Raw genomic sequence first — 70,902 nt, 5'->3', positions numbered from 1 at the left:
AGCCCGTGCATGTTCCCAAGCCTGGCTCTTTTTTTTTGGGTGAGTGGATGAGATGAACTCATCCCTGGCCGCCCATGTGAGGAGGACTCAAAAATCAAATTTGTGAACCGCTTGCTGATTTGAGGCATTTTCCCTGGGTGTCTCTGAAGGGGAAATGACAGCAGTGGGTCGGGCTACCCAGACCCACAGAGCTGCTGTCACAGATGCCAGAATTCCTAAGTGCAGTTGTGGGTGACTCAGGGGTCTCCAAGGACTCCCAATTGTAAATGCTGACATTGATATATGGGTCATCTTCCACTCCAGAAACACTGTACCAAGTGACAAGCTTCATACAGCCCAGAAATGTTGCATGAGTCAGGAAATACCTTGGGGCACATCTGGCATCGAGGGAAAGCCAAAGGGAAGATGTTTAACCATCTCTCTGGCTTTCTACCAAGCTGGGATGAGCAGTACAGAGTGGCCAGTGTGCATGGACGCAGGCCTGCTGAAATCAGTAGAAAAATGCTCAAAAGTGTTCATTTTTATTTTTTTCCTTCCCAAAGTGCATTTTGGGGTCATCGCTTCATTTTTCAGATTACTGATTTCTGTCGCTCGGGGAAATCCTTTGTTTTCAAGAAAATTGGGAGATATTTAGAGTGCTGATTTCCAAGCAGATCCTCTCCAGAGGTGAAGGAGATGAGAAGAGCCTCACGGTGAACGTGAGCAGAGCCTGCAGAACTCACAGCATCCTTTTCAGCAGATACTCTGATGCTAAGTGTAGAGGGGCTCCTAGTCTGGGGACCCCAATTTAGAAAGAAATTGAAACACACTTTGGTGAGATGCATTTATAGGGATCTGGCCCAATCCCAGCGTACTCAGCAGATTCCCAGGATGTCCCAGCATCTCTCAGAGCTCCTATGGTCACCTGCTTTAGCACCATGTCAAAACCAAAAGCGGGTTTGTGCTCCCACCGAAGGAAATGCTGATTCAACACGGTTCTGCTCCCTTGAGCAAAGCAGGGCCATTTGCATTGCTTACTCTACCAGGATATCTGGAAACACGAAGCTGTGAAACAATTAGGGTTCCTTAAGAGAATCAGCCAGCAAAACAAACACCAAATGTTTGGGAAAGCAAGAGCAGCTACGTCCCATGGCACGCACACAGCTAACAGGGAGCCTATCTGCTGTGTTTTTCAGGACTAAACACGACTAAACACCATAAATGCAGCAGGGAAATAAGTTTTGATCCTGCTCTGTGGTGTTATTATGGGTGGAGGAACATGAATCCAGAACTGCTGAAGTCCCAGTTGACAGTGATGCAGAGTGGTACATTGTCGTGGTGGTGAGGAGGCATCTTGCTAGCTTGGCAGCCTGGAGAGCCGTAACTCATCTCTTCATCTGCAGGCAACAGCTGCCAGAAGTGAATTCCACTTAATCCTCCCATCCCTCTCAAAAAAACCCCTTCAAACAAGGCAGGGGAGCCCTTACAAACTCTGGTACCTGTGACTGGCTGTAACATCGTCCCGCTTGGCCAAGCCATCCTCCAGCCCTTCCTAGTCCAGCTGCTGTAGAGCTCTGGGGGACTGGGAACATCCTACTCACCTTGATGGACCAGCCCTTCCTTACGGAACCTTGCCCTGCCACGGCTGATGGAGGCTGGCAGCACTTTTTCTTGGAGGTCCTCGTTGTGCATCGATCTGACCATGCTGCCACCAAGGGATCACGGATGCATGAATCGGTGGGGACCACCCCAAGGGTGACCGCGGCTGGCTGTGGTGGCCAGGAGCGTGCTGGCTGGGACACGCCACTAGAGGGGGACACAGCCACGTGTAACGGGACGTGGCCACCAGCCACGAGCGTGGACGTGTGGGGCATGCCCGGTGGCCCAGTGGCCAGCGTAAGCCTCGGATCTTCTGGACCTCGCTTGCCCATGGTGCTCACAGCCAGCTCAGACCCAGCCACAGGAAGGCAACATGTGTGTAAAAGTCTCTGTCCCTTTGGTGGTTGGTGAAGCTAAAGGCGGTGGCATGGGATGGGGTGGACTTGGCTCTCCACTCTTCCTGCTCACCGTTGATATGACTCCAGAGGTTGGCCAGCATTTCCTAGGTCTGAAAACCCTGGAAAACCTGCGTTAGGTCTGCTCAGTGTGTGGAGTGGGCGTATGGCATGGTGGGATGTGACCTGTGGGGAAGACCCAAAAATGACTCGAATGAGAGGAAGAGTTTCAAGAGTTTTCCTCTTTCTCTTTACCTTTACTGTGGCATCTCTTTAAAAAGAGATCACTAACTGGGGATAAACAGGCTGCGCATGTGCCTGGTGTCGTGACCTGCAGCCTTCTGCTTCTCTTGCCTTACAGACCTTTTCTTGGGGACTCTTAGCTGCAGTGACTTCTGATGGTACAGCTGGTTAGATCTTGGATGTACACCTGCGTTGAGACCCGTAGGTGGGGAAGGGTTTCAGAGGAACCTAAAGGAGGATGTGACATGATTCCTAAACTGTAGTGGAATCAACGCTTAATTCTTCAGCCAACTTTGAAAGCTACAATTTTATGGATCAAATCCCCCTCAAAGGGTTATACCTGGGCATGAATGATGCTGCTGATCTGTTCATCTGGAACGGAGGTAGCTGTTTGCGTGGTGGCGGGGTCTATCTGCCAAATGAAGCCAGAGGTGTGAGGATGCCCAGCTACAGACACGCGGTAGAGAGAGGACCATGTTCAGAGAGGAGTGTAGGGTCCAGCTGTAGTGTTTGATGCCCCAGGTGTGTTTCACACGCTCATTCAGCATGGGTGATGTCTGAGGATGGGATGAGGTGGAGTGTCCTTCCTGGCTGCTTGTGAATGTCAGTGGGGCACATGTAGCTTGGGTGACATCCCATTGCACGCCTGCAGCATGGACAAGGGTGGTCTGAGTGGACGTGGGGCTTGAGGAACATGTGTGTTTTTGTGTGTGTGTGTTTGGATGGGATCAACCTACTCCACGGCACGTCTCCAGCAGAAGTATTTCACGTGACGTATCTAGTCCTGTGCCTCATTTATGTCAACCTCAGCAGACCACACAAAAGGTCTGATGAAGGCACCTGATGCCATCAAATCGAACAATTCTCTGTAAGTGAGGGGCAATGGCAGGGGACCCCAGTACCTGCAGGTGCCTACAAATATGCAGAAATTCAGCAGAGAGGTCTAGGGAAGGCCAAAGTCTCTGCATCAAAATCTCTCCTGGTTACCTTTTTCTCTGGACAAAAGTAGAGGCTGTTACAAGAGGCAGCGGTCCATGTGGTTTGACTGACAGCTCATGATTTTGTCAAAAAACATGCAACCCCCCCATATTTTCCTTCAATGTTTTTCAATCAGCCACAGAAGTTTTGGTTTTCATCTGAAGGCAAAAATGGCTTAAAATTCAAACTAGAGTAAATGAATTTAAACTGGTGGCTTGCAATTCTCAGCAGATCAGAAGAAGTAAAATTACTTTGCATTGTGTTAGCTAATTTGTTGAATCTTACGGTCATTTCTCCTACTCAAATGGTAGGCATTTTATTTATGAGATTTATTACTAACTGAAACCCTCCACAGCAGTGAAATTACTTAGGATTTCTTTAGTATAAATTATTATGAATTTCTGCAATTGATTGCACAATGAATAGCTCTTTTTATCACTCCAGAGAAATGTAGGGATGGGATTTCATGCCATTAATTTTTATGGGAGTTCAATGTCAGGGCTCCTCAGGGAGCTTTGAAAATCACAGCCCTTAATTTTTAATTTTCAGTCCTTATAAACAATGCTATTTATTTGGGTGTGCCTGTGAGCTGAGGGCCAGTCAAACATCGGTTCTTCGTAGGCTCTGCCAAATGCTGGATCTTTCTCAGTTTATTATTTTAATCTGTAGTTACAGGGGAAGAGCTGAGCCCTGATGCACAACCCGATCCTCCGCTGTCCTTCCCCTGGTTCCTCACCCTGCTTGGCTGCGTTGGATGCATTTAGCCAAGGACCCATGCCTGGACCTATATAAGGGCTCAGAGATGTGACATGTGAGAGCCAAAAGGGTACTTTTGGGAAGGGAATTGGCTTTTGTTAGGCCAAATCTGGGCACCTGGGCATCTACAGCAACTGCAGGGGCTTGGAGCAGTCAGAGGGGTTTGGAGGAGTCTTTGGCCACGGTGGTCCCTGGGAGGGTCCAAGTTCACACGCAGACGCTGCACTGGGCTGATCCCCAGGACTTGGGAGCTGCTAAGAAAATCAGTGGGGAAACACCTCTCGGTTGTCCCAGAGAGGAGACAGGAGAGGTTGGGGAAAGTCTCCCTGCAGCATTTGGTCCCATGGAGATCACGTGGGTTTTGTCTTTGTCATCTGCAGCCAAGACCAGAGCTGGCACTCCATGCCTGAAAAATACCTGCAGCTTTGGAAATGGGAACCCACACCATGATCTTCGCTTTTCTCAAGAGAAATGGCATTAAATCCCACATTTCGCCTCAGGGGACAGGCATCCGCCCAGAAGTGTCTCAAGCGGCTCCCACTCCAATGACCTTATTGCCCTGACTCACATCTTCCTGGCCCAGCTTCTCCTCCTCCCTGCTGGCAGGGTGCTGGGGGCACCTCCCTCTGCAGCCCCGGGTGATAGGACCCATTACACAGCCTGGCACCACCTTTGCTGCGCTGCCCTCCATCAGCTGAGGAGCAAATCCACCCCACGCTGATGTTTGGAGCCAACCCAGCAGCTCCCATCCTCAGCAGGGAGCTCGGAGGCTCTGGGCTGACCCAGAGGTGTTTGTACCCAGCTGCGTAGTGGCTGTGGGTGAAATTCACTTGAAAAGATGGGGAAGGTCACAAAAAAAAAAAAAAAAAAAAAAGCTGGGTAAAACCCAGCATCAGCCCTTGTCCGTCAAAAGCAAAGCCCAGGGATGTGAGTTGTCTCCTCTCCCTTGCTCACCACTCCCTCCGCTGTGCCAAGAGGACGATTCACACCTGGTTTGGGTGGGGAAGGGGTTAACAGGGTTCCTCATCCCACTTGGAGCCAGACCTGGGTGATGGGGGGGAAGCAGAGGGGACTTGCAAGGAGGGGCTGGAAGCTCCCAGCATCTGAGGCAGTGGGATGCGGGGAGAAGGGGACACAGTCCTTGGCCTGCCCTTCTGCCCTCTGGCAAGGGGCATGTTGCTCTGGGGTTTTGGATGATGACAAGGGACCAGGATTTTGGAGGGTTTTTGTGACTTTCTTGCAACAATGGGCAACGGGGGTGGGTGGGTGGGGGGAAGAGCTTGCAAATGAGCGGAGGCACTTGCCCCAACATGGGAAGCTCCCTTGAGTGAGCAGCGTCCTCATTGACCCTGGTGGCCCATCAGTTGATGGTGGTCCATTAGCTCATACCTGGCTGTGGCAGGCAGCTGAGGTCTGCTGGATCAGGCTGAAGACGTCCAGGACCCAAGGGAGGCTTTAAGGACTGGGCAGCCCTGAGCATCTCCCATCACCACACACCCCATGCGTGGTGATCTCAGGTGGGAGCCTCTGCAGTGACCCCTTACTGCCAGGTGAGCCCTTGTTTGCGCAGTTGCCCAGCGGATGAGATGTATTTATAGCTGTTGTTAAATCATAGCCATGCAGCTGAGGGACTGGGCTGCTTCCAAGGACTGCTCACGCCGATGTGGTGGGGGATGGAGGCAGGTTACATATTTACACATTAGTTTAAAATGTGGATTCTTTCCCCTGGGGGCCCAGAATGGCTCATAGGCAGCTGCTCCAGCCATCAGCTCAGCTCATATTTATTTGTGTTTTTCAAACATTTAGTCAGTATTTACACAATAGACGCAATATTAGTAATATCTGCAATAATTTATATGATACCAAATGGGATTTCTCACGGCCAGTGGGCTGTCTGGGGACTTGGCCCCTGCTCCCTGTTAAAAGCTCGAAAAAGTACAAATTAACAAGCCGTAAAATAACGTCTTCATAAAAGAACAGGGGAAAAAAGGCCAGATCCTGGGAGGCGCTGAGTGACCGTGACAGCCCTGAGGGCCACCGGGGACGGAGGGTGCTCAACACCTGTGCAGATCAGGGCTCAGCTGTCCTGCAGGGGGAAGGAAGGGTCCTATGTGGCTCTCCTGGCGTGGACAAGAGCGTTCCTCTGTGCCACGGTGGGAGCTGGAGCAAACCTATGACTGGGTGCTGGTGGCAGCAGGGGAATCCCTTCGCTCTCCAGCCAGTGGCCGGGGACCTCACGCCACCAAGGTAGAAAGCTCCTGGCTTCGCCATCTCCTTCTTCCTTAGGTGCTGATGGTGAGAGGGGGCAGCCAAGCCTTGGGGCAGGATTGGACCAGGGGGCACGTGCCAGCAGCAGTGCCCAGGAGAGAAGCCCATCCATCACCCTGATGGCTGGACCCTGCTTCCACCCTGGTCCTCTTGGCATGGTGCTGCTGCAGGCACCAACCCAGGGACCACCACACCTTGAGGGCACATTTTCCTGTGGGATAGACCAAAAGGAGTGAATGGGAACACCTCAACAGGCCAACGTTTTCCCACCTTCCTCCCGAAAAGCAAGAAACGGCAGTGTTGCAGGGAGGGGGCTGGGGTTGGGGCTCCCTTTCAGTTTATTCCTGAACTTTTGGGTCGTCTGTGAGCAAAAGCTCTTTTGCCAAATCCCAACCTTGTGCCTCAACTTAACACCGGACCCCCTTTTTATTTCCTGGGTATGTTCACCCTGGGAAAAGTGGTTTCCCAGCTTGTATCTTTTCCAGCATGTGCTTCCCTCTGCTCAGGTACCCCTTCACCGACCATCCTTCCCCATGCCACCGGCAGCTGTGTGGCACTGGGACCCAAAGGGCTCTATGCAAGCAGCTCTTGCAGGCTCCCACATCTTTGTGTGATGTTGCAAAGCCCTGGTGAAGCTCTTGCTTCACTGGAGCCCCTGCAAAGCCCGTGACCTTGTGCTAGCTGGAGATCAGGGTGCGAATACAGGGGGAATAAGGGCATCCTCTGCACTCTGGTGTTGCTGGTGCCCCAGCACCTTGCACCCTGCTGCCAGCAACGTTAGATCAAAGGTTACTTCCCTCTGCTGAAATTCTCCTGGCGTGGGCTCCACCTCCCCCTGAGCCAGCCTCAGCACGCTGGGGACAGCTCAGCCCCAGTCCTTTCATGTTCCACTCGCTGCAGCCCCCGCAGTGATCACACGCCACTGCTTGTGGGCCGACGGGGGGGTCTGGGGGGGGGTTGGAGTAATAAGCCTTTGGCATCCACCCTGCTTTCTTTTCCCTTTGCACCTCCCCTCCCACCCTCTCCTGATGCCAGGGAATGTCGCCATTTCATCTGTGTCATCCACAGCCATCCTGCCCATCACAGCCCACCCCATGGACGTCACCCTGTGCTGGTCCAAGGGGTTGTCCCCCTCCATCTCCTGCTCCTGCCTTTTGGCCAGGGGTATGACCCGCTCAGCAGTAGCGGTGGCACAGGTCAGGGTGTCGGTGGCCTGAGACGATGGCATGTGGAGATGGTGGCAGAAGTTTGGGGATGCAGGGTGGGGTCTTGAAGCATAACGTAACTGCAGGGCACATGGTCTGGGGCGGGTGGGAGCGTGAGGAGGCGTGTGTTGTATTTCAAGCAGCTCCACACTGTCTCTGCCTCTGCAGCCACTTGCCATATTCAAACCAGATGCAATATCCGCTTGTCAGCAGCGTAGCGTGCATGGGGGGATTTCATTCATATGTTTTGGACCTTTCCCAAGCCAAATAAATGATGGAAAGGCGCAATTAACCCAATCTCAAATCTAATCCGCTCTGAGTGCCTCTCTGTCCTGGGCTCTGCCTGCTCCACATGGTGGTGACTTGCCTCCAGATACGTGTGTGGAGACGTTGGACACTTGGCCAATAAAGCAAATGACAGGAGTTGGAAAGGGGAGGCTGGTGCTGGTGCTGCTGCTGGAGTAGGCTGAGCCTGAAGTGAAGGTGACACTCTTGTGTGGCAGCTGTTTTGTACCGGCATGTGGATGGGGAAGGTGTGTCACAAGGCTGAGATCATGAGTAGGAAGGGACCAGGTCACACACACCACCATCTCCAAGACCATGATGATGGTTGTGGGACATGGAAGTAAGGATAGAGAGGTGATCTATGGACAGCAGGAGGTTCAAAGTCTTTGGTGAGCTATGGCAGGTCCAAGGTGATCACAAGAAGCTCTGATGGTCTTGCGTGGACTCCTCAGCCCCATTCACCAGGTATGTTGCCACGGCCAAAGCAGAGGAGAAATGTGCTGGTTTCCCCCAACCATTCTGCTGTGTCCAGGGATGGTTCCACAGGGCTGTCAGTTGTCCCCAAGGCTGAGCTGTGCCTTTGAACACTTTCTGGCCTGTTCACACCAATTCCCCTCTCATGAGTGATGCTGGGAGATGCTCAGGGCCCTCTTGGGAGAGCATCATTGTGGAGAGATGCTGCGTGAAGAAGCTGGCTGTGGTGCTGCACAGGGAGCACAGTGGAAACATCCCCGGGGCAACCACTGGCTTCCCCCCAACCTCAGGTTCTTTCTCCATCTTGGGTGGACTCCAGGCCTTGGGGTAATGCTGCCTCTGCTCAGGTCCCATGGAAGGTGCCTGGATTTTGGATTTGCAGGTGGGGAGGAGGATTTGGCATTCTGCTGGGCTGGTCTTACCAGCTCAGAAGTAGCTCCAATCTTGCAGCACAGAGACTCTAAGCTGCTGCCAGAGCTCAAGAAACTCCCTGACCTGGTGTGTGGCTGCCCTGCATGACAGAGACCCTTCAGCCATGCTCTGGGTCATGGGAGGGGCCTTTCCCACCTAGCCCTGCTCATGGTAGGAAAGCACATCGTGGTGGACACTAGATAGGAGGGATGATAGGAAAGCACATCACTGGGAAATGGACCCAGGGAGCTCACTGATCCATCACCCATCCTGACTCCATCTTCACCTACCACTTGCCTCCTGCAGGGTCACCTATCCCACCCCCTCTGCCTGCACCTGCAATGACAAATCTCCACCTTTTCCTACAGGCCACCTTCAGCCAGCTCCACCCCATGTGTCCCTGTTCTCCTGCCTCCCTTACCCAGCACAGGTTGCTCTTGCTCCAATACCCCATATCTCCCGTTGCCGTTGCCCTGCTTGCTCTCTCTCCCATCTGCAAGGGGTGGCCCTGCTCCGTAGCCACGAGCTCTGCTCTGCTTTCCCAGCATCTTGCAATGCCGACAGCTCCAAGGAAGTCCAGGACGGTCTCTTCAGCTCATGTCAGCCTTGCTTTCTGCCAGGGCCTGCCTGTCAACTTAACAAGCTGTTTGGGCTGGGTTTCTCTGTCTGGGTCTCTTTATAGCTTATTTCATCTGTCTGGATGCCTGGTGACTGAGTAGGCATTGTGGCCCAATTGTGGCAGCCAGCAAGGCCACTTGACCCTTGGAATGTCCTACAGCTATTCTCCTGGGTTAATGTCGCTGCTCCAGCACAGAAGCTCTTTGCCTGAGCTGTCCCACACAGGAGTGGCTTGGGCTGGTGCTAGGCACACGTCTGGCCCTCATCACAAGCCCCAACGATGTTAAAGATGTTGCTTTCTTTCTGGGGGCTGGCCAGTCGCCATGCAGATCAGAAATGTGGGGGACTAGCTCCAAGCCCCTCCAGCACCTTGCCCTTCAGAGCCTCTCCCCGGGCAGAGGCTGGACTCTAGTGGGCAACAACCTTCATGGGACCTCCAGCAAGGTCTGGGTTATCAGCTATAGCCATGTAGTAGCCTCTTTTCTCACCCAGGACCCTAATACTCAGGGCTGCTCTCCAGGACCCTCCATGGGTCCTGAACGCCCTGAGGTGAAGCTTCAACATGCAGGAATGAACGCTGAGAAACACATTGCCTGAGCCCTCTCCTGGATCTGGTGTCCACAGTGAGGACCAATGCCAGGACATCTTCCTGGGCTCACTGGGGATTGCTGTGACAGAGACACAGGGTGCTGGGGTTCATCCAGACCAGGCTTACTGGTGTGGGTCATAACCGGTATTTCACCCAAACTGGATGAGGGTTTCTGATTCTCCCTCTGCTGATGCTCTGGGCGATGGGAGCAGGAGGGTAGCTGTGCTCAGGAGTGGGATGTGCAGACAGCAGACAGACAAATGCTCCAGAGGAGGAGGAGGATGGAAAACAGCCCACATCTGGGAGTGGAAAAAGAAGTTGGATGTTTTCAGAAAGTGTTTTCTCTGATATGAAAAGGCTTATTGGCATGCTGGTGTGATCTCGCCCAATGTGGCTCCTCCTAGCATCTCCATAACATACGAATAGAAATGTGTTTCTAAATGTGTGAAGGCACTACTCCACCCTCACAGAAAGGAAAAGAAAAAAAAAAAAAAAAAGAAGTGCCATTGTGTCATTTGCAGCCATGTACATTTTGGATAAAATTATGCTTGTCCCCATCTGTGTTGCTGTATTTGAGGATGCACGCGCACTTCTGCCTGGCCACACCTGGGGAAAAAGTCACATGAAAGCAGAGTGCCAAATTACCTCAATGCCAAAGGTGAGGAAAGCAGGACTGTCTTTGTTGGTCCATCTGCATCCCAGCAGACAAGCCTACGGATGCAGTATCTAGCTAGTGCTGTGCTCCTTGTCCCCCAGTCTGCCTTTGTCCTCATCTCTGCTAGTTGTTCCTGCAGCCTGGTTCCACAAGCTTGCATGGAGGATGCCAGATGAGGTACATCCCAAGTGAGATATAGCTAAGGATCCCTTGTGGTCCTGCCTCCCTGCCACTTGCACTTCATCACACCAGTTCCCAGCCTGGCAGAGTGACTCTTCAACCCGTGTCTGGTGACCCTGTAGGCAGCTCAGCCAGGGGACTGGGCATCACCCCTGGCACCTTCCCTGCCTCCAAACCCAGGCAGCCACAGGGCCCTGCAGAGGGGGTGCCATGCCGTGGCACTCCACACAGATCAGGGGGTCTGCTGGCTTGGGTGAACGGGGCTCTGGCATGGGGGAACCACAGGGCATCTTCCCTCTGCCAGGCGGAGCAGGGTCTATGTGGGGAGGCAGCCGAAGGCAGCGAGGAGTCTGCCGCAAGGGAGGTGGCTGTAACACGTCCTTGCAAAGTGTTCATGGGTCAGGATGTGGCAAGTCGTAAGTCTGGCTTTAAAAAATGAGATGAAAGCACAGCACACACTCTGCATACTCCTTAGGTGCCATCTGCAAGTGGCATGCTAAAGAAGGTCTTTACAGGTGGGGATGAAGAGGAAGAACGCAGCCTTTCTTTGCTAATTCCCTGACTCCAGCAGCTGGGTCTTGAAGGAAACAGCCAATCTTGTCAAATGTGTGCTGGGAGTTGGCCAGACCACGGTGTCCTTGGAAGTCTGGTCTCTTGCTGCACTGCTGGGCATTGCTTGCTCCATCCCAACCAGGGTTCCTGGCATTAGGCCCCTTCACACACACAGGGCAGTGGCTGATGTTGGAGCTTCCTCTTGTGTTGGAGCTGGTGGGAAGACACTGGGTGGGATTTCCATGCTAGGAAAGGTGTTTGGCACCATGGGGCCTGTCTGCCAAGAGCATGTGGTGTGAACACTTGCATGCATGCATGAGGGTGGGATGGCTTCCACCATGGTGGAACTTGGAGTGGTGCTGGACCTCAGTCTTGGCAGGCGGACAGGGACACGGGGCCATCTCACTGTCAAACTCTGTCTAGTGGCACATCTGGGCCTTGGCATGGCCCAACCATCTCCATCCCAGCTGCTCCACATCCTGGACACTTGGAACAACCAGCTGGCCCTATCCTGGGCCACAGGAACCGAAACACCAGCAGATTGTTCCCTACTCCTCTTCCCTGTCCCCAGGCTGTCTTGCCGAGTGCTGGGCAGTTTTGGAAGAGTGTTTTGTAGCAGCGATCTCTTTATGAGCAAGGTGAACAGCTGATGCAGTGGGGGCATTTGCAGCGAAGGCTTTGCTTCATCATCCAGTGGGAAGAGCCAGCGAAAAAGCAAGTTGGGATTTGGCCATTTCGATGGGACAATCCAGCTGGCAAGTTGTGCACATTTGTCCCTTCCAGGGGTTACAGATGTGTGCTGGACACTGTGGGAATGGGATTTTATAACAGTAATTAGTTTATTCCTGAGGTAAGCAGTATAAATAGGAGAAAAATTTGTTTCCTGTTCCAATGCAAATAACCAACTGGCAGCCAGTTGGATAAGGGCCATCGAATATCAAAAGCTGAACAGGGGACTGTGTCAGCTCTATATCCCCTTCTGGCTTATTTGCATGCTGGTTGGTAGAGGAATGTTTCTCTTTAGGTTACTAAATTTACTAGCTTACTGTATTTTTTTAGCTTGGGGCTGGTTATTTGAGTGGCCACTGGCCAACTGGCTGCCTACTGTTTATTTGAATGGCTGGTGGCCAGCATTTGTCACTGGTCCTCTGAGCATCCCAAACCCAGTCGACGTTATTGACCCAGGAGAACGGGCTTCTTCTCAGCTGGGCTGACCCCATGTCAGCAGCAGAGCCCTGCGTCACGTCCCGACAGGCTTCTCCTCCACCAGCCATGAGCCTCTTGCTGCTTTTGCTCTTGGAACAACCCCGTGTTTTCTTTCTGCCTTTCTTGAGAGCTTTTAGTTTTCCCTTCAGTGGAATAAGCCATGGCTAGAAAGAGCTCCTGCTGTTCTCTGCTGGGTGATGCTTTCTAATAACACTTTGGCCTGTCTCTGTGCTGGGGCCGTGAGGTCCTCCTCCTGCTCCAATAAACCTTGCATCTGTGTTTTCCTCAGGCTTCCTTCACGTCCAGTCCCAGACTTGTGGGGGATCCCCACCCTCTGCGCACCGTGGTTTGAGCAGAGCAGGACCCACAGAGCAGGAACTGTGGACTCTCACCGTGATGTCCAGATGGGACAAAGCTTCACTCCTCTTGTGGAGAAGCAGCTGGTTGTTGTCCCATCGACATCCAACCAAGCAGAGATCCCTTGTCTGGCTATTGATGTTGGATTACTGGAATAGTGCTCCACTCCCACCTCCTCAAGACCTGCAACAAAACAGAAGTTTGTTTTCCTGCCTATGCTAGAGCCACATGGCCATTTTTCTGGGACTTTTTGTTTGTTTGGCAAGCCACTGGGTTTTCTCCCTCCCACTGATGCTTTCACATGAGAGATACAGCAAGATTTGGGGGAGCCTTGGCCATGACTGTTTCCTCAGGCTCTTGGCAATATCTCCATCCATTTCCCCCTCCACTGCACTTCCTTGCCTGCCATCCCACTTTCCCTGACTATCCCGACAGCTTGCTTTATCACTGTTGCAAGGACAAGCAACTTTTTGCAGTGGGGAAAAACACCAGCCCACCTTCATCTTCCTCCCTCCATAGTCACAGTCTTGTGCGTTTGGGGCCTCACTCTTCTCCATCCCTATATCTCCCTGCTAAGTGTGTCCAGCTGCTTACACTGGCGTGAGCTCAATAAATTTTTAATGATAAAAAAAGTCATTTAATGGTAGCAACTGGATGAACATCCCTGGCTTTTCATCTCATCCATGTGGGATCACTGCATAGGACCAGCCCCCTGCTTCAGGCAGATCCTTGGCCCGTGAGGGCAGGACCAAAGGTTATGTCTTTCCTGCGGCTAGTGACAAAGACATTTCATGGGAGCTTTCCCCCAGCTTGTGGCCAGGTCCATAAATTCCTCCTGTTTGCCTGGAGAAACTCCACCCATTACACGTAGGTTGCTCAGTGTCTCCCACAATGGAAGATTCAGCGTTGAGTTCTTCACAGCTCTGCCAAGTCTCATAGCTGAGGCTGGAGTTGTCCCCAGGCTGGTGTTTGGAGTTTGTTTTGCTAGGGAAAGTGGGAAGTTTGGTAAAAACGATCTCTCAAAACAAGGCCAGGAGGAATGCACTGCGTGACCTAGATTAGGAACAAGTTGTGAGTGTGGAAAGTTGGTGGAGGAACAGTCTGGTGTTGGGAAGCTGCTCTTCATCCCCCTCTTGAATGTTTCCCATGCCTGGCTGAGGACCATCGTTGCCTTGCCCGGGAGATGGATACGGTGTGTGAGATGTGACCTCAGCCCCCTCTCTGGGCAGAGCTTCCTTGGGGACCTGGCAGCGGGCAGGGTCACTGCGGTTCGGTGCCAGTGGTTCTGCATAGCCCAGAGGCATGGAGGTTGGCGCGGGGCACTGCACTGACACCAACAGCCCTTATTTACCAGGCTGAGCTCCCTGGAAACCGGAGAGGGCTTCACACCAATCCCATCGGCTTGTATGGGGTCCTTCATAAAATGTTCTTCGCTGTCCTGTGGGAGAAGTGTATATTCCTAAGTGGAGCCTCTTTTCCTGCCTTGCACATGCACGTCAATTAAGATAAGAGGCAGATGCTCCCGTGACGGCTGAGGGCACTGCAGATGCACGGGATGACCCCATGTCTCTGAGGTCCCTGCAGACACCGCAGGGAATCGCTCCAGTGACACCAGATGCCAAACCCCGGATTCATGAGGGTATTTGGATCTATCGCGACATCTAAGCCCCCTTGTGAGGCTAAGCCCATCTCTCCAGCCGCTCTGGAGTAAAATGAAAAGATGCCTTCATGCTAAAACACTTCAGAAGAGGCTGTTTGAGTCAGTCTTGGAAGAGCCTTTCCTTGCAGTAATGGTGAATGCAGGACCCGGCAGGGCTGCGGTGTGAAGAGGGAGGAACTGTGGGCTCAAGCCCCGTTCACTTCTCTGGTCAGTGAGGTTGCAGATCCCGGTCAGCACAGCCCATACCAGAGCACTTTATTGTTTTCCTTGCTGCCTTGTTTCTACACCCACTTCTGGTGCTGGGTGGCTCCAGATGGATTCCCGCTCCAGCATCTCCCAGCAGATGCTGGTGAGTCGGCAGGGCTCTGGCTGCCAAGGAGGAGATCAGGGCAGGGCCCCCGTACCCATCCCTTCCCAACCATCACCATACAACTCCCATGAGAGATGAGTCTCCTGCCCTCCCAGCCTTCTCCTAGGACGTGGGCTAGCATCACTCCCCTTTTCTGAGCTCAGCCTGGCTGGGTGCTGCTGGAGAGTCCTCCAGAGACTGGGAGGAAAATTTGTACCAGCCCATCTGGGATGGGAGGTGGAAACCTGACCATGAAGTGCCTGCAGGGGCTGAGAGCATCTCTGCCATTGTGTGTAGAGGAATTGTAGAGGAATTATAGGGGAATGAAGGCAGGTTAATTAACATTGATAATATACAGCTGTGGGCTGGCTTCAGGGGCGGTGGGTTGGCTGACGTGGATAAGGTGCAGCTGTGGCTGGTTCCTGCTAAGTAGTTAAATAGCTCTGAGGGTCATGGAAGAGGATCTCTGGATGGAGAGAGGCCTGGGAGAAGCAGAGGGAGGAGAAAGAGCACCCTGGATGTAGGAGAGACAAGGAGAAGGATGCAGCAGAGGCAAGAAGCAGTGTGGACTGGCCTGAAGAGGATGAGGAAACAGCGTGGACAGCAGAAGAGCTTTTGAAACCTTGTAGGGCATTGGTGGCTGTGCTGGGGCGAGGTGTGGGAACTGCTTATTGAAGTTAACATGGGATGGTAAAAGTCTCATTGCAGCTGGCCAGTTTTGCTAGTGCAGTGACAATTGTGGGCTGAGCTGTAGGTCCCTGGAGAGCCCCAGGCCCACCTTGACCTTCCCAGGACCCTAGCTCTCCATGCCAGTTCAGAGGGAGGATGTTTGGGTCATACTTATACCTTATGGAAGACCTGCTCTGAGGAGCCAGGGGATGGTCATGGTCTCTGGGCCAACACAGGGCTGTGTTTGGTGGGGATGGGCTTGGGGGTCCCTTGGCCCCAGCATCAGAGGTGGTCTGGGCTCAGCATGGGCTTGCGACTCCTCTTTGTGTCCAGCTGCTGCCACTGGCATGAGCTCAATGAAATGCCTCCTTGCCATCCTCTCATTGAGGAGAACCCCCCACCGAGCTGCCTGGTGAATGAGGAGCTGCCATCACCAGCCCAGCGGCTGCAGGAGACGAGATTTCATCTCCTCACCCTTAATTCCTCCAGCCGCTCTGCCAAATCCAGCCTCCATCCCGCCTGCTGCTGGCTGGCTCTCCGGCACATTCACAGCCCGCCATACAAACCCGCTTGGGATTGTTTTGAATTTAAAATCCTATTAGTCTTAAATTAATTGCCTTTTCTTGCAGAGCAGCGGGTTGGAACTGGCGGGCCTGGCTTGTAATTATTAACTGGGGAAAGGCTTGCACGGAGAAAAGCTGCTTCTCTCCTGCTGGGTTGTGCTCTATAGGCGCAGCCCTTCTGTCCTGCTTTCTTCTCTGGCTTTTATTAACCAGCTCATCCCCTTTCGCTGATCACCCTTTTGTCTGGGAAGGGATGGGGAAGCTTTGAACCTTGGAATTAAATTCTCTGCAGAGCCATGACGAAGGGGCAAGTTTTGGTTCATTTCACTCTGGGGGGGGGGGGGAAGGGGAAAAGCCCTAATGGGAACCAATGTATACTGGTGGGGATGTCAAGGGGTTAATGCAGGGGGGGGCAAGTGCAGCACCTGGGGAGATGATCCCTGTTTGTACCGGCTGTGCTGAGCCTCGGTGCAATGCAGTTGGAGCTGGCACACACTGACCCGGCATCCTTGCTTGCTTCCTGCAGCAGAGCTTTCCCCAGTGCTGGGATCCTCTCCCTTATTCTGGCATAAGGACCCTCAGATCAGAAACAAGCCAGGAGGACCCTCAGGCTGTTCCAGCGAACAGCTTGGGCACAATAGCAGGCGAAGCTTTTTTTTTAAGATTAAGTTTTAGGGAATTTTTGACACTAAGCCCTGGTGTCATCTTGATCCCATGGGTGCACTAAGAGGCTGTGCAGACCTGGGGCAGGGCCATGTAGGGTTGTGGGTCTCCAGACCTGCTGTGCTGGGGTGGTGGGAGGGTGGCTGGTCCCAGGGAAGTGGTCAGGATGCCAAGTCCCTGCTTGTGGCCTCACCTGTATGAGGAGCTGGTCCCAAAGCACCCATGGGTTTTGGGAGGGTGCTGGGTACAGGATGGGGGAGGACACTGGGAGTGGTGCTGGTCCCACTAACTGCTTTGGCTTCTCTTCCTTTTGGGTGGAGCTGAGGGCTGGTTGTGCCAGGTCCCATCCCGGCAGCTCTGCCTGCATGGGGCCGGCTCCTGCCAGCCTCTCTCTGCCCAGGAAGGCTGGTGATGGCCAGCGCTGCTCCTGCTGTGGATGTGTCACTGTAGGTTTTCTTGTGCCAGAGCCATCCCAGGTCACTCCCACTCCTGGGCCAGGACAAAGCAGACTCGGATGGGTTTTTGCCATTTCCCCAAGGACACTGCAGGTATCTTGGAGAACATCCTCATACTTTAAGCCCGAGTGACCAGCTGGAGCAGCATTGGTCAATGGGGACCACAGCAGCCCCAGATGCCCTCCATCCCCAGGCAGAACAGTCTGGTGAGCAGGGTAGCAGCGGTCTGGACTTTTCCAGGATTTTTTTTGATTCCCAGCAACAAATCTCTCTTCAAGTCTGTGCATGACTGAAATTCATCTTGGCTCGTGGGAGCTCAGAAAGCCCAGCCAGGGAGGAAGGGAGGGGAGGCGAGGCTGGGCAGCGGGCAGCAGCTCAGCTCGCCCAGCCTGCTTGCCGGATTAGGCAGAAACAGCTCTTGCGACGACGGCTCATGGGCAGGGTGAAACAGGAACTCCAGCTTCACAGACAAAGTTATTTTGGTAGCTGTGCGCAAACCCCCCATTGGAAAATGTGACACGCTTCTTATCCCCTTGAATTTGCTCACAAAACACTAATTAAGGCATGTAATGAAGACAGCAGCATCCATTAATAAAGAATCATTATGGAGATGGATTAGCAAGCTTATCGGAAACAGGTGGAAGTGGGCTGGGAGTCTGCTCAGGGCAGCATGTGTGAGCTGAGGCTTTCCCAACCCTCCAGGACAGCGTGCTGGGAGCCTCTGAGGGATGCGCCCTGTGGCCCTCTGCCATGGGGTGGATGGGGCAGGCTGGGGGGTGTGCATTCAGGGAGCTCCCCTGCCCCAGGGTTCGTCTTGGGACCCGGCTCTGCACCCTTCCCAAACTGCTCCACCGGCTGGGATGCTGCCAGTGGCACCGGGTCCCTCCCAGTGGGGAGCTGCATCCATCAGATGCAGCAGATAGGAGCTGGAGGGGGACAGCAAGACCCACGCAGCCCCTCGGGAAGGAGGGAGGTGAGGCATGGCTGAAGCATGGGAAATATTACTTCCTTGGAGGAATAATAACTTCTCAGACCAGGGGAGCGTGGTGTCTGCTGCGCCCTTGTTAGCCCCTGACACCTGCCTGGCTTCTGCCCTGCTATTAATATGGAGCTGACTCATGGTCTTTGCAGCCCCTCTGGGCAGGATTTAGGCTGCAAAGGCGCTCAGCCCAGTTATTTGAAGGTGTGTTGCGTCTATTTCTGAGCAGCTTGGCTAAGGGCTGTGACAAATAAAGGAAGCTGGGCTCCCCCTGGCCTTGTAACCTTTGTTCAGGAGATATCCCAGTGTCATCCTGCACTGCTGCCTGTGTGGTTGGGGGCTGCCTGCTGTCCTATGAGCTGGGGATGTGGCAGCCCTGCTTCCAGCCACAGACCCCGGTAGGACACCCTCCCACCCCCTCTGCCACCAGTTCCCATCATGTTCACACAGGGAATCCATCAGCCACCTCTGGTCCTTTGCCAGACAGGGACTCCCACACTGCCTCTGACTGCCTCCTCCTTTGAGCTCTGGGGTCCCAGTCCACCCACACCACTCTCCCCTTATTCCCAGTTACCTGACCAGGTTTGCCCAACTCACCATCCCAGTATCTGTCATCCTTCTGCATCCTCTTTCCTTACCAATTGGCATCCATTTCCCACAGGGTTCAAACCCACCTGGGGTGGTCCTGGCTGCGTGGTCCACCCATGGATGGCTACACCTGGGCTGGAGGTCAAGTAAGCCTTCAGGAAAAGGGCAAGGAATCCTCACTTACTGGCATGCTGGGGAAAGCTGCACTTTTTCTGTCTCCCTCAAGGGCAGGCAAAAAGTGGCTCTGCTCTCCCAAGCATCCTCCCCATGCTGCTGCTTGCATTATCCTTTATCCTGGACTGGTGGAACTTCTTAAGCATTGCCTGGGCTGCAAGAGGACCCAGCAGGGCTGTGGCTGTGGTCCCTTGTGGGTGTCTTGGGAGGGAAGTGAAGCAGCAGGTGGTTTTTCTCGCTCAGGGCATGATGCCCCGTGAAGAGCGGAGGAAGGTGTGAGCCAGCAGTTTGGCTTCATGGAAACGGAAACCGGAGAGGGGAGATTTATCCACGGGCATTATGTGTGGTCTCTACAGAAAGCTGGTAATGCAGAGAGGTCATGCGTTTAGCAGGAGGGATGTTTGGCTGATGGCTGGGGAATATTTTGTGTATTCTGCTTTTTTGTATACCTGCTATCGCAGCAGAGGGATTGGGTCTGGGGAGCCCTCCTGCAGCCCTGGTGCTGGGTCCCAGAAGAGCATCACTTACTCCCACACAGGCCACCCATTGCCCTGAGACAGGGAATGTCCTGGCTTCATCTGGGGCACCTGGGACGCAGCATTTGGATAGAGGGACAGTCTATACTGGCATGTGGAGGGACAGAACTATGCGCCTTGTGGTGGGACCAGACCCTGCCTGGCTTTCCAGGGTGAGAGGATGCGTTGTCGTCAGCACTGAGCCCCCTGCTCTGGTGACTGGATGGATGGGGGACACCTGGGCAGATGCTTGGCCCTCAAGTGCCAGGAACTTCACATGTTGTTACTTGTCACCTTTTGGTCTCAGCTTAGTCCCTAAAAGTCTAAGATTAACCCTCCAGCTCGCCTGTGTTTTGATAATGTTGCCAGGTACTGGAGAAGGGACAACTGTGACGAGTCTCACTTAGGTGTTGCTGTCGGGGTAATGCAATGTCCTGGCAGCCTGGAGATGTCTTCACTATGGAAAGAGCTAAGGGAACCCAAAGGCAAGGCGATGGCAACAGCACCAGTGGGGTCTTTTGTGCCAGAGGGAGGCTCCTCTCCAGCAAGCAGCCCCCAACATCCACCCTACGAGGACCTGCTGAAGCTCACCCAGGCCTCGGAGGGCTGGGGCAGGAGCACAAAGGGTGAAGATATTCTTTGGATTGCATTTCCTTCCATGTCTCCAAAAGACAAGCAATATCTTCTTTTGTTTTGGTGGATGTTTACCCCTGCCGGGAAAGCCGTGGCTGGTTGGCAGAACGTTCCCGGGAACCGATTTCATGGCAGATCTCATAGCAGTGGCTATCTCCCAGCTCGGCTGCTCCGGCTTCACATTCCCACTGGCCGTGCCGTGGCTGGGATGTTCAAAGGAGCCTCTACTCCCACTGCATTCCTGTGCCTGCGCTCATCTGCGGATCAGCTCCAGCAGACCAGTGCGGGGCTGGTCAGGAGGCGCTGGCAGAAAAGGAGGAAACGCCTGCAGTTTTCTTACTCCAGACCATCTGCACATCTTCAGTCCAACGCGCTCTGAGTTTTCCCTGGATGAGAGTGGTTGCCTCCACTCAGCCCGGCTCACAGCATCCTGCCTTGTTCCTTTCTGTGGGAACTGGGCTTTGCAGTGGGAACTGATTCTCTCCACCAGTATGGCTATTTCCAAAGTATTTCCAAGACCCTTGGTTTCTTGGACCTGGAGGGAAGCTGCAGAGCCTGTTGCTGGAGTGCAGAGCTTGGCCACCATCCCTGTTGCCCTGGGTGCCCAGTGGTACATCTCCATGCACTTCTCCACACACATCAGCAGGGATGTCTGACAGAGATGCAGATTCTTGGTGGGGCTCCTGCCTGAGCTTCGCACTCCCAGTTTCTGAGCTCCTCCTTGCAAAATTTGTGAGGATGAAATTTCCTGATCTGGGAAGATGAGGGGAGGGTCAGGAGAAGAGCAGCAGACCCTGTGATTTACTGACTTGCTTTCGTCTCTTCCGGTGGATTTTCCTTTCTCGCTTTGGCTTGTTTCTCTCCTCTCTGCTCGTGGTTTGTGGTTTCCCCCCAGCGTAACCTGAGTAGGTTATGTGTTTATCTGCGATTACACGACACGTTTTGTCTGCCTCCTTGGTTTCTGAGGTTATTTGCAGAGCCTCAGCCTTGGCCAGCCCCAGGCTCTTTGGGGTCCCCCCCCCCGCACAACACGCTGGCATGGCACAGAAGGGTTTCAATGTCTCGTGTCGCCCTGTCCCGAGCATCTGTGGGAAGGCAGAAGTGTCCTGTGGTTGCCCAGGGTGGTAGGGAAAAGCCCGGATTCCCCATGCATGGCAAGGCTGTGCCATGCAGGCTCTTCCTCCCTGCAAACCCTCCTCCTCCTCCTCCAGCAGGCTCTGTCGTTTTCTGCTCAGCCTCTCTCCTCCCTGCTCAGCCCCCGGATGGACTATTGTCCTCCTCCCACTCTCCAGCCCTTGATGTCCCTGCCAGAGCGGCTGGCCAGCCCACCCCGGCGGGCAGCTGTCTGACAGGTCTCAGCTGTGTGCTGCCCGGCTCTCGGGCGGTCCCTGCCACTGGCTGCCCACCCGCTGCCCACCCTGCCTGCACCCACGCTGGCCCCATGGATGGGAGCTGGGGGCTGCGTGTTGCTGCTCCAGCCTGGGGTACCAGCATCTGGGCAGCGAGCGGTGGGAGTGCCCAGAGAGCGGTGGCATGGGCTGGTCCCCGGGATACTTTGCACCTTTTAGGGCTTCTCTCCTTGGCTACGCATCTCTGGCTTCCAGGTCCTGTTGCCCTTGAGGACCCCTTTTGTCCTCCAGTAGTGGAGGAGAGGATTGGGAAGGCTGTGCTGTCCATCTCAAGCTGGTTTTTCCCCTATAGACACCAAAGGAGATGCAGCCCAGCATTTTTTTGGACTCACTGCACAATTTCAGTTCCTCAGAGGTGAAACCAAGCTGAGACCTGTTGAGAAGTGCATGATCCAGGTCTCCTGCTGAGAAGGTCACCATGGTCTGGAAGATCAGACAGCAAGCTCCTGCTCTCCTGCTCCTGCTCTCCTGGCTAAGCGTTTCCCCAGCATCCCACCCTCCGATATCCCTCCCTGCAATTCATGCCCCATGTTGTACCCCTGGGGGAGGATTTATTTTCTTTGCCGCAGCCTTTTAGGGGCTTATGGACTTCCCAGCTGGTGAGAAGATTCATCCCATGGTTTGTGCTGGTGGAGGGTGAGCTGGTCCCACTGCTCTCTGAAAGCATCCCATCCCTGCTCTCTAAAGGCACTGACCAACACTACCACCTGTTCAAAATCACAGGCCTTTTTTCTTGGGAAACAACTAGTTTAGGAGAATAAAAGGAAGATGCCCTGGGTTGCTGTGACCTAAATGAGAGGAGGGAATGCGACCTCTGCAAGTTTGGGGGTGACACCAAATTGAGGGAGGTGGCCAATACATTGGAGGCCAGAGCTGCTGCTCAGAGGAACATCAATGTGCCCAAGAGGCTGGCAGGAAATCCATGAGGTTTGGGGCAAATGCAGATCCTGGCGTCTGGGATGGATTATCCCCATGCAACAGGAAGCTGGGAAGGAGAAATTGGGATCCTACCACCCCATTTTGGGCTCCTCTACGAAAGAAAGGTGTCAGTGAACTGGAGTGGGTCCAGTTGAGGGCACAGAGGGGGTCGGGGGCTGGGGGTGTGATGTCTGAGGAGAATTAGAAGGAGCCAGGTTTGCTGGAGGTGGAGAAGAGGAGGCTGGTGGGGATCTAACTGCCCACTGCACTACCTAAAGGCAACCGTACAGAAGAAAAAGCTGTCTCAGGTGCACAGAGAAAGGACAGTGGCAACGGGAATGTGTTGCACCAAGAGAAATTCTGATGGGACATAAGGAAAAATATCTTCATCCCGGAGGTGATCAAGCACTGGAACAGAGGCTCTGAGAGGCTGTGGCCAAAATCCTCTCCATCCTTGGAGATTTTCAGCACTCAACTAGACAAGTCCCTGAGCAATCTGATCTAAATGCAAATTTAGCCCTGTGTTGAGCAGGGGGGGTGGGGGGGTGTGTTGGATGAGGGACCTCTGGAGGGCCCATATGACCTACATTTTTGTTCATTTCTATAATTCATTGTGTAAAATGATTTTCAAATTGCTTCTTCCCAGGTATCTTCGCTTGTACGCATGCTGCCTTGCAAATCACGAGCCATGCAGCTAGAGGCGTAGCCTGCAGTTCTGCCTGGAACATCTGTAATTACTCAGTGCAATTCCAATGTGTGCATTAAGTGAAAGATAGCAGGAGGGGGAAAATGAAAACGGGCTGGAGCTAAGGAATTAAAGAGGAGCCCTATAGCTTAATTCAGTTCCTGATTTTGTCATTTGTCCCCTAAGGGATGCTGGAGAAGTTTCGAGGTAATAATACTTTTTGCCCTACACTGACTGTAAGTGCATTTCCAGCACCTAACAAAATGAGACCTGGATATTTTTTTGCACAGTGGGGATTGGAAAAAGTACTGTGGGAGCATCAAGAGACACAAATCTCTCCGACAGAGGAAGAAGGTTGTACCTATGCAGTGCTCTGCTGCACATGGGTGAGATTCCCCAGCAGCTGTGAACACGCACAGGGGGACAAGGAGCAAAACTACACCTCGTCTTTATAGAAAACGGAGATCTTCTGGATCTTATGACCTCCCTGTGACTAATATAGCAATAATGCATCTCGCTGTTTCCACTGCCTGTCAGTTCATACCATGGCAGGCATACCTGGCAGGCTGTTCGGGTCATGAATGGCTTTTCAGGTGCATCAGCCATACTTTCACCCCTGCAAATGTTGGTTTGTCATGTGGGGAAGGCTGCCTGGGTGCCTCCTGCACTTCAGCATTTCTGCTATTTGCCTTCCATCTCCAGCCAGCCCACCACTACGCCGAGCAAAATGCTGGGAGGAGGAGGGTCAGGCGCCACTGGTCTCTCCTGGGTGGCAGGACAGATGTTGGACTTGGAGGAAATATGGAGACAATATTTTGGAAGGATGAGAGTGAAATCCCTTGAAATCTGCCATTTCCCCTGAGGTCTGCTTAGTAGCTGTACTAAGTGAAAAGGAAGGATGGGGTGGGGGGGTCTTCTCCATCCTTAAGTGCAAATGACCCATGTGTCATTCCCCATTATAACATCTGTACCATAAGAATTGCAGATGCTTCTAAATCCTATTAGAGCCACCCACCTTCCGGCACTGCCCTCTTCCCAGGGACACAGGGACAAGGGCGCGGGGCGCAGGACCACACAGCTGAGCCCAAGCAGAGATGAAAGATTTTCATAACAAACAGCTCTGAGCTGGGATAAAGAAAGCGAGGTTTTCCGCCTGTGAAAGGGATGATTAATTACACAGTTCTGTCTACCTGCTCTTTGCTCTCCTCTTATTAAAAATATCCTTGGTGTTTCCACGTAACCAGCTTGTGGGATGGGTGCAAGCAGCACCGGGGGCAAAAGCTCTAGGCAAAGACCAGACTTGCCTCTCACGAGCTATTTGGAGTGGCTTCCCCTGCCCCTGCAGGGCTCCTGGGCTCCCAGAGCTGATCTGGGAATGGAGACGGACACAGAGCAGGACTGCGGCTATTCCCAGATGGTGGGATGTCTCCTGTCCTTGACCAAATTAGAGCAGAGACAGGGATGTGAGTAGAGCACGGCTGCTCGCTCACATGGGCTGAGCACCCCGTATCCCTTCCACATTGTGATGCCTCCGTTATTCCATGCTGCCAGGGAAGGAACATGGGAAACAGGGAGGAGGATGTTCATAAGGGGGGTTTGATACCTTCTTCCCTTGGGTAAAGCTGCTGCTTAAATCCCCTGTGGGCAGCCGGTCAGTCAGGGTAGGGCTGTAGGGCTGTTTTACAGGGTGTGATGTAGAGGATGTCTCCTCAGGCTTGTCTCGGGGTGGATGGGCCTGGAGCAGCCCAGATCTGCTTGGAAACCCACTTAGACAGCCTTGTTCACAGCCCACCTCCTCACCAGCTGTCTCTGCAGGGATCACTAACATGCCTATCACAACGCCTCTCTAACATACCTTGAAATCATGAGCCAGTAGAAAGACTGAAGTCTTGCAAGTCCTTGTGGTCTGTGGGTCTGGCTGGTTTGAAATCCATCTCCGTTTGCTCTGGACGGTCCCTCCTGCCGGGTAAGAGACATGAGCTTAGCTGTCCCGTGTAGCAAGCAGCATGCAGACGTATGCAAGATGTGGCAGGTACTGCTATGCCCTTGGCCTCCCTCCCTTGTGCTGTGCATGTGTGTGCGAGAGAAATTCCTCCCCAAAGCGCCTGGGGACTGAAAGGACCCATCCAGAGAGACTTATCCTGCTGGAAAGGGATTTCACTTAAATATACGGGGTAATAGAGGCACTTCCAGAGCATCTCATGTGAATGCATCAGTTGGAGGAAGAAGAGCTGGGTGAGCAGGAAAAGACCTGGCAGCAGTTGGTGCATGCATCTCTACAGGGGTGGAGGAACCACCACAGGAACTGAAAAGGATGGAAGAGGTTATAGAGACAGCAGCAGCACCTTCCCAACCCCTGGGGGCTGCCTTATCTGCTGTGCTGGCCTGGCTGAGCCGTGCTTCTGGAGCTTGGGGGAGTGCCGTGGTCTCCCACATTGTGTCCAAGTGACCTGTAGTGACGTTCAGTGTTGCAAACACCAGCCATCAGGTCCTCAGAGTTGCAGAGACTGGAGGCTCCAGATTGTTCCTTTGGGATTCGTATTCCTGAGTTCTGTCTTCTCGCTAAGTCCACAAATATGGATTGGTGGTTGTTTTTTTTCATGAAAACTGTGGTTCCAGGATGTCGCAGGGCTCCAGAGGCTGGGATTTCAGGAGCACCTACAGTACTTCAGGTGTAAGAGGCACCCAGGATAAATCGCCCCGTGTTAAACTCAGCCCTGTGGTCGCTGTCAAACCCATCTGGGGCTGTAAAAAACAATCCCACTGGATTGAAATCGCCTTAAGTTGTTCCCAGTGAAAGGTGCTCGCTAATTCAATTAAAAGCCTAGTGCAGATGGATTTAGGAGCTGGGGTGGAGGATGAAAGCAAGCAGAGAAAGAGGGAGAGATCCCCGCAGTGGCGGGGAGTGGTGCTCCCTGGGCTCTAAGTCCATCACCTAATTGCCCTCTGCTTTGAATCAAAGGGACAAAGGCTGCCCCTTGCCTCCTGCCCCCAGCACGGCCTTTTGCAGGGGAGAGTTTTGGGGGTGCCCCCTCTGTGCGTGCAAGGAGAGAGCTGCTTAACTCCCCTTTGGTCTGAAAGGATTTCCCCTAATCCTGACCTCTCCCGGCGCTGCTCAGACACCGGTGCTGAGAGCAGGGCGTTAGTGCCGGCTCTAATCCCACCCCACTGCTCTCCCCTCCGCGGGGGCACTCGCCCCTTTTCAGCCCCTGTGTTTGGGATTGAAAAGCTTGCAAAAGCCTTTGGAGTTCAGTTCAAGAGCCACATTCCTCAGGACACAGCCTGCTCCCCGGGAGCCGGATTGCAGCGGCGAGGATGGAGCTCTCCTAGAAACCCGGCTTGGATGCCACCGCTCTGTCCATCTTCCCCGACCGAGGGTCTGGAGCGGTGCCGGGGTTTGGGCTTGCTGGTAGTGGTGCTGGATCCCCTCTTTGCTGCTTGGGATGCGCTGGATGAGCCGTTTCCAGCTCCTTCCATGGGGTTTTGTCCCAGGAGCGGCAGACAGAACCCTCGCAGGATGGTGTGATCTGGCTAAGGATGCTCTCCCAGCAGATTTATAAGTCTCATGCTGCTGAGGCTGCTATTGCCAGGCACAGCTTCTCCCACACAGAAGTGTTTTCTCCCCTGCAAAGCCTGGCAAGGAGTGTGCTTTGCTGAGGAGCAGGAAGCAGAGATGAAAGTGACGCTCACTCCATGGATTTTTCTGTTATTTTTTCACCTGGTTAATTGCTGTCTATTAATGTGCAAAGCCCTGGGCATCATTTGCCATGAGAGGATGGGCTGGTTAGCTTGCTGTGGTGCCAGGCACCTACTAAGGCTGATCCACGGATACCCAGAGGTGTCCCTAGGGATGCATGTCACCATGTGATGACTGCAAAGGCTGAAGTGCAGCATCAGGGCTGCAGGATAGTGGGAAATGGGGTAAAGAGGACTTTTGTTCCATGGTTCCCTAATGGCTCTTTCTGCCTGTGGTGTCTCAGACTGGAAAGGGGAGGCACAAATCCATGGGCAAGCAGAGACCCTAGCAGGGGGGTAACTACAAAACTATGAAGGGTCAGCTATGAGCTGGGCAGGGAATGAAATAAGGGAACCTGCAAATGAAATAGCACTGCTGCCCTCATGGATGGCAGAAAGGACACGCAGCACCTTCCCAGATCAGGGTCAGCCGTGCTGCGCTACCCCCAGAGCCTTACTGACTGCAATGGGGAGCAAGAACAAAGTCCTCATGTAAAACACGGCTGCTCAGCTCCATCCTCCTACCCTTGGGCTGCTGTTCTGGTCAGGTCCAGGTTTGGACACACGTGCAAAGCATTTTTCACGTGGATGCAGCGGTGCCGTTCAAGTAGCAGAACTGCATCTGCTGGTCCCCAGCAAGCACAGCTGGGTGTCAGACCACGTCTCTGAGGAGCTCTGCTGCCATAACATGGATGGCCATGGAGCAGGGAGGTACTCAGAGGCTTGGAAGTTGCCCGAGTGGCAGCAGGAGAGCCTGTGGACAGGGTACACGTGCCAGCCTGCATGGCCCCTGAGTCCTGCAGTGATGCCTGCAGGCTTTCCAGAAAGCCAGCATGGGTAGTGATGGGGAGAAAACACTGTGGTCCACACTGCGGTGCCAGCCTGCAGCTTCCTTTGCAAGGTGTGCAGTGAGAAAATCACCCGCTGGATGCACGTGACCTGAGCTGTTTGCTCACTGCAGTTCACTTTGCCCTGAGCAACAGACTATATCCCACCATCAGCCCAGGCTTGGGGAACCTCGTGACATCCCAAAAGAGCCATCAGACTTACTAGGAGAGGAGCAGGCTGAAACATGAGGCTTCCTCCTCATCTAAGATGCTCCTCCAGGGACAGGGACAGCACGGGGACATTTCGGGAGTGCTGCAAGCTCCCGGTGATGCTGGGGAGTTGAGTCAACCCTAAATGAATCCAGTGTCAGGTTGTGGCTGGATCTAAGTTAGGGAGTCACATTCGGCACGTCTGGTGGCCCAGGGGCTCTTTGTTTGTCTCTTCTAGTCTGGGCTGCTGAGGGATGTGGAGATCAGGTTCCCGAGGTGTTCTTGGCCATTCTGTAAGGGAGACCCACATGTGAAGCTGCAGGGTAGTTTTCCTGCTGCCAGCCGTGCTTCACCCCAAGACATCAGATCGGGCTCTGAGGAGATGGGGGCATTTTGGACTTGGGCCATACCAGCACATTCAGCTGCAGATGGTTACAGGAACAGATAACTGGTCCTGCAGAAATTCCAGGAAGTCTGATCACCCTGGAACATAGATCCTATTCACATCGTCTGTAACCTGAGAGCAGCTCTTCGGAGCTGGGATTAGCAAAAGTATTTGGCTTCACCTGCCCTACTCCCAGGGAGCTGGTGGGCCAAGCTAAACCCCTGCTGGTGGGGAGGAAGAGGAAGGGCTTTCTGCAAGCTAACGCTGGTCCTGGCATGGGAGAAACCTGCTTCTGCCCTGCTGATAGCCATGGAGAGGTGTGAACAGGGAATTTACCTGGATAGTTCCCTAGCTGGATCAGTGAGAGGTCCGAAATCTCTATGTGATGGGTCATGTATACACCTTGCAGAGCCAGGCTTGTCTGCAGGGTCAGGTACATGCACGATGTGCTCTTGCCTTACCACCCCAAATTACTGCACCCAGCAGAGATGTGAAAAACGGGGAGCTGTGTGGTGGGATGGGGTAAGCAGGGCATATAAACACAAAGCACACACTGCCCCCGGGGCCACTAGCAGGGGAAATGTTAAAAACTGCACCTGGAAAATACCCTTTTTCTCCACTGAGGTGTGTCCTGCTCCCTGAGCCTAGGATGGGACTCAGTTGCCTGCCCCAGCCTCTGCCCTGGGGGATGGCACCTGGTCCCAGAGCGGATCCAAGGAGGAGATGGTGGTCCTTCCCCAAGGGAGGGGGATTAGGCATCCCAGAAGTGATGCAGGAGATGCCCTATCCCACCACTGGCAGAGGTGAGCACAGCTGTGTGGGAAACTCCTGCCTATCTCTGCAGTTCGCAGCATTGCTTCCCACGGAAAAAAAAAAAAAAAAAAAAGAGCTGGAGAATTCCTGGTGCCGAGGAGTCAAGGTGGAAAACTGCAAAACAGACTGATAAACTGGGCAGAAACAATCACCGGGGCAAACTGCACTCACCAGGGCTGGAGCCAAGTCAGCTGTTAGTGTGTCCTGCCTGCTGCCTAAATTTTTGTCCCAGAAAACTGGAAACTGATACATCTGATACCAGTTTTTGGAAAGAACGACCTAGGAAGCTAAAGGTCAGCAAATCTGAATTCTGTAAATTATCAATATTATAATAAAAGACCAAATGAATAGACATGTGCGTGTTAGCCTGGAAGAAGGTTAAGATGACTTTTTGCTGCAGAGATGGTGCCCCTCCAGTGCAGCTAGCTGCAGGAAGAAATGTGTGTGTAAATCAGGGAGAGTCTCTTGAAAAAGTACCCTCGATTTTCCAAAAGCTCCTGACAAGCTCCATCACTAAAAGCTCTTTTTTTGGCACAGCCTGAGCAAGAATGTAATTTCATGAGTTAGGAATGGGTGGAGAAGCAGACTTTGCAAAGGGGAGATGCTGGCAGGTTTAGATCTAGCTAAAGGAAGTGTTTTTCTACTGTGTGTAACTAAAGGGTGACGCTCACTGCCATACAGTGTTTGTGAAGGCCGAGTGCATTAAAGGCACCAAAAAGCAAGCAGATAAAGGCACAGGGGACAGATTCATCCAGCATTCACTGTCTGTCAGCTGGGAGGTGTCTGAAGCACAGCCGGGACATGTATTTAAATTTCTGTGATCTGTGCTGACCCATATCGTGTCCTGCTGGCTGTGAACGGGGTGTGAGATGAGTGAACTCGATTTTTCTTTGTGCCTCGCCTTCCCCTTCCCCAGCAGTTGGTTGTATTCTGCTGTTCCTTGGGCTTTTCTTGGCATCTCCTTCTCCAAGACCCACTTTGCTCATGCCTGAGCCCATGGCTGGATGCAGAGGCATCTCTGTGTGGCTTGAGCAGTCCTGCATGCGGATGGGGCTGGGGCAGGCTGTGGGTCAAAGCACAGGGGGAAAAGATGGGAACAGGCTGGTGTGATCCTCAGAGAGCCCCTGAAGGAGCTCAGGCATGACAACACAGTGGCTCAGCTGCCGGAGGGGCTGGGGGGTCCCATGGGGGCGAGGAAGGATGCTCTGGAGGATGGATGCCCTCAAGCACCAGCAGTGCTGCCGTCCCGGCGATTCCTTCCCTAGCAAACCCTGGATGGACAGCACTGGCCCCCACGAAACCCGAGGCCACGCTGGGTTGATAACAGTATCAGGGAATGGCTGCAGGGCAGAATACCAGCCCCAGCCGCTGCCATACCAGGAGGGCTTCCAGACACCCAAAACCAGCCATCAGAGACATGCTCAGCTGAAAAGCAGGCACTGGAGAAGACATGCAAGCAGGCTGGGCCACGGGGGCCACGTATTTGGGGAGGGACGAGCCTCTGGATCAGTTGCCAGACAAAGGTGGGCAGGTTCGAGTGCTTCACCCTGCCCTGCTCCGGCACAGAAGCCTGTAGAGCAGTTGGCCTGGGGCAGCAGCGTGTTAATCCTGACCCTGTTCTTTATCTAAGGCTCTGTCTGAAAAAAACGAGTGCCTTGCACACCCTCCTGAACTTTCTGTTCCCCTGAGCTGTGCAAGGCTGAGAGCATGGCACGGAGGGATGGGTCTGATATGCTGGTCTCCCCTTCCACCAGGACCTTGTTGAAGAAGCAAGCTCGGATTCATGGCCAAAGCCAGAACGGGGCTTTGAAAGCAAGATAGCCAACCTTGAGTCCAGACAAGCAGTAAGCAACCAGGTGCCCAGGTCACTAATTCCCATATTTTATCACTTTCCCTGCTGCAAAGCACGTGCGTCTGCTGCATTTCACCACCTGGTCTCCGCAGAACTGAAACCATCTCAAGCACCCCTTCGACATCCCAATGCCACTGCTGCCTTTTGGGGCAGGCAGCTTTTCTAGACCTTGAATTATGCCCATGCCCCCTCTCCTGCATTTCCTCCATGGTGTCAACAGCTGCTTTGAAGCGCGGACCCCAGAGCTGTGCCCATACGGCAGCGATGGGCTTGCTCACGGACATAGGCTGCTTCCCCTCTATTCACTGCCCCTGTGCTAAAGCCCGTAAGACTGTTTGCCAGCTAAGCCCCCTTTTGTCCTGGGAGCTTATGCTCAGCTCATGTTGTTTCCACAATTGCCTAAGGCCCTTTCAGTGCTGCCGCTTTCTGAGGGAAAAGACCCTGTCTTGTAAGCGTGACCCCCAGCCGTCCTGCCCAGTGGTGTTTGGCCATGTTCAATGCGCAGGTTGAGTCCGGAGCAGTGGATAACATACCTGGTGGTGTCATGGCTTTAACTCCACCAGGTTTCACCCCTGTGCAAGACTCTTCATATAACATACCCTTAGCACCAGGCTGGCAAGCTCAGGAGGGATGGATTTGGGTTTAAATGACCAGCAAGCTCAGGAGGGATGGATTCGGGTTTAAACGACCAGGTTGATAACACTGTGCAATAAACGGTACAATAAATGGGATATATTACAGCCCTGCAGAAAAACCACTGCTGCTGTGCATGGTGTTGGTTGTTTGGTCTCAGAAAGGATGGAGAAGAACTAGAAAAGGCCCAGAGAAAAATGCTGAGTGTGATTAGAGATGTGGACTAGTGGCATGAGGCCATGCTGGTCCAAGTCTGGGCCAGCATGGGGAGCCTGGCACATTGGAGAACTGAATATTTTGTTACTTCAGACCTCTGTGTCCCCCCATCACCCCCAAACTAGTCACTAGGATGGAGTTGCCCATGAACACCCCTCTGGGTCTGTGCCCCTGGTCCATCTCACATGAGCAATTTGCTCATATTTATGCAACATAATTAATTACATTAGCTGGCTCCAGACGTGGAGACCCAGACCCGGAGTGCATCATGTGAGCATGCTGGTACTGAGCGGAGGACTGAATTAGTGCCTCACCGAGCTCTGGGTTTCAGCAGGCTGCCCGTGCTTGGCTGATAACAAGTTTTGAGCTGCTTCATGGAGGCTTGGAGCAGAGATGGGACAGAAGGAAGCACAGACCTGGGAGCCATGGGGATGGGTGATTGGAAGGCTGGGCATCTTGGTTTGGAGAGATAACGTTCAGGTCTGTGCAGAGCTCTTCATCCTGGCAGCACTAGCCAGTGACTTGGGCAGCTTGAAGGTCTCGACAGCTTCAGGAGGAATTTGCTGGAGCAGGCTGGCAGAAGGCCAGCTGGAGTCTTGCACCTTGATTTGGACAGCTTCAACACTGCCTGTACTTAGTTTGTGCTTAAGGGACGCAGTGCTACTGTGGCAAGTGACTGTTCACTAGGGGATGAGGACCAGGTCTGGATGCTGGACCAGTTTTGGCTCCTGTTCATGATACTCTTTTTCGTGCTTATTTGGGTGTTAGCAGCTGAAGGGCTGAGTTAATGACCCCTCCAACCCTAGCACCAAAGGAAGGTCCCAGGCCTCCCAATTCTCTTTGCAGGTGCTAGAAATCACCTTTTCCTTCCATTGTGGTCCCTTGATGGCCATGGGCTCAGTGCTCATACCTCTGTGCCTTGCTGGTACCAAGAGACTGCAAAGCATCCAGATGGAAGCATAATCCTCAACACAGCTGGGACAAATGCTGGTCCTGGATCCCAAAGTATTTTTGGGTGGGAATGAATGAAATCTCCTTGCAAATACTGGGCAGACACCGCCCAAACAAATGACCACAAATATTCAATTTCAGTTTGAAATGCATTTGTGCCAACATGCTCTCTGGAGAATGAGCTTTCCTAGGCAAACACTCAGAAAACCCACATCGTAAGCTCAATTGCTCCCTGAAAACAAATTTCGGAATCATTTAAGTAACCGCTAGTGGTGGGAACTGGGGATCTGGCATCTGAGACGCTACCTTCAAAGGGCAATCAGAACTCCCTTCTTGGAAGGGATGAGCGGGGCAAACAGCTCACCTCACCTAGTCCTCAACCCCTCCTGCCCCATCCTCTTGTCCCGTAGGATGGCGAGGGTCACACCTGGGCTGTAGCCATCTCTTTGGAATGTCCATCCCTCTTTGGTAGCTTTCTGGTTCTGTGCTGGCCCAAGAGGAGGCTGTGCCTACTGACAAGGAGACACGGAGTGCCTGGCCAGCCAAGCAGGATCCCATCCCAGCGGCTGCCTCTAGCTGGAGGTTGATCTCTGTGGGATGGGGACACGCTTCTTGCTTGTCACCACCCGTCACCACCCCCTGGTGCTTTTCCATGCCCTGGCACCCTGGATCAGCTCTGCGCCCAGTGCCCAGCACCTTCCCAGGGTGGCCATTTAAGGGACCTGCTCCAGACCGTGGCGTGATGGGGCATTTCCCCTGGACGGAGAGACTCCGAGCCCAGCCCTGCCATCGCCTCGCAGAGCCAGCTCTGCCAGTGGGGTGAGCGTGACCTTGTGACTCCCCACAAATCCCAAATTAATTAATCCCGGGGACGCTGGGGCGGCATGAACAGCCCGTTTGATTTCTCTGCAGTTTTTTCCTGGGGCTCAAAGGGATTAGTGCAGGCGGGAACAGGGAAACATAACAAGGGGCTCAACTTTCAGCTCCCACTCCCAGCCAGCAGACTTCTGTTCTTACCAGAGGTATTAGCAGCAGTAATCCACAATGTCTCCGAGCGCTATCTGTGTGCGGCATCCTCTTCCTCTCCCCCTCTGCCCTCACATGTGTGCTCCCATACTCCGCTCACTCGTGTGTGTTCACGTCCTGCCTGATGAACTCATGCTATCACAACCCTCCTGGACACATGCCCCTCCATGCACATCCCACCCCCCTGTATCCTAAAGCCGCACACAGTGCCCCCCCAAATTACTGTGGGGCCGTGCACTTCTTGCACATCTGTCCCCATGGCCTAACATGCTTTATGTGCAACCCACTGCTGGATGTTCTCACATATATGTTCTTCATCATGTGTACCCCACCAGGCTTGGGAAGGTCTGCAACCCTCCCCATGCATGCACATCTCGCTCTCGTAAACTCATATGTGTGCTTACAGCTTGTCCATCATACTCTCGTCACCCTCTTCACATGCTCTGCACCAGATACTGGCTCATATCTGCAAGGTCAACCTGCTCATATCGCAGTCTGTAGGCTCAGGTCATTTCTCTTATGCCATCCTTTCAAAACTCCTTGTTGAGAGTGTTAGGCATGCTGGTCCCCACTGAAAGCTACACCATGGGAGTGATGCTCCAAAGTCAAAAGATGAGGCTTACATCCTTTCTCAGGAGTTTTGTCACAGCCTGAGCAGGTACCAACTACAAGGACCCCTAAAAACATCTGGGCTTGGTATCATCTCAGTGCAAAGAGACCTCCAGTGGAGATGGCTGAGCTTCCACCACCTGCTTCCTCTGACAAATCTGCTAGCACTGTTGCTGTCTGGCACGCCTTGCAGTACCCCTGGGGTAACCTGGGTATCCCTGTGGCCCAGTGGGCTTGGGCATCTCTGGGAACACTTGGGGTGACTCATCTGAGTCACCAGCTCCAGTGCCTGGCCGTGACCACCGAGGTCCCAGCAAACGGGGAGGTGAGGATGGATGTATGTAGTGGACCACGGGCAGCATTCACTGCCTGGTATCCAGTGCCTTTTCATCCTGCCAGGAAGATGTGAAGACCCGGAGAGTCCTGAGCACAGTCACTCTTAGGATAAGGAGAAGCAGAAAAGTGTGGAGTAGACAAAAGTAACACAATTTTGTTAAAACACCAAATCACAGTGGTACGAGAAAGTTGTCCCTGACTGGTCAGGGAGGAATAAGTCCTCCAGAAGTCAGCTGAGCCCACGCTGCTGCTCACTCAGAACAGACCCTGTGCCTTCTGTCATTGACCATCAGCATCTGCCATGTGCAAACACAATAGTCTCTTTTCCAGGAGAGGAGAAGGGGAGAAACACACAGTGAAAGAGAATTAGGACCTTTCTAAAAATGGTCAAGTTGTCCACCAACCTGAGGCACTGAAACCATTGGAACAGTGGGGAAGATCTGTGAAAGTAGGGAAATTTCTCATGGATCCTTTCCAAAGGCAAACGGACTGAGTGTTGATGAGGGAGGGAGGGATGGCAAAGCCATGACTGGAGCACGTATGATGGCCTGGCTATGCCTTGTCTTTGGGGCAGCAGAAAGCATGGAGGGATGTGGAGCTTCAGCTGGGTTCAGTAGCCCCAGGGGTCCAAGCAGAGAGCTGGAGAGGAGGTGGCTGATGCTTTGGTGTGCTCTGCCGATGGCAGCACTGTGGGTGCCAGCAGTGCCACTGCCACCTCCCAGAAGGAGGCCACCAAACAGCAGCAAGGACTGTTTAAGCAATTGCAGCAAGAGCTTTTTAAGAAACTACATCTCCAAAATTCATGTTGCACCTCCAAGGGAATGCGAATCCTTCTGGGCAATGATTGTTTAATCCTGTAAGGGGGAAAAAAAAGAAAAGAAAAAAAAGAAAAAAAAAGAAAAAAAAAGAAAAAGAAAAAAGGTATAACAGGACCTTGTAGCTTGAAACTGAAGCTCAGCAAAATCTGACTAGAAATGAGGAAGAGATGTTATCACCTGGGGGATTAACCACAGCAACAATCTGCTAGGGATTCGGGGACCCTCCAGCACAGTGGGAGGCCAGGCTGTCCCTCACTTTATCCCCACTCTGGGTCTAGCCTGGTGTCTTTTTCACAAGAAATTCTCTGAACATTAATGTCTCAGTGACAGGAAAATTGCTATACTCTGAGGCAGCCCAACTTGTTATTGCTGCATCTTCACACCCCTTCGGGGGTGGGTTTGCTTACCTCCCCCCCGAGGTACCAGGATGCACAGCAGAGATGTTTGCTGATCTCTTACCCTCTGAGGGAAGCTCACAGCGATGGATGCTTTCCTTTCCCCACCTTCTCACCTGGTTGCTCTGCTCCTGCACCTTGTGGCATTCCCAGGAGTAGGAAACCTGTGAAGCAAGAGCCAGTGTGGGGCTGATGCCTATTAAAGGGCACCCGTAAATCCTCCACCTCTGCTCTCGACATAGGCACACGGGAAGGGATATAAGTTCCCCAGAGAGAAAGTCAGCCCCCAGAGCCTGGTCAGCAGTGCTTGGGCTGAGGCAGGGGTGGTGGTGGTGCAGCAGATGGTGATGCTAAGCAGAGTCAGAAACTCCCTGGATCGGCGGAATTAGCAGAGTGCTGATGCTGGAGTGAGTTCAGCCTTACTTAAACCTCCCAGAGACCACAGCTGCACATCTTTCTTCGGCTGCTTCGCCAGCTCCCCATCCTCTGTCATGCCTGAATTGGTATCTCAATTCGCTTTTGTCCCCCTGCTATTCAGAAGGATGCACATCGAGTCCTTCAGGAGACCCTGGAGCCTCGGTTAGATGGGGAATTCAGCTGCAGAGAGGACCCCTGGGTGCTAATGTGGGCTCAGGAAATCTGGGAAGCAGGTGACTGTAGGAACCACTGAGCAATGGTTTTCTTCATATGCTGGAGACAACGTACCAGCAAAGGCCCAGGCTGTGGTGGGAAGGACGTGAGGGCAGGAACCTGGCTGCGGGTACTCAGAGGATGGAGGCATCTCCTGGATGGCTCCTACTAGGACCCACTGGTCCTAGGCACATCGTGGCAGGGTGGGGAGGCTGGATGCAACATTAGAGGCTGTTAAGCTCCAGGTGAGCTCCATGGTGGAGGAGGTGCCCCATGTAAGTGATTTGAACTGCTCTTCAGAGATACACATTGTGTATCTAAAGAGCTGGGGGGCTGGGCTGGACTGGAAGCAGTTCACTGCCTACTTACAGTTCATAGACATGACCGCCAGGATGTGGCCCTTGCGCTGCAACCACATAACTAAAAATAACTGAAAAACACACAGAAAACTCCTCTAGCACTTATACATGAGCTGGCCTTAAAGATTTTTTTTCAGGGAGTGAGATGAGGGTTGCCCAGCTGCTTTTCCATGGGCATCTCCAGAGAAGGGAGCTGGAGGGAGGGCTTGCTGTGGCCAAGAGGGCATGTCATTGCTGAGTGTAAGGTGAGGGGTGACCAGAGGTGTTGGTCACAGTGCAGGATGGAGAGTCGAAACTGCATCCTCAGGAGCCAATCGGTGCATGGTGGGGCCAACACAGTGAGCTCAAGGCTGCTGAGAAGCTGCTCCAGAGGCAACACCACTGACCTCTGAAAGGAGAAAGTCCCCCACCAAGAAAGATTTCTTTTAATGCTTTTTTCCCCAGAAAAATAATTTTTTTGTCTCCAATTGCCAGTGGGAAATTGCAGGATGAGGTGGAAAGTCCTGTCGCGTTTCAAACTCAGCTTTTCAGTTTGTGTTTCAAAGCCTTTCTTTTGAAACTGGAAACGGGAAGTTTTCCCTCTTTCATCTCAGTTTGCTGCTGAGGGCAATGAGATGACTCATGTCCTGGAGTTTTTCTTCTCTGCCTTTTCCCCATTTTATTTCCTTCTCGTTTTCTCCAACAGCAGGAAAGGTATCGAGTAGGAAAAGGAACATTAAAACTGTGACACCTTGTCAGCCGGTGACTTGCCCAGTGCTGCTGAACTTCTGAGATATTTAAAATAGAAAAGAAACAAGAAAGAAGGAGGGAGGACTTAAACCAGTGATTTATCAGAAATAAAGGAACTTTTCAGAGGCCAGTATTTACATTTTCATTCATTTTGAAGCAAAATAACTTTTCTGATTTGCTTCACATCAAAATTTTCCTCCCCACAGGGAACATTTTCTAATAGAAATGATCTCACTTTAATATTTTGGCAGGATTTTCTTGTGTATTTTTTCTCCTTGGAACTGCGCTAATACTAGGCTGTAAAAGATGACGGACTGGCGAGTTGTGTGGGTGCTGAAAAGGCTGAAACTGCTGCTTTGTAGCTGCAAAACTCGCTCGTACATGCAAGCGCTGGAGCCTCCTGTGAGGTTTTGCAAGGCCAGGGCTACGCACAAGCCAGGAGCAGCTGGCGCTGCCTGCACTGCCTGGTGCAAACCTTCACAAGGACGTCGGTGGTGATGCATTTGAAAGCAAGACCCATTTCCCGAGCTGAGAGGGAGCCCAGGAGTGATGGCCCATGGCTCATGGAGAACCAAGTGTACCCATCTCCCCCCCTACCCAGTGCAGAGCGGAACAGCTGCAGGTTTCCTAGGAATTTTCATGGGTACTTAGTGCCGCAGGGCTGCAAGAAAGGGTTAAAGTGTTTTCGGTTATGCAGTGCACAACAAACAAAGGGGATGTGGTAATCCCTCCTGCCACAGAGTGAAAAGTTCACTTGATATGCTACTTTACACTGATTCTCACAGACTCTGGGATTAAACCGGACACACTCTGACGTCCAGGTTTTCTAGCAAAGGGCTCCAGCCCAGCCTGCCACATTCACTTCATATTTGGGAGCATATTCTCTGAGAATCCTGCTGACAGATGAAGAGCAGGAAGACAGCCAGTTTCCCATGGAACAATAAGTCCATGCAAACCACATCTCGTGGTGCCCAACCTGGCCTTGCTGGGGTGGCTGCTGGGGATGTCGACTGGAGCAGCATCTCTGGGTCCCGGCCAAGCCCCAGGTGCTGTCAGCCAGGATTGTCCCGCTGGTGCATGTGGCGGGGTCTTGCTTTTACACCCTGGCTCCCCGCCAGGCTTTGGGGCTGAGCTTTGTGTCGCCTTAATGGAGTTACACGGCAGGGAGCCTTTGCTGAGTTGGGGAGCAGGGGAGGTGGGAGCCCAGTGCTGGGGTGGAGGGGGTGAGGCGAGATGCCTTGTGCGATGGTTGGGCTGGGATGCTGAGCCAGCCTCTCTCCCTGGATACCCCTGGCTTTGCGTATTTCCATGCTATTATTTCTTAAAAAGCTCTTGCAGGGTGGCCTCACGTATAGGAACAGCTAACGGAGCTCCCCTAGTTGCACCTCCGTCAGCCCCACCAGGTCCACACAGTTCAAAGGCTGGTGGCATGTGAGCACGTTCAGGATGTGCTTTTATGGGATGTTTGAGCTATTTGGCAAAAAATGATGATCTGACTGTTGGGGAGAGCAGATGCCTTTCAGCTCCAAGGGGGTGTTTTCCCTTGGGTTTGCACTCTTCAGCTGGATGGCAGGGTCTGCCCAGCTGCCCCTTCGCTGGAAGATGTTGCAGTGGCCTTTTTCAATTTGATGCTCTTTTCCTTTTTTAAATGCAACACTGAAATTTTCCTCTGACAGACAAGTTTTGACTGAAAAGGACACATTCAGGTGAATATCTGATTATGCCTTGAAAACCTCCATTTGGTGGATGATTTCTGGCCTGTTTTTCTACAGGTGCTCTTCAACGAACAAGGTGCAAAAGTTCCCTCTTGTTCAGTTCTTCAGCTGTTTGCCTGAACACTTTAAAAACATTTAGGGGCACCAGATTCTGACCCAGTGGGCGTGAGAGTAGGACAAGCTCCCTGGTACCCACGTCAAGGGGATGCCACGCGAGGTCCCTGCATGGCTGTTCCCAGCTGCTCCCTGGAGCAAATGCTTTGGGTCTGAAAACAACAAAAAGAGCAAAAAGTCAAGTCTTATGGAGACACGTTCACCAAAGGCTGCAGCCTGCAAGGTTGGTGTGACGAGCACCAGTGGGAGGCTCTGCTCTGGCCCCAGGCGGTGCTGGGGACATGCACAGGATAAGCCAGGCCAGCCACATTTTTAAAATAATAAAAATAAAAAAAAAGGAAGGCAATCTTTCCCCTTCACAGATGTCCAGAAGGATTTTACTCCAGCATCTCTTGGGCTGAGATGAAGTCTAGCTCCAGATTCGGTTCAAGTCACAGCAGTGGTCCCTTTTGCATTCACAGGGGGAAGAGTATGTCCTGTTTTGACCCCTCGCTGTGGCATGACAGCTTTGAATGGAATCTCTTTCCTAAAACTGATCATCTCTCCTTGACTTCTAGACCGCTGCGGCCCACAGGGGTTGGGGATGACTTCTGGGGACAGCCAGGACATCGCCCTCTCTGAGTCAGGAAAGAAGCTTGCCCTGGCATGAGACACCTGGCGCTGTGGGTAGGTTGAGACCAGTAGGGCAGGGTTGGATGGGGAGAAGCCTGCACCCCATAAAACCCACAGAGATGGGATCTCCTGGGCTATGTGCAGTGCAGCCCCCGTCATCTGCTGCAGGTAGCATGTACCCCCACCTCCCACCCCATCACACCATGGCTTGGGTGACACTGAAACCCAGCCTGTCCAAAAAGCAGGACCTTGATCCTGCAAGCCTAGGGAAAGACGGGCTTGGGCCTGATCCTGCTCTGTGCCCCTAACCCACACTGATGGCGAGCTGAACTGAGGGCGCTGGAGACTTGCAGACCCTGCCCCATAACACAGATGATGGGGGCACAGTCACACATCGGTTGCTCCCAGGATGGATGGAGCTGGGGCTGCACGGAGTGGCTTGGGTTTTTGGACAGCCAGGGGTCCCCAGCTGCCTCCCCCTTGCTGTCCCCTGCCTGGGGGAGGAGAAGGTCTTTGCTAACCTCCAGCTGTCTGTCTTCTCCGGGCCAGGCTGTCTCTAGTTACGGGGTTAGTGAAGCAGTGAATTGTAAAATGCAGCCTTCCTCTGCCCCATCCTCCTCCTCCCTGTCATTCCCCCATGCTCTCCATCCCAGGGCGGCTCACCCCACTCTGCCTGTTCTCACCAAACCTCATCCCTCACCCTCACAGCCTCCCCCTCCATCATCACCACAGGGATGGGACTTGAGGGGGGAAATGGGGAACCAAGTTGACCTGGTGGGGAAGAAGCAATGGGAGAGACCTGCAGCTCCTGTCCCTTTGGGAGCTGCAGGGGAACTCTGGCTTCCAGGGAAAAGCGTGATTCGGAAGGAACTGGCCACTAAGGCAGTTTCCTCCCAGCTGAAAATCCTCCTGGAAGGATGAGACTCCATCCCAAAGCTGGCTGGCAGAGCCCCCCTCCGCCAAGGCATTCCCATGGGAGCAGCCCAGCGGCGGCTGGGGTACGTGCAGGTGCACACACAGGCACCGTGAGAGCCAGGGGGGGTCTCCGAGCCCCTTCGTCATCCTCCCAGTGGCACCGCACCAGCCGGGGTTTCAGAGAGTGCCCTTCAGTGTCAGGAGAGGCAGCTGGAGGGGTGTCGGGGACGGGGTGGGAGGGAGGAAGGGGAGCTGTGCGGCTCCCAGCTGGGGCAGACAGCTTTAGGTTTTGGCTGGACCTCAACAGCAGCTCTGCTGGCAGCGTCGGTCTGGGAAATGCACTGTGCCTCCTCCTCCGGCCAGATCCAGCCCGCTCCAGGCCCCCCGCGCAGCCGCCTGTGCTACTGTGTGCTGCCAATCCCACAGCGGGCGGTGGGCTGATGCCACACACGAGGGGGGTCCTGGTGACCCATCTCCCTGTCTCTGTGAGTGGGAGGGGATGGTGAGCATGGCCACGCTCCTTGCACCCATACCCAGAGGGGCTGGGATGCTTCTGAGGTGCGTGGTGGGGAGCCAGCTGGGGTAAGGGGGTTGTGCCTGTCCTGCCTGGGACCCGAGGAGGGTGGCAGGGTGGAAACACCACACATGGTGTGAGTTTCACCCATGTCACCTATTGCACCACTGGGAAGCATTCAGATGCTGCAGGTGACTGAGTGGGAACAGACCCTGCGAGGAGGCACATCTCCAGTGCCCGGGTGACACAGTCACGCTCTCACTGTCCCCACGGCCAAGTGGCCTCACAATGCTCCGCTGCTGCTGCCGAAGGAGCACGGGGGGGATGTGGGAACAGCTGCTGGACAATGCTGTGCAGCTGTGTGCTTTCACGCTGGGTAATGCACCAGAACCACACTGCAGCGGGCTGCTGTCCTGCCTGTTCCTATGGAAACTCCTTTCAAAGGAGACAGGCAGACAGACAAACATCCACCCAGCGGTGCCGGGTGCTGGGGAGCCAGCAGGAGCCGGGGTTCTGATGCTCTTGCAGCCCTGGTGCTGGCTGGGATGCTTGAGGCAGCCACTGTGACCCCAGTGTGGGGCTGTGGGGGAGTACAGTCAGCCAGGGAGGGTGATTCCTGCTGTGCCTGAGCCTCCTGGAAGGACTTTTGCTGAATTCCCACAACCTCTGGGCAGCAATGCAGGCAGTTAAATAGGGAAATGAGCTATTGAAGGGGAAGGGGCAGTTCACAGTCCGCTGGCAGGTTTGGGGACTGGAACACTGTGGCAGTGGGAGGGAGGATGTCTGGCCATCTACAGCTGCAGAGACCAGAGGCAGCAAGGAAAGGTTTGGAAGAGGGAAGGGATACGATGACCTCTCTTTTCCTAGCAGACTTTCCATCCCTGGAGGTGAAAGGATGCTCCATGCATGAGAGGCTAGGGTCGTTATCCACCACTCTGTGGGTAGAACCACGCTGGGAGAGAGTATTTCTGCCACAAAGGCTTTGTCGTGCACCTGCAGTCCAGGAAGGAAGAGCCCTGCAAGGAGCTGGGGGGGGGGGGGGGGGGGGGAGGGGGGCGGGTTGCAGCAGGCTGGTATGGCTGCAGGAGGGGCCAGGTGGGATGTGAGTGGGGAGGCAAGGAGCAGGGCTCCGTCTGTCCGTACTTTCTGAGGGGTGCAGGGACCAGACCATGGGAAACCACTTGAATTTCCATAGCAGGATGGAGGTTAAGTGCAGCAGCCATGGGCCAGCCTCAGAGAGCAGCCCTCTGGAGCATGGGAGGCAGACGTGCCCTCGGGGAAGAGCTGTCCTGCTGCCCCGGAAATTGCAGAGGTTTAATTAAGTCCATAACATGTTGCAATGCAAGTCTCCCTTGGGCCAGGCAGCGGCTACAGGATGCTCAGGGCTTGGTACAGAGGGCAGGCATGCTGAGACCTCTCCTCTCCTCTCCGCTCCTCTCGGCTCCTCTCCGCTCCTCTCCTCTCCTCTCCTCTCCGCTCCTCTCCTCTCCTCTCCTCTCCTCTCCTCTCCTCTCCTCTCCTCTCCTCTCCTCTCCTCTCCTCTCCTCTCCTCTCCTCTCCTCTCCTCTCCTCTCCGCTCCGCTCCTCTCCTCTCCTCTCCTCTCCTCTCCTCTCCGCTCCTCTCCTCTCCTCTCCTCTCATCTCCTCTCCTCTCCTCTCCTCTCCGCTTCGCTCCTCTCCTCTCCTCTCCGCTTCGCTCCTCTCCTCTCCTCTCCGCTCCTCTCCTCTCCTCTCCGCTCCTCTCCTCTCCGCTCCTCTCCTCTCCTCTCCGCTCCTCTCCTCTCCTCTCCGCTCCTCTCCTCTCCGCTCCTCTCCTCTCCTCTCCGCTCCTCTCCGCTCCGCTCCGCTCCGCTCCTCCTACTGCAAAACAGTCCAAAAAGAGAGTTTGTCATCTGACCACATTGCTGTAGGCTCTGCCAGTGGCCAACATGGCTTTCTGACTACTAGCCCCCAGCTCCTGGTCTTGCACGTGTCCCAGGGATGCGGGAGCAAGCGAAGCAGAGCTCAGGTCTGCACAGTGAGGAGAGAAATGCAGCAGTGAGACAACCTTCATACAGAGCTTGGGAGAAAGGCTGACAGATGCTCTCCTGTTGAACCATGCCCTTCCTCACTGTGTCCTTCCAGGCTGGATCAGCTCCTGCCACCGGCTCAGGGGCAGCTGGCAGTGCATCACGATAACCTAAACCAGAGCCCCAGCGGGCAGCTCTAGCCAGGGGGGCAATGCTGGGGGTGATGCCAGCTCTAGGAGGAGGCTGGCAGGGGCAGTGGGAATCAGGGCAGACATGACGGTGAGCTCTGGCATAAACCATTGCTTGGAGCCTCCTCACATCTCTGTTAGCAGCTTTCTGCTCTTTGCTGGCAGAGAGTAGACGGGACCTCTCCAAGCCAGCACGGGACAAGGTTGACAGCATCAGCCTTGACAAGCCCAGCACACTGTCCAAGCTCAGACTGCCTGGTTTGCCTTCCAGGGTGAGGGCAGGTGTCCTATAAATATCTAATCTGCCCAGTGTGTGCTTGAAGCAGCAGTGTCTTGGGCTAGAAAGTAGCTGCTGAAAGTGGAGAGCATCCTTCCACGCCACTCCAGGGACAGGGCAGTGCCATGGGGACACGGCGGTCTCTCAGAGCAGGACTTCACTGACACAAGTGGGGACTGCAGCTGTGTGGGATGGGTGGCAAAGCTGCTGTGGCTTTACTGGAATGGGGGTGTGGAGGCACCTGCTTGGGCTGAAACTAAACACAAGTGATGTAAGGCAATGAGTTAATACCATCTTGCCTGAGCTGCCAAACAGCTTCAGATGGGCCTTTGCCTTAATGAACCCATTTCTCTGGGCAGTGATGTGGGTAAAGCCACTCCTGGTCACATTTAATAAGTTTTCTGTGTTGTTTGGGCTTCTGGCTGCTCTTGATGGTGGTGGTCAGTTGGTCTCCATCACTACGAGCTGCACAGTGTGCTCATCAGACAGGTATTGCTCTTGTTTCATCACAGTTCAATTCTGGGACAAGATCCTGACCTAGGTATGGAAGGTGGTGAGTGAGACCCTCATTATTCAAAATGAGTTTTAGCAAGCAGGGAGATCAGATGCTTCCTAGCAGATTGGTGCCTGCTAAAATCTGAACTGATATTAACTTTTAATGAGGCTTCAGCAGCTTGAAACTGTCTGAGCATACACTGGGTTTCTGCTTTGGAATAACAACAGTCATATTGTTCCCGGTGAGCTCCGAGACATCTGGGCAGACAAGCATGCCCACAGGTGACATTGCTGCATGATCATACACATGCCCAAGTCAGAGGGCTCCCTGACGGGCTCAGCAAATCATTTTGGGACCATGAGGTCCAATCGTTTCTTGAGAACCTTGCAGAGGTACTGTCGAGGTCATGCATCTGTCACAAGCTTAATCATACTGAAATGATTAGAGATATCCCAAGTCAACTGCAAAAACTTGGGCAGAGCTCACCTATAAGCTCTGAGGTTTTTTTTATATCTTTATCTTTAATCCTTTATTTTTTATATATTTTTTGTCTTTAACTTTAATCCTGAGTTCAGGTTTCTTTCACCCCTGAAATAGCCTGGTTCCCACAGAACCTGGCAGCGGTGGCAGTTGCCCATGGAGCATCTGAGCAGCGCACAGAGACACGTCTACGTGGGAGGCTTTCTGCGGGAAGGGATCGAGCTGCGTGTGAAGATGGCTCAGCTCCTGCTGCCACCCCTTGTGTTGTGGGGCTGTCATCTTACCTACAATCATGTGAGCTTGGGCAGGTTTAAATCTTGTCTTTGCTTAATTCAGTCACATCCAGCCTTGGAAGGAAATTGTCCTGATATATAGAGTCAGCAGGACTAATAAATATTTCTGATGGATACATTTCTTTGAGTTTTGAGCTCAAGAGACTTCCATCCCAACGAATACTAAGTCAGGCTCTGCACAGATGAACAAAAAGCGCCTAGCCAAACTCAGACACACAAAAAAAGAAGCCTACAGAGGATGGAAGAAGTAAGGATAGGTAACTGGGAGGGATACAGGAACATTGTCTGAGCATCCAGGGTTGAAGTTAGGAAAGCTAGAGCCCAAGTAGAATTGAATCTGGCTGGGGGTGTCACAGACAACGAGGTGGGCTTCTATAAGTACATAGGTGACAGAAGGAAGACCATGTAACACGGGCTCAGGGACCTGGTTACAAAAGACATGGAGAAGGCTGACATTACAGAGGGCACAGATGAGGCACATGATGGACAAGAAAATCATCAGAAGCAGTCAGCACGGCTTCCCCAAGGGGGCATCACGCTGAACCAACATTTCAACTTCTACAGTGAAAAGACTGGCCTGGTAGACAAGGGTAGGGTGGTGGACATGGTCTGCCTGGACTTCAGTAAGGCCTTTGATGCCATTAAGATCCTCGTGGACAAGCTGTGGATGTATGTATTGGATGAGCAGCCAGTGAGATGGATTGAATGGCCAAGCCCAGAGGTGGTGATCACTGGGACAAAGTCCAGCTGGACACCAGTAACTAGCGGTGTACCCCAGGGGTCAACATGCTTGGCTAAACCTGGATGCGTGTCTGATCTCCCAGAAATGTGTCCACATCCAGCTCCTAGCAAGCAGCTGCTAAACATTGAAATGTTCTTGGGAAAGTCTAGAGGAAAAGCTCCATCATGCCAGGAGTGCTTGCTTTTTGTGGGACAGCTTGGTGACCCCAGGCCTTCACCACAGGCTTCTCTAAGTCAGCAGCAAGGAATATAGCCCTCCACAGAGTGATCCAGCTCATCCCAAGACAGATGCTTAAAAGAGGTCAGCACCATGTATTAAGGGAGCTGGGGGACATACTTAGATATGGGCTTTTAACTTTGGGGCATTTGTGGCTGAATGAAATGGAAATGGTGAATTTACAGGCAAATACTCTTAATTTCCAAGCATGTGATAAATCCAGTTAATGCACGGTTACAAGTAGCTGATGTTTGCCAGCTGCTTCTCTCCAACTAATTGCTATCAGACTATCGACTGAGTTCAAATGGTGAGTGGCTTAGGGTGGGTGGTGGGGGTGTGGAGCGGAGCAGCCCCTGGAATTGTGAAGGAAAGAGTTAATTCTAGCTCTTTTGCATAGCATATCACTTGTGAATTTTCAGCTGCCTGCTAAGACTTGATTTTAAACTGCTTTTGCAGTGTGGGTATCATCTTCTGACAGGCTGTGAAGAAGCCGGCGAGGGTGAGAGAGGCTGTCCAGGGGGAAGTGAGAAGTGGGGAAATGCAGAATAATGTCTTCAAACCCAGTGCAGAGAAATTGAGGACACCCCTCATGAACGCCGCTGGGAGTGGGTTGGGTACGAAGTGTCTGTCCTGGTTGATCCATCCAACCTGTTCAAAGAGCCGGTCACAAATGTGTCTGGGGACTGCAGACCCCGCAGGAACACTGGGCTCTTACGGTGGGCTACTGATCTTGCTTGATACTACCTTGTCTATCATCCTCTCCTAAGGGTCATCACACTCCTCGTCCCACCTGTGGGATGCTTTCCTCCAGGGTGTGGTAAGCCCTGACCTGGCTCTTCCCAGGGGGGGTCTCCAGAAATGCAGTGAAATCCCTTTGCTGCTGGTGTTTCCCTTATTAGCGCCTGTTTTTCTAGCTCACCACGTGGATGGAGCAAGGGGGAAAGAGCTACCAGAAATGTGGGATAAGGCCAAGCAGCCTGGGTTGTCCCTGTAAGGACCAACATGAACTGGTGGGCACCTGCTGCCTCCTCTCAGCACTGGCTGCACAAAGCCCATCTCCTCCAGGCGAACCTTGAATCCTGCCCTCGCAGGCTCTGCTTTCATCACACCCCTGCCATGTCCTGAAAGGAGAATCAAGTGCAGGTCAACGTGGCCTTTTGCCTTCATCGGCATCCAAATTGGAGCCACCCCGGGGCTGCCCCACTGGCTGCTTCCTGCAGTGGGGTGTTGGAGATAGCCAGAGCGTTCCTCAGGTGAGCCCCCTGTGTCGGGGCTGGGAGCAGGACCAGAAGACACGTGGGTCTCAGGGGGATGGAGAAGCATCCTCTGGAGTCTCGTGTCATGGCACTGTAAGGGCTGCCCCATGGAATGAGCCGTGGCTGGCAGGGCTGCCCCCCTCCCAGACCTCCCACCCCAGAGAAAGGAGTCAGAGCAGGCAGCAGGGGAGGGAGTGGGAAGGGAAAGGGGCAGGAGGGGGAGAAGAGCCCTGGGAGGGAGGGTCGGCAGGTTTTGGAAAGCGCTGCGTTTGCACAATGCAAATGGCCTGAAAGGAGCAGTGAAAGGAGGGGGCAGGGCTGGGCAGCAGCTGCCAGGGGAATGAATGTCCCTGCTCCCTTTCCCTTAGTCTGCCTTTGTCACCTGCCCACAATTAGCCACAATTTATCACCCCAGGAGCCTGCAATAAGTCACTGGGCCGCCTGAGACTGGCCAGCCCCTCCGAGCGAGTCTCCTCTTTCCCATGGATAGGCAACTGGGCGACCGCCTACCCTTTGTGAGAGCTCAGGGGGCAGGAGGCTGCTCCTTCCCACCACCCTGGGCTCCCGGGCCAGGCGAGACCGGCTGTCCTCACCGCCATGCTCATGCTGCTCATGCTGCTCATGCTGGGCAGCAAACCCTGGCTGGGGCTGAGGCCGCTGCATAGCCCTGGGGGAGAAGCAGGCACTTTGCAGTACGGTTCATCATGCCTCGCAAAAGGTCCAGTCGTGCTTCATGCCAGGCAGGGTGCAAAGCTCCCTGTGCTCCTCTCTCCACCATTTTACCCAGCTTGTTTCGTGCTCTTGGGGCCCAAGGCCATGGACAAGGGTCTTGGATGAACATCTGTCTTCCCCTCATACAGAGAGAGCTCATCTGGCTGAGCCGTAGCCAGACTCATATGAGGAGAGCTAGGCTCAACAAGGATGCTGGTGCAAAGTGATGCTGTGATGAGATGCCCTCAAGGTCCAGCTTCGTGTGCCACTGAGGCTCAATTTCCGCTTTTTAATGATATTCCCTGCTACAAAAAAGCAGCAACTGAGCATAAAGGCTGATGAAACAGTGCCTGGCAGGACCAGTTTAGGGCCACATTTTGCACTGGGAAAGGCTGCTTTGGAATAGGAGTCACAGTCCATCCATTAGGGCTCCAGGGGATGGGTTTTTTGCGCACCTCTGTCCGTGCATCTCTGTTGAAGCCCTCATCTTGCACTGTATATTCCCCTGGGACACCTCGTCCAGGCAGGCCTTGTGGTCCTGCAGCTGATGGAGGTAGGATGTTTTTCTCAGGTAGTGGAGAGCATGGGGAGGGAGGCTTAGACCTCTTGTCCTGCTCCCCCTGCCTCCTCCAACCCCCCCGCTCAGACTTTTACACAGTGCTGCAGAGAAGCACACCTTGCACAGATGCCAGACTGGGTTTTGCAGGGCTCTGCACACCACTGTTCAAGCTCCTGTGGTAGGAGCTGAGTCATCCTGAGCAGCAAAAGGATGAGCAGCAGGTCTCTCACTGTACCATCATCCCAACATTTCTGGCATGTCCCATCTCTGTGCCTGGCACCCAAAGAGGTGATGGGCACATCCAAGGGCGCACAGGGTGATGGCTGGTCCAATTCAAGGCATGGGTAAACAGAGCTCCCCAAAACTCCATGCTTTCCCTGCCACACCTCTAACCCACCCCCCCTTCTCCCCAGAGCCTGCTTCTCTGCCAGCACAAAATTGCCTCTTGCCTGCAGGAAGGAGAAGTCTTGAGCTGCCTCTGTTATCACCACAAACACCATGGCAGCAGGGAAGGATGGGTGGTAGCCCTGACAATGCAAGTAAGCAACTTGTGCTGCGCAGTGTGATGAGCAGCCAACTCATCCCACCAGGTAGACCCCAGGGCAGTGACTCATAGGGGTGTCAGTGCGGTCCAAGCTGGTGTGTGGGAAGTGCCCATGGTGCTTGGTGAAGCCTTGCTGATTGATGGGATGAGTGCTCTTCTCCTGATAATATTTACGGCTGCCTGCAGGGAACACGTCCAAAGCTCCGGTTTTGCTGGCTTGCTGCTTCCCTGCCTCTTTCCAGTTGTCATATTGCAGACACAGGCTGTGGTTAGTGTCCTGACCAAGGACTTGGAGCACCTCCTTCCTGCTTCTTCATCCATGAACTGGTCATGAGGTGGGTGGCCTTCAGTATTTATTAAGCTGTGCGTGCCCCATCCCATCCCATCCCATCCCATCCCATCCCATCCATCTGCCCATAGCTGTGGTTGCTGCTGGGCCATAAGCCATTACAGTGACAGTTATTTCAGCCTACAAAAGGGACGCCTGCATGGGAAACAGGAGACTTCGAGGTGCTCCTTTGAGCCACTAATGTTGTTGAAAAAGCAAATTGCTATAGCAGTAAGAAAGGACACCTGGAAGAAGGTGTCAACACCAGTGTGACTGTCCTGTCCATAAAGCTTTCCCTCCCCAGCGCAAGCATGAGCTTCTCCTCTTGGCTGGTGGCTCCTGGAGCACCATAAGGGTGTGGGTGTTGGGCTGCCCTCCTACTGCATGCTGTTCAGGTGGGTGAGCTCCAAATCCTGCTCCCCCTGAGTACTTGGACCAGCACTTCTCCCATCCCAGGGCCCCTCTTGTTCTCATGACCAATCTGGTCTTTGAGCACCAGCAGCAGGGCAAGTTGGGTGGCTCATCCCAAACGGGCCCCAGCCCTTGCCCTGGCCATGTCCTAGTTTGGGGACAGAGCTCTTTCTGCCCTCTGCACCGTGCTGTGCTGGAGCCAGGTGGCAGCTGGAGGCCACCTTCCCTTGCCCTGGGGAGGGAGGTGGTTAACGCACCCCGTGCTGGGAGGTGCTGGGTGTTTTTTGAGCATCTGCCTCTGACACACAGCACCAAGTACAGCAGTTCCCAAATTGTTCCCAATGCCGTTCAGTCTAAAGAGCCTGGGCAAGACAAAGCCTGCCAGAACTGTCGTGCAACCCTACCCGTCCCTGGTTGCCAGCACCACATGCCTTGAGGTGATCCCAGCTCCATGCCCAGAGGTGCACTGGCCAGGCTGTGCAACCAGGTAAGTGTCAGAAAGGTTCCCTCTCCTTTCCCCAAAATAACCCACCTGCAGGGGAAACTACATCCCTGCAAAGCAAATCCCTCCATCCCATCCTGCCAGCTGGATGCACGTCCTGGCTGGTGCTTGCTTCTGGGCAAGGTACCCAGGACCCCAGATCCCCATCGGGAAGGCTGAGCCAGCGTGTGCAGCCAGTCACCCTTCCCCGTCGCTGCGGATGTTGGTATTTGATTTATTACCTATCCAGGAGGAACTCTTAGCCTTCCCTTTGGAGCTGGAGGCAGATCTAAGCAGCTGTGTTTGGCATGGCGAGGTCTAGCGGTTGGAGCCAGAGACGAGACGGCAGGACTCCTGAGCTCATTACTGTAACGAAGCTCGGGGAATTGGTTGTTGGTTATGGAGCTTTCCATTTAAGGAGGCCAGACTAGATGATGGTCCCTTCTGGCCTTAAAATATATGAAGCTACAAATAACTCAGCCAATAATTAGAAATTTGAGTCTCATTCCTGTGAATATTACAGGCTTGTTGGACTAGAAGCTACAAAGGCTGCACCGAGCTTTCCTCGTGTTTAAAGAGAAGTCATTTCCTGGTAGTAGGTCCCCTGTGCAAATCCCAAGACTGATGTCATCGGTGTTGGTATGGGAGCACGTGCAGGTAAACGACATCACCATGAACTTGTGTCATGCCCCGCATCATCCGGATGTGGCAAATAAGGATAATAAAGAGGGAAAGGCCAGGCTTCTGATGCTCATACCTCCTCTGCAGTTTGGACTGACTTCGGGACCCCCGTCCCAACCCCACAGAGCATGGGCAGAGGCCCCTGAAAAGCAAAAGCCATGCTTGGTAAGAGAGCCTGGAGGAGGAAATGCTGCATCGTCACCATGCAATGTTCACCATCTTCACCTGCTGCTCAGGGCACAGCTCCAGAGATGTCTTGTGTCCCTAACGTGTCCTGCCATTGCTTTTGGCTACGCTTTCCGTCCTCTTCGCTTCGTTACTGCCTCTTATTTGCTGAGGTCACGTCTATGCGCAGGATAACCCTGGCGCTGGGCATGTGTGGGGGCATGGGTGAGCAAGGGATGAGGAAGATGGGGGACTCCTGTTGTTCTCAGCTCCAGGTTCATGGCCGCCTGAACCTAAATGGAGCTGTGAGGAGAGGTTTGATGGCAAACTTAGGGAATCTATCCCCAAATATATCCCACATTGGGAAACATCCTTCTCCCAGCTCCTCACACAGCCCCACTCAGTGCTGCCGGCATTCTCTCCCTTTTTCTCCTCACCTTCCACCTAAGTAGCTTGGTTTCACACGAGACACTTCAGACTTTCTTCTTTGTTTTTTAACCTCTATCCTTGCACTTACCCACATTTCTTCTTTCCCTCCCTGGCTGCAGCAATAGTCCCAGAGCTGCTGGGAAGATGCTGCAGCCCTTGTGCTACAACCCAGCCCTGCCACTGCCTCCTCTGCCTTACAGAGTGGACCTGGCTGATGGAGGCAAGCTCAGAGTCAGGAGGTAAACCCACGCTCAGCAGAGCTTGGCTGGCCATAACGATATCTTTGAAATATAGGGAAAGGCTGCAGTGAACCAGAAGACTGAGTCCCTCTCCTCAGCACACATATATGGAGCCTCCATATGGGAAACAGCCATGGGATGGCAAATCCCCTGGAACCAGGGAAAAGAGTCCCAGGCAGAGAAAGACGCACAAAGGGAGGAAAAGGGGGTGGCCGTGTTACCTAGGGAATTCGCTCCGCAACAAACAAAAAGGTGTGATGAAACGCTGTGTTGCACGTATGCAAGGAGCAGCCAGAGATATTTCCTTGAGCAGGACCTGAACGCTGAGGCTGAGAGCTCAACAGCTCAGCATTGCAGAAGCGAAGGGCTGGAGTCTAGTCTGTTCTTGTTTTCCCAGTTAAATGCCATTTTTGAAATGTTTTATCCTTTGTGTTGTTTAATCTCTGCCATAAACTATACAGGACACGTCATGAATTAGTGCTACAGCGGACGCCTTGGCTTGGGGAGTTTCCATTTCTTGAATAAAATGTTGCTTCTCCTTATGGTTTTGCAGTTTCGACACACACGTCCCTCTCAGCTCTAGAAAGCAAGGGTAAAAACAGGGGTCACAACAGCCACCGAGAATCTTTCATTCATATCTAAAAAGACCTGAAAAAACCCTTCCTATTCATGTCAAGCAATCTTCCTGAGAAATCCTTTCTGCATTGTTTTTTGCTGACATCTGTACTGCCCCAGGTATGATTAATTCTTCTGCTCACAATAAAATGCTTCTCCTTTGCCTCTGGAGCAGCCTGCAATTTCACAATTAGTTGGTAAAACACACCGTGCATTCACCTTAAGCAGCAATGTGAACCCGGGTGGCTTTGCTCCTGACAGCACAAGGGAGATTTGCCCTCGAGGGGAAACCGCTTGGCACTTGCAGCTTTCTGACGAAGGATGTTCCTGACAGAGTTCAGAGGTGTTGGAGAAAGTGGTTTAGGTTTCTCAAAGGGCTGGTTGTTCTTGGGAGGCTCTTCCCGGGGTCTGTAAGGCTCGGGGTGGGCTCGGAAGGAGGGTGCGTTTGGGAAATCACCGTGGGCTCCAGGTTGGGCTGATCCCAGCATGGCCCCTGGCACCCCCCACCCACTGTTTCGGAGCATACCTCTCATTCCTCCTGCCTCAATTACTGCAGCTGATCCCTTCCCTGCCAGAGCCCCAAGGACACAAACTGACACCCGCTGATCAGGCTTGGGCTCCTCTGGATCCCTGGGGCCCCGTGGGAGCAAAGGGACCTCCTCCAGCACTTCCAAGAACTCCATGGTCTGCCCCACAGCTCCCCACCATGACGCTGTGGACCCAGGGGGTCCCTCCAATATGAACCCAGGTGGGGGTGCTTTTGCAAGAGGAGAGAGCGTGTTGGGTGTCTTGGGGATGCTGGGGTACCACTGGGTGCTTGTGAGCATGTGCAAGATTAACTGAGGACAGTGGGGAGCAAAGCTGGTGTCAAGGTTGGGACAGGCTGGGCTGAGACTGGGGTGCCTGGGGGTCTCTTGCAACTCTGGGCCTGGGAGAGCTCTGTGGTGCTTATGCTGGGGTCTCTAGGTGCCTCGCAGCTGGAAAGCCCCCCTACAAACCCTGCTGCAGGGGGCTCTCAGTCTTCACTCATGCGTGATGATCAAAGATGCTTGTTGGGAAGGAGGCTGGCAGATCTTGCCCCGTTACCTCCGGGGGCAGGCCCATGGAGTGGTGTGTCTGCGGGGGGAGCTAATCAGGGTTAACGGTGGGAGGTTGCAGCACTGGGCTGTGGTGGGGCAGGTGCGTGCAGGCTGGCTGATAATTTATCGCCTTTGTTAGCTGTGGAGAGCAAGGCCCGATGACCGAGCAAGCATGCGAAGCCAGCAGAAAGCTGCGAGAGCTGGCTGCCCGGCGCAGGGTGTAAAGCTCCCCTTATGGAGCCCAGCGCTCTTGTTAAAACTTCACGGCTCGACTTCTCCTCGTCGGCCACTGCAGCCGAGTGTGCAGGCTGCTCGCAGGAGAGGCGTGGAGGGGTGGATCAGCAGCCGTGTCCTGCTGCAGAGCACCTGGGGTGGTGCCAACCCTGGGTACCAAATGGGTACCCCCACCCTGCATGGCTACTGACCCCCAAGTCTACCTTTGGTCCAGATGAAATTGGGAAACCCGCAGTGAACTAGAAAAGCGATGCTTTCCTGATTCCATAGAGAGCCTGGAACAGCTCAGGAGATGTGTGTTGTTTCAGCAGGGACCTCTGACTCCGTGTGCCGGCAACTGGGCATTTTCCCAAAGCGCTGTGATTGCAGCTACTGCTGTGCTGCAGAGGCACGTTACTCACGTAGATGTTGCAGCAGGATGCAGGTGGGCAGAGAGTCATGGCTAGTAGGTACCTGTCTGCTAACACACCCTGGCCACTGCTGTGCTTGGGAAGATGCCGGGAAGGGCATCTCCGAGCGCTGGGAATCACTGAGTACAAAGCAACAGGGCATTACTAGAAGGCAACTTCTCCAATCAGGCATCTTCTGCAGCTGGGGAGATGTCAAAGCTTTAGTAGGGCTACTTAGTGGGAAACTGCATGGTGCTCAAGGACCAGCCATTGAAGGTGCTGCACAAAACCTTCAAATCCAGTGCAACTGGAAAAGATGGTGAATCTCCCTCTGTGCCATTGTAAACGTGCCTTTATCATCAGTGACTTGCCCTCATAGATGCATGTCTTGGTCACGTATTTCCTGGCCACGTTTGTCTGTTCAACTTTTAAACACCTGCTTTCCCAAGGAGTGTTTTTCCCCTCTAGATAATATATGCGAGTTCATATTGTAGGAGTGAAGAGAAGCTTATACAGGCTGGCAGTGCAACTGGGTACTGGTGGGATGGCATGGGCTCACTGGAGGGATGTGGAGGAAGAAACCTGGGAAGCAGAAAGAGCTGTGGCATGGCAAAGTGCAAACAGAGAATAAATCTGTTATGTGATCTGGCAATGGGATAAAAGACAACGGTGGATGCTGATGGAAAAATCAGCCCCTTTGGAAAACCTCAGGAGGGACCGGCTTGGTGGCCTCTGGGTACCACATTGCCTGGGTGAGACTGGAAGGAAAGGACTGAGGGAGAACCCAGCCTGGAGCGGTAGGTGAAGGGCTAGCTGGAGACAACCTGCAGAGGGGACACGAATGCCTGGGCTGCCATCCCACCCTGCTCCGTTATCTCAGGAGCAGACGGTCTGAGAGCTGCTGTGCTGCTCTGCACTGGTTCTTCCCACTGCCCCCCCCCGGGGTGTTTGTGTTCACATTTCAGCCCTTGTTTAGACCAGGAGATAGATCAGGATGGGGGAAGTAAAACACTGACACTGCTGAGCAGAAGGGGATGAAATCTAAGGTTTTTGTAAGGAACCGGACTTTTCCATCCTGCTTTATCTGAGGCTTCTGTGAATTGCAGTGCCCTAATCAATATTTTGACTAAGGGGAGCCTGGAAGGACAGGTTGTGCCTCATTGCCACTGAGCTGTGAAGACACAACATGCAACATGCCCTTATTCCTCTTCAAGTCCTTGAATCAGTGCCCAGGTGGTCCCATTTCCACCTTCCCCACATTTCTAGGGGGAAAACTGAGCAGAACGCTCTCTTCATGCGATTCAAATTCCTGCCACTCTTTTTCACAGGATCAGAAAGGAGGGGGAGGCAGAAGCCCACAGCATAAATACCTTGCAAGTCCCCTACCTGTCCCACTTTTAATTAAATGTTGCTAAATTATCCTCTGCATCAGCAACCTGGTGGCAGAGGCTGGCGCCTGGAGCAGCAGAGTGGAGATCCTCCGGCAGGGCACAAGGAGAACACGGGCTTTTTGTAACGTAGACCTCCCTTTAATTTCCTGAGTTTTCTGAATTCTTGTGCTGTCAGGTAGTGCAGACAAGGGAACAAAATGAAGGTGAAAGGATGGCTTTACTGCACAGCCGGCACGTGGTTGGGAGTCACAGGCATCTCCCGGTGTGCTGGTGGTCTCCTGCGTGGAGCTTTGCGATGCCGCTTGCTCTGCTGTCGCAGCCCAACTTTGCACAGCTCTTGGAAATGGCTGGAGAAGGGATTGCACCAGCACCCTGCAGGCAGGAGCAGGCGGGTGGCTGGGGTGTCTCTTCTGGTCCTCAACCTTGTGGGGTGGAGGGGGATCTCTGCTGGGCAGCTCCAGCATGGTCACCATGGCCTGGCCCACATGATGTCCACCCTGGCCAGCTGAGCCCCATGGCAGTTTAAGGATGGAGCCCACCATCCAGCTGGCTGCTCTGCCCTCCCTGTGCCCATCCCTGCTTCCTCCGGGGGGGCTATTTGGGGTGTTGCCGTGGGAGGCTCAGCAGATTCCCTGGGGCTGTGGCTCTCCAGGAAGCCAGATACCAAATCCTCTCCTCTTCCCAGACCCTCCCAGAGCCAAAGCCTTGCTTCAGCATCTGTTTATAACTCCTGGAGCTGGCCAGGCTGTTTGGTTTGGGATAAAGCGCAGTCTGGCAGGGCTCCTCCCTGCCACCACAGTGGCATGGGGCCACCTTATCTCCCATGACAGACCCTTTCCAAGAGCCCTGGGAGCTGGGCTGGCCTCGCTGGCCCCAGAAGGCGTATGCCCAGGGATGGGTGTGGGAGGAAGACAGCAACACCAGTCAGGTTTAATCATCCAGGATGTGCCGAGGAGCTGGGTGGGATGGGCTGCGGTGGCAGGCGATGGCAGTGGAAGCAGGGAGATAGCCCCGGGCTGGATGCGCCGTGGGAACATGTGTGGGGAGAGCTGGGGAGAAGAGCAGATGCTGGGTTTGCTGGGCACAGGGATTGTGTTTGAGAGACTGTTTGGAGACGGGCACCAAATCTGCATCCCAGCACTCCAACATGTGCTCAGAGGCTCCCAAACATTTTGGGTGTGAGTGGCCAAGCAAGGCACTGGCCTGGCCGCTCACTGGTGTGAGAACCAGGTGCTGGGGCCACAAGGGGAGCGGTTGCCATCATGAGGGTGGGATGCACATGGGGATATGGGATGCTCTGCCCCTTCCTTTGTTCTGCCCCATGGAGAGCATGGAAGGGCTCTTCCCTGTGTGCCAGCAGCACCATCAGGAGTGTTCCTTCACCAGGGCAGCCCAGGCACCAACAGGAGATGCTGAGGTCCAGGGGACAGTGCCAGAAGCACAGCCAGGGGCTTCCCCTGACACAGGGGTTTGAACTTCATGCCCAGCCTGAACTTCAAGAAGGCTGGAGCTGCTCTCCTGCCTGGGTAAAGCATACAATGCTTTGCTGTGTGGCTGGAACAGGAGGATGGGCAAGCCAGGGAGAGCTGATGGGCACAGCTTTGCTCACTGACACAAATACCCTCCTCTGCCTCCCAGATGTGGTCAGAGCAGGAAGGTGGTGGCCTTACTGCCAGCACAGAGGCTGCTGCTAAAGCTGTGGAGCCCCAGGTGGCTCCAGCCCCTCTCCGTGACCCTCGTACGCTGGGCTGCTGCACTCTCAGACCTGCAGCACAGGGCACATTCCCTAAGCACAACCTCCCACAGGCAACAGGCTATGAAATTCCCCCTTTTCCCAGGCAAAGGGGCAGTGGCTGCCTCCTGCTGCACTATCAGCACGGTGTGATAAAGGCAGCTTCCTGTCACTGGAGGCACTTGCTTTCATCTCTCACATGAGTTTACGGACAATATTAGCATGAAACAGCTTTTAACCCTAGACTTTCTGCTGCTGAGCTCCAGCTCTCATCTGGGCATAAGTCACCGGGCCAGTACCTGCGTGATTTAACATGCTTATGGGGAAAGCAGAGCCCAGGGTCAGCCTGGACCTCCTGGAGGAGGGCAAGAATCAACAGCATTCACTTGCAGGCAAGTCACAAAACCTGCCAACACCTTCGCTGACTCACCAAACTTGAAAAGTTTTCGAGGAGAGGGTTTGCTTTTCTGCATTTCTGATGGGAAGCAGGCAGAGGGCCAAAGGAGACATGCCTGAACCCTTCCAGCTGCCCACCTGAGGGCTGCCTGCCAAGACCTCTGCCTGGCTCCATTGTGGGGAACTTGGAGATTTCTGGGTCTGGCAATCATGGCAAAACCAATATTGACATGTCCTGGTGCCCCAGGGAGGGGATCCGCTACCTCTGCACAGCTTTCCTCACTCCCACACAGCTGCTAGCAGGCAGTTCAGGTGGCTCCCATGGGGCAGAAGCTGAAATGCCCATTTCTCCTGAGCTGGACAATGTCCATGCAGCATCACTGGGGCAGATTCAGCCTTGCTCTTGGTAATTCTCTCCTCTACAAAGCCTTGCAACCTGCCTTGCTCTTCAGAGTCACTGCCTTACTTGATCCATGAGATACTGTTCTTCCACACAGCCCCCAGGTTACACACTGGTGGAGTCCCCTTCATGTTGGAAGCACTGTAGAGAAGTATCCCCCAATGGAAAATCTTTCTTTGCAAACCTGGGAGACTTTTTTCTGATATAGCACGTCTGAGCCCTCTGCAAACTCTTGGGGTGAGTCACCGGGCTTGTTTTGCAAATGCAAGATCTGAATTTGCTAAGACACGCAGAGGCTGGAGGCTCTGCTCGTTGGACATGGTGGTTCCTGCAAGGCTTGTCTGAAGGCACAGAAGCAGCTAGAAGATCTTTCTCTTTCAAAATCTGTAACCATCTGCAATTACACTATTCTGAGTCTCCCGTGCCTTATGTGCAATTTTTTCATCCTAGGCTGGGGGCAAAACTTCTCTGTCCATGCAAAACACAGCACATGCGTGGCTGGTGACATGTCCCCTCACTGCACAACTGCTCCTTCTTTGAAGCTCGTGGCAAAAAAGGGGCAGAAAATGAAAGAAACCCCAACATACCAAGCTTTATCTCCCACAAAGCAGCACTTTTAAATCAACCAGTCTGTTGAGGGGGTGTCCACAAGCAGCACCCCTGCTCCAGAGACCTTCTCCAACTGTTTGACATCCAGTCTACTGCCTGCCGTGGTGACTCATCTGCCCAAATGTAGATCTCTCCCGTGGAGGTGTTTGTATTCATACAGCTCCTTGCATGACAAGGTGTTGGTCTGGATGGCCTCCAGATGAAACCATCCGTTACGTGTCAAAAAATAATTCTGCTGCTGAATAAACTCCACTGCAACCCCGGAGGAAGATCGCTGCCTATTTGCAAATGAAAGCCACGATAGCACAACACATGCTGAAGGTCCAGCATGAAGATATCTGGTTGTGCCAGGCTGGAGCAAAAAGGTCACAGCAGAAAGACCACAGCCAAAGAAGCACAGAAAGGTGGCTGGCGTAGGAGATGACATGATGTTGGGAGAGGTCTGAGTGGGCAACAAGGCTTTTCTGCAGGATAACTTCTTCCTTCTTTCCTCTGCCAGACCTTTCCCAAATCACAGCTCAATGGGAGGCTGGTAGGAAAATCTGATTTGGTCTGGCTGAGAAACAGGAGCTCAGAACATTGCATGGGGTGGGGAGAAAGAGATCAAGGCACAAAAAAACCATCCCTGAGCCTCCAAGGACAAACTGCTTTGGTGTGAATGAAGCCGCAGATGGCAGGAAAGGGAATGATGAATGATAGCTATGTGGAGTGACCACCTACACCAAAACCCAGGCTCTTGGTGGGGGGCACCAGGATCAGCCCATCTTCTCCAAGCAGCCGAAGTGGTGGGAAAATGGATCAGGGCCTCAGACACATGGGAAGGTCTACAGTTGTGTCAAACAGGTCAGGCCAAGCAGGCTGGGAGCAAGGTCCTGTGGGGCCAGCAAGCATCAGCATCAGCTTCGGAGTAAGCAAAAGAGGCCAACTCCTCATCAGGAAGGGGGTCTGATTTCCTACTGGAGAGCTGGGAAGAAGGTGGGACCACAGTGCTGCAGGATGGCCCAGGAGCTCAGGGCAACCTGTTGGTGGAAAGAAGAGAGAAACTCCTGAACCATCATAACTGAAGCCATGCCTTGGGCCACCTGCAGCTGAAGAGGAAAAACCAGATGTGAAGTTGCACGGCTCCATCCCCAGCCCCTCAGCTGACTGCAGGGGCAGGGTTCAGGTTCACCAAGCACAGGCGCTGCGGCGTTGCACCGTGACAAAGCCAAGCAGCTATTGCACCACTGCCAGCCAACAAATGGAGGCACTTTCTGCCTCTGGCCATGAGCTGGTTAATGACAGGCCATGCTATGCAGCAGTTCTGCTGGAGCAGGATGCGGGAAGGACCTCAGGAACACTGTGAAATGCTAATGGGGCTGTTCCGCAGCGCTCACATACTAAAGGTCAATGCTCCGTTTTGGGCTTTGACCAAGAGGTTCAGATGACATGCAGATGCTCTTTCTCCTACATCTCTGCCCAGGCACGAATCAAGTGGTAAAAGGTGAAAGAGGGGATGGAGAAATAAGCCCGGTGGGGTTCCAGGAGTGTTATTTCAACAGTCCCAAAAACACGAGACCAGCAGTACTTTGCAGAGATGGGACCATACGCTGGTCAGACCTCCCTTGTCAAGAAAGGCCTTCTCCAGGTCTTCCAACTACAGCACAAGGTGCTTTTAGGACAGAAATTGGAAGCGGTAAAGGAAAAAAAATGCAGAGCATTAAGTCAAAGAAAGCTAAGAACCGAACCCAGGTCTGTAGACCCATCTCTCCTTGCCATCTCTGTCCCCTGGTGTTCAGTGACTTTGTGGCAGCCCCTCTCCGTGTCCCTAAGAAGTCTTGCTCTGTTGTCACCTCTGAGGCCATGGTGATCTCAGCTTTTCTTTCTTGGCTTTCTGCATCCCCAGCCTCTAGCATCTGCACATCCGGGCATTAATTCAAACACAAACATTTTTGCCTTCCCCAGTTTTCTGCAGCCCCTTCAGCACCTTCCACTGCTCCCACACTGTGTGTCCATCCATCAGCTTTCAGCCCATCCCTCATCGCTGAGCTGAGGGGGATCTGGACACCAAACCCTGCCAGGGGCTTTATGAACTTTCTACTTCATAAACCTCTGAGTCATTCTGCTCCTGCCTGACATGTCCAGAGCATCACCTTCTTTCAGAGCTGTGGTAGGAGCCCCCCGGCATGGACCGGGGTCCTGCTCCTCGCCAGCAGACAGAGACTGCTGCTGCGGTTGTTTTTTCGAGGGGGATGCTTTTTCTAATTTTCACTATTTATTTTGAAACCGCTCATGGCTGTTCCTGTATGTAAAACATTTGGAGACCTGTGCTTAAAATACCTGCAGGGACTCTCAGTGCAGCACAGCAGAGACTCAGCCTTGCAAGCCTTTACATCACCGTGGGACTATTTGTCGAGCTCTGTGCTGGAATGCTTAAAGGTGTTTCGGCAAGGCCAAGGCCAGGGCATGGGAACACAGGTCTTTACCAGGCTTTGCCTGTAATTACCTCCATGCCTGCCCTCCCCTGTCCCTGGCAAAGCAGAGAGAAGGGAGCTGTGCAGATGGCCAAGGAGAGAGGTGAAGGGGAGGAACCGAGCTCCAGCCCTGGGAAAAGCAGGATGCAGGGTAAAGGGCTTTGCAGACACTTGGCGTGTGATAAGACGTGGCACCGATGCACAAAAGCGGTCCCTGGTTATCCTCACAAGCCAAGCCCGGCAGAGAAGAGCTGGAAGAGGGTCTGGGAGAGCCCAGGGAGGACCAGGCACTGCTCAGCTGAGATGCTGAGCTCCCGCCGGTGACACTCTGCTCTCCAGATCTGCTGCCTCCCCAAACTGAGGTCATTAAAGATGTCAAAGAGCTGTTTTTAACAGGAGGGGGTGTTTGGCTTGACGCCTGGCTCCGCTCCAAAGGGAATAAAATCACAAGCTCCCCGTCTGCGCCACGTGCAGCTGCAGTGCCCAGAGCCAGGGGCTGCGGGTCCAGCATTGCTGGTGCAGGGGTTTGGGAGGCTCAGGGCAGCCTCTGAATTTTGGCAGCCCCCCCAGGGTCCCCCTGGACCCAGGGTGATGCTGCAAGGTGGAAGACAGCTGGAGGGTGCCCAGGTTTGGAGCCACGCTGTACCTCAGAGGGTCCGGGACCTGGGGGGTGCACTGGACAGCACTCAAATGCAGGGGAGGGACCCTGGCGGGGCTGGGGGAGAAGGGGAGGGTGGTGGGTGGCCGCTGGAGAAAGCAGGTCTGGGGTCATGGTGGAAAGCAGAGGGGAAGGCAAGCAGGAACGGACTCCATGGGAAGGGCAATTCCTCCTGCCCTGTGGCTCACCATGGCAGGACGTCAGGGTGATGGTGGTGATCCTCGGTGGCCAAAGCCACCCAAGCTTGTGCTGGTGTCCCGGTGGGATGGAGACCTGCCCATGCTGGCAGCTTGACATGATGGACTCGGGGTGGTGGGCACAAGCCCTGGATGGGGAGACAGAAACCTTCTGGGGTGTGGAGCGGGTTTGCAGGGGAAAAGGAGTGGGGGACCTGGTGGGATGGGGCACAGGAACCGCTGGGGGACCCCAGACTGCTCCTTGCAGGGCTGGCTGGTGTGGGGAAGGGAGAGGGTGCAATGGAGGGGACAGGGACAGGCCAGCGGCTGGGGGGGCTGCCCTGCACCTGCAATAACAAGCTCTGGGCACAGGGCCTGACAGCGGGACGGGGGCCGAGCTGGAGTTACAGCCCCCGGGGGAGACCCTGGTGGCTTGGTGCCCGGGAAACACCTCCGAGCCAGCCCCCCCTCCACCCAGGAGCCGGGCACTCAGGGGGTCCGCCAGCCCCACGTCTGCCCGGCTGGGAGCTTCCCCCCTGCCCTGGCTGTGCCCATGCACCCGCTCTGCCGCACAGCCCCTGGACCTCCTCTCCCACCCCCCTGGGGGACACTTGCTCCCAAAACTCCTCTGCTTCCCCCTGTGTTTTAGGGACCCCACAGCTCGCTTTTGACCCTGGACACCCTACATATCCTATGTATCCCCCCCAGATCTCTCCATCAAAGGTAATGTCCTCTACCCACAGCTTTTTGCTGCCTACCCAAACATTTCCCCGCTATCCCACCCCGGCATGAGTTTTCCCCTGCTGCCCTCTCTGCCCCAAATCCTGATGTCGCTTGCTGCTCCTACGCCAGCTCACCAGACCATTGCTCCCACCATGGCCCTTTCAAAATCAACTCATCCTACACTTTTCCCCCCTCCGTGCTCCCTGGCTGATCTATCCCCAGAAATGGGGTAGCCAGGGAAGAGCTGCAGCAATGCTTTTCCCTCCCATTCTCACATGTGTGCTCACACCATGGAGGATGCTGAGAAAATCCCATCTCAGGCACTTATTCCTTTTTCCCTGGGCATGTTCCCAGTTGGGTCCAGAGCTGGTCCTCACCATGGGGGTACGGCAATCATCCCTATCCTGCAGTCAAGGGGTCCCTCTCCCTTCCTCCTGCTTCTGGGCCTTCCCTAAGGAGTGGAGGGAGACGCACACCACCCCAAACCCTCCCAGCATCAGAGGAAGCCCCCAGACTCTTCTAAGTGAAGGGTCTTGTGCAAACCCTTGGCCATGCCTTTAGCCTTTGCTGTGACCTTCCCCAAGGCAGGTTTATTTGGGTGCCTGTTGCCAGGGTTCAATCCAGCACCAGTGCTACCCAGCTGCTATGTGGGGAGCCCAAGCCATGCCCACCCCACTCCCAAGGAGCTGTCTCTAGGGGTGGAGGTGCCCCTTGGTGTCTCCTGGCTCTTGCCATGCCATGATGCTGTGGTTGTTTACAGCAAAGCTTTAGGCATCCCTCCCTTTCGCAAGGGCCAGGCCAGGCAACTCCTTCCTCATAGTTGAAGGCTGTAACCACAGGGTTTTAATGTTTTCCCACTGGCTGACATGAACGACATTCCTGGCAGTGTCACGGCCAGGTTCAAAGGGATGAGGAGACTCCTCCTTCTGCCCAACCTGCACCTCAAATGTCCTCCGAGCTGGGGCACTCTTGGCAGAGGGACTGGAAGAGGATGGTGGAAGCTGGGTCTGAGTTTCCCACTTTTTGGCTACATGGGGTTTGGAATGGCCATTGTGCAGCCCTGCCACCGTGCTGAGCTGGAGGCTGGACCTGCTGATGGTAAAGCAGAGATGTTCCCTTCCTGGGTCGCTGCTGGCCTTTGGGAAGAGGGTACTTCACAGGTTGAGGGGCACCAAGCAAGCGTTAAGCACTGGAAGAAAGACTCGCCAGAAATCTTCAGCCAATGTCTTAGGGGGGACTGTGCAGGTTAGTCCTCTAGAAAGCTGTCCTAGAGGTAAGCTCTTTACTTGCCTTTTAGGCAGCCAGCTGCCTGCTTGGATTTTGCCCGAATTTCCCCTGGTGTCTTAAGCCTTGGGAAGGGCACCGGGAGATGTGTGGAGCTTGGCTGTTCCTGGGCACTGGGTCTCGCTGTGGCTGGTGCTGCTCCCACCGGTCTCTAATCCACCTCTCCACGTGGGAGGGGATCCTGGAGCACTGCTGGAGGATTGCTGCGGTCACTGTGGGGTGGTGTGTAAAGGATGAAAATCCACCACGATGCTGTGCAGAGAGGCATGGACAGCACAACTTGTTTGGACAACTGCAGAGTTAGCAGAAAGACCTGCCTTGCCCCAAAAATCCTCTAAGCCCAACCTGCAAGTTATTTACCTTATGAACGCAGACCCCAGCACCAGTAGGGGAACCCCCAAATGCACAGGGTGTCCCACCAAGAGCGAAGGAATTCCTGTTGCTTCACCCCCACCCCCACCCCCATGACAGTGTGCTCCAGGCAAGATCCAGGGACTGTTTTTTAACTATCTCCCGCACCTATTCCCTCAAAAAGACACACAGTCTGGCTATTGCTTCTCCTGCAGTCAACTGCGGGTGATCCAGAAAGAGGGAGTTAATGGGACTGAGGAGCTGGATGTCCTCAGTGGGACCTGGGAGCCTGGTCCAGCCGATTTACTTAGGTAAGGGTGGCCACAAAGTCCAGATCCTGCCCGAGCATGGAGGGCACCGAGTCAGAAAGCCAAGAAGGTCTAAGTCAGGAGCCACCTGCACTGCCTGGAAGTGGGGAGATGGAGCATGGCAAAGCTTCTGCTTCCCTGTGGAGGAGGACAAGCAAGGAGGAGAGGCTGGTGAATGTGAGGGCTGACGCACGCAGTGTGCAAGTGCCAAGAAGATGTGTCCTTGCCCTCCTCATGGCAGCTTGTCTTTGCCATGGGAGAAGCTGGATAGGTGATGAAGCTGGGGAGGGTCAGTCTGCCCAGGTCAGGGGTACCCCAGATGTGGCACTAACAGGGGGTGCTGCTCAGTGCTCCCCCCAGCATCCCTTCTTTCCTTTTCTTCCTCTTTTTGTCTTTGGGGTCCTGCTCTGTGTCTTGAGGCCATACTAAAGCCCCTTGAGTCTTGACACAGACTGGGGCTGCTGGCACCTCTGCTGCTGACCCACAGCCTCGCGGGCATGAGATCTCATCCAGAAAGGCTGAACATAGTTTGTCTGCCCAGTAACCTGGCAACTGCACTAATGCATGCGTGCTCATAAACCATCCCCCTGAACCCGAGCCAGCACCCACCGAGGACCGTATCCCCTTACACCAGAGACATGCTGTGCTCCCTGTGTTGCTGCTTCACCGTGGACCCTCCTGAAGGGCAAATCCTGCCCCACGTTCCCGTCTTCTTCCAGACATGTCCCCTCCTCACTCAGCTTCACGCTGCACTCCACGTTCCAGCAAGATGCTCAGAGGTGGAGTAGGCTCTGCATCAACACCACCGAGGGGCATGTCCACCACGGGGAATGCCTACCCCAAACCCACCCACCTGAGGAGTGCATCTCAGCCTTAACCCCCAGCACTGCCTCACCCCTGCCTGCCTGGCTGTCGGGAGGAGAGGGGGCTGCCCCAAGAGAGTCGCTCCTGTGAGACATGCGCCCAGGTGTGATGCCTGCTCAGTAGGTGCGCAGAGCTGAGCTCCGCTGGGGTCAAAACCTCCCAGCCTTGTATTCAACCTCTTAGATTTATAGAAAAAATGTTGTTTCAGTGGCAGACAATGAGTCTGAGGATTTTAAGGCTGATTTGACTTTTCTGGAAGAGTCTAAATCTGGCACGTCAGATAAAATCTGCAGCCCTGGAGAGAATGGCTCATGCTCCCCACCCAGCATCTCCATGAGCTGGGCGGCATTCGGAGGAAGGCTTGGGGGCTGCGCTGGGGCAAGTCCCTCGAGGAGGATACGGGAGGAGTCATCTGGCTGTTTGAATTTGTGTCTTGCAGCTCCAGGGGTTTCCTGAGCCTGGAGGGCAGAGGGAGGGAGGTGAAAAGAGAGAGGTGGCTGATTTATAGCTTACCATCTTCTCTGATCTTGATCGCCCTTTGTCTTGGGAGTCTCTCTTATCCAGACATGGAGATGGGAGGAGGGGATCTGTTTCAGAGATTGCTGAACTCTGGGTGTTTGCCGTTTCCTGGAGACCTTTTGATGTTCCCTTTGCTTTAAAACATTTTCAACGTTAAGTTTCTCAGCCTCCCGCTGCACCTCGACTCTCAACATGGGGGCACGATCCATCATGACTTACCCAAACAATCTCCAGCAAGGCGAGACCTCCCCATCTCCAGGGCCAGCGAGGCAATCTGTCCCTGCAAGAGCCGGCAGCAGGGCTTCTGGGCACCCCACCACAAGACCACAGGCTGCTATGGGCTGTCCAGTGCTATGGACTTCGAACAGGATGAAACCCACCTCCCCGGGTGAGATATCGTGCCCTTAAGTGAGTCCTATAGATATTGCTAAAAGTTCGATTTAGGGCTCATTAAAGGAAGAAGTGCAGAAAAAACCTTTCTGGCCCTAATCTCCACCAGGCTGTGAAAGGTCTCCAGCTCAGAGACCATCTTCTCTCTTGTCCAGCATGTGCAACTTGTCAACTCTGGTAACGGACATCAGGTCTGTAATTAAAAGATCATCAAACAGTCCCTTTTCCGTAAATCCTCTCCCAGCACTGTCAGTTAATAAAATGGATTTCATTTAACTGGTGCCATTTTCCAGAAGAGACAGGCCAAAGAACAACATCGCCTGTAAAACAATCTTTTTTGTTCCGTGAAAGTAATTAGTTTTGCTTGGACTTAATGTGCTTGGGGGTTAATTATCCTAAAACTGCCCATGAACTCCCATCATGTGGGGATATTTCTGCTGGGCTGCCAGAGGTGCCAATTCTTGCAGCAAGGCTCTTTATGAGTCTTGATGATGCTCATTGTTTGCCTTGAGTTCTCAGCTTAGTGCTGTTGTGTGCTCACATGAAAATTTGCTTTCATAGCCTGTCCCCCAAGAAGTTTCCAGCCTCAACCTGAGAGCACCTGGGAGCAAAAGGCAAATAAGATTTACTTGTTTATTACCAGGTTAATCATGGCTTTTATGCCAAGGTTATAATTTTGCAGAGCCTTGAGTTATGATTTTTCAGGGCTGGGGCTGTCAGTGCCAGCCTGGCCGTACAACAGTCCTAGACAGCTTTTCTGGGTGACAGAGGAGGCCACAGAGGGAGACGGTCCCAGGCTTTGCAGCAACGTGCTTTCCACGGTCTGTGAAGGTGAGATCATGGTAAAGCTGCTGGAGGTTGAGCTTCAGCTCAGGAGGGGCTTTTTGGGTGGAAAAAGGTGAGAACTCCTGAACTTTCACCGCATGTTAAGGTAGAAAAAAGCCGTTCAACTAAAATATCTCATAAACCGTTTTTCTTTCTATTCTTTTTTTTTTTTTTTTTTTTTTTTTCTTTTGGTAAAGAAATGGCTATACACGGCCGTTCTACTTGTAACCCAGCCAAGAATAATTTGTGGCAGGAAAGTTTGAGCATTTGTAAAAATAAAATAAAAATTAAATAAAAAAAAAGAAATTGAAAGCACATTAGAGTATTTTAGCATGAACCCAAACAGAGAGGTGGGTATTCGGAGGGCAGAACAGCCCCGATAGCACGACATTCTGCATTTCTGGCCATGTGTTGAAACGGAGAGGGTTTTTTTTCACATGTTTGTTTTATTAATCACACTACAGAGCTCAGCACAGCACTTGCTGATTTTTGTCTTGTTAACATTTTTCTGTCCCACTGCCATTTGGTCTCCATTTGAGCTCTACACCTGCTTCCCACGTGAGAAATAGGAGCCTCACGCAGAGCAGGAGCAGAAAACCACCTCTTACCCCTGTCCTAGCAAATCTGAGTAACCGTTTACGTTTTGCCATCCTATTGCACAGGTGCTTTTGACCCCAGGGCTGCACTGACTGAAGGAACTGGGTATGTGGTCCTTATTCACATGGGACAGGTCTTCTCCATGCAAGCACTTCCCATGGACACCAGGGACTCTGCCACAAGCGGATGCGTTGCAAACGGTGGAGCCACCTCACCAGGGCGAGTTGGGAAAGGAATGAACATCCCACCGCACTTTCCACAGCCCACCAAACCCCACAGATTTTTGCAATAAAGGGCCAGGGCCAAAATTTCACGGTGTCCAACAGGGAGTCGGGTAAGGGAGGGCAGCAGAGAGAGCCTGCTTTGCCTGCGGGATCATGGAGGAAAGCAGTGAGATGAACAGGTGGTGGCCAGAGAAGATAAACAGGAGTGTCTCCACACGGAGCAATTTGCTCCACAGGATGTTGCTGAAGCTGAAGAAGAGTTAAACAAGATTCCAGCCTGGGCTGGACATTTGCATGGCTAACAAGAATATCCAGAATTATAACAGTTAATACTGACACCCTGCTCGGAAGGGATATCAGATCCGTGGCCCCAGGGCAAACACGGACTGTAACAGATTAGGGAGAGGCCAGACTTGGGGGGTGGGGATGGATTAGCTGACACCTGCCTGATGTGGGGGCTTGCACCTTTCCTGAGCGCTGGACCTTAACCCCTCCAGCGGGCAGCCCATCTCCCACCAGAGACTGCTGATTCATCAGGATGGAAATATTCCCCGGAGATCCGTTGCTGCGGATGAAATCCTAATGGAAAACTGCCCGGTTTCCTGCCAGCATACCCTTGGCAGCCCGCCTGACCAGCTGGTAGCAAGAGGAGAACATGGGAGCCCGGCTCCCGAGACGTTAAACTCTCTCGACTCCCGTGCAGACCGCTGGCTGAGGGATGGCGGGCTCCCAGCTGGTGGACCACAGCGTGGTGGTGGCTCCCAGCCTCCCAGCTTGAGCCCACCAGCTGGGGGAAAAGGGGAGCCATGGGCCAGACTGCTCCGCCTTTTGCAAAGGCTGCTTCTGGGTTTTCAGCGTGGATTGACCCCCCCCAAAACCAATCTCCAGTCACCAAAAAGCATTGACAGGGCTTCACGGTTCTCCTGTCTGCTGCCTGACCTTGCTCATCCACTCCTCCATTCATATCAAATCCCTCTTCTTCCCATCTCTTCCCATTGTCTGGGTGACCAGATGTCTTCCATGGGTGCAGGAGATCCTGGTGGGCTCCTTGCAGGCTCTCCACCAGGCAGAGCTGCTGCGTGCCCAGCTTTGCTATGTATGGGACAGAAGAAGCCGGGATGGGTGTCGCAGAGTGTGACAGCCCCAAATCCAGGTCCCTGTCTCCCACACCAGTAGTGACACAACAGCATGGGGACAGGGTGCCCCTTGCAGGGTCCCTCTTTCATCTTTCTCCCAGGGCATGGATAAACAGGGCAGGAACATGAGGGTCTCCATAGATGCCACGGTATGAGCCCACCCTCAGCCTGACTCTTCAAGTCCTGTCTGCGGGTGGCTGGAAATGTTGGGTTTTTTTTTCTTGCTTCAAATATCTACTCGCTTTTGCTAAAGCAATCCTGAAATAGAAAATTCTGCCAGAGTTTCCCTCCCCGGGAAGGTCACCTGTGTACTGGCCGTGACAAAGCTCCCAACAGCCCACGCCATCCCTCAGATAAGCCGCCTCTCAGAGGAGAGGTTCAACAGTGACGGAAAACACTCGGGAGATGAAATCCTTGGGGATGGATGCTGCGCTGGGATGTGGCACTCCTGGAAGGGTACACAGTGCCATCTAGCCGCGCTGGTCCGAAGTACAGAGCTCTCTGCAGGTACCTCCCCCCCCCACCAGCCCCCTGCACGCCCCCCACCCCCCCCCAAAGGGAGCCTTGCCACCCCTTTGCCGTCACTTGGCATCCTTGGGAGATGGCCATGGCCAGCACCTTACCCACGGGTGGGGGCATGAGCTGATTTGACACCTGCACTTGTTTCTAGCCTACCGTGGGGTTCCTAGCTAAGGTTCACCTGGCTGAAACGGTGATGTTTTGGGGGAAAACTGGGACTTGAGTTGACTGCTCCCATTGCTTCATGGTCCCCTTCAGGGTGGTGGCTACATGTCCTGGTGTCTCCCTTCGGTTTGGTGCTCGTGTGCTGGGAGACCTAAGCTGTCAGTGTTTCTGCACCCGAGGCGTGGGAGAAGCACAGAGAGCTGCTTGTTGTGGCTCCAGGCATTTCCCAAGTAATTTCTTCTGGTCCTGGACATGATTTCCCTTCTTCTCCACCTGGTAGATCTCAGTGCCAGCCTTGGCATTCAAATCTGGAGAAAGATGCGAGATGCTCGGACAGCTGGAGAGCCGGAGGTGGCTTTAGACTCCATCTAGCAATTCCTTGAGCTCCTCTGTTCCAGCACAGCCATGCTCACAAACACCTACCTCTGGTCAGGGGCTGTGTCCTCCAGTTGGTTTTAGTCTGGGTCTCCTTTGATGCTCTGGCATTTCACCTGCGAGGAAACTGGGGGTCTTGCTGGGGCTGAGTGTTGGTTCTTGGTGCCCACAGAGGGCAGGTCCTGTCTCCTGGACGTTTCACATCTGGAGTTGACAAGGCTTAGACTGTGCTGTTCACCATCCGCCTCTGCTTTCTTCCCTTTTACCATTTCTCCTTCCCTCACCAGAAGATGGGATGGAGAGAGAAATGTGCCATGCACCTACCCTCCCATCTAGCATGGATGGGTGATTTAAGACCTGATCTAGGTGGACTAGGATGTCACTAGGAAATCTGTCCTTTGTCAAGCCCTGGCACAGCTCCTGGATGCCTGACACCTTCAGCTGAGCCTCCTTCCAGCTGCCAGCATCAACCAGGAATACCCCAGGCCTTGCTGCTGGGCACCTCATGGCTTTGTACTCCTCTCTGCCTCTGATCCTTTCCTACTTAACCTGATTTTCTGGCCCTTCCCAAACCCCAATGC

Source organism: Falco rusticolus, chromosome 3 (genome assembly GCF_015220075.1).
Source record: "Falco rusticolus isolate bFalRus1 chromosome 3, bFalRus1.pri, whole genome shotgun sequence".
Classification (NCBI taxonomy): domain Eukaryota; kingdom Metazoa; phylum Chordata; class Aves; order Falconiformes; family Falconidae; genus Falco; species Falco rusticolus.
Note: the sequence above shows the minus strand (reverse complement) of the source record.